The sequence below is a fragment of the Prionailurus bengalensis genome, chromosome E3 (genome assembly GCF_016509475.1).
Source record: "Prionailurus bengalensis isolate Pbe53 chromosome E3, Fcat_Pben_1.1_paternal_pri, whole genome shotgun sequence".
NCBI lineage: Eukaryota > Metazoa > Chordata > Mammalia > Carnivora > Felidae > Prionailurus > Prionailurus bengalensis.
Window position 1 is genome coordinate 9,657,529 of NC_057357.1, and position 69,179 is coordinate 9,726,707.

The 69,179-nt window shown below is 53.9% G+C and overlaps 3 protein-coding genes across 5 annotated transcripts; all 3 read right to left on the minus strand.

Moving 5' to 3' along the window:
- Positions 1–452: 452 nt before the first annotated feature.
- Positions 453–7,625, minus strand: UPK3B (uroplakin 3B). Of its 2 annotated transcripts, none has more exons than XM_043559819.1 (6): positions 7,348–7,625; positions 6,122–6,271; positions 5,665–5,902; positions 4,300–4,379; positions 3,307–3,436; positions 453–2,852 (listed from the first exon to the last, which is right to left on the minus strand). In XM_043559819.1, exons 1-6 carry the CDS (start codon positions 7,358–7,360, stop codon positions 2,693–2,695), a joined length of 771 nt encoding a protein of 256 aa, XP_043415754.1. In that variant the 5' UTR covers positions 7,361–7,625; the 3' UTR covers positions 453–2,692. The 2 variants fall into 2 exon arrangements, with proteins under 2 accessions (XP_043415754.1, XP_043415752.1); XM_043559817.1 differs by lacking the exon at positions 7,348–7,625 and adding an exon at positions 6,389–6,610 and having other exon boundaries at positions 454–2,852.
- Positions 7,626–8,579: 954 nt separating this feature from the next.
- DTX2 (deltex E3 ubiquitin ligase 2) lies at positions 8,580–44,088 on the minus strand. Of its 2 annotated transcripts, XM_043559815.1 has the most exons (11): positions 43,946–44,088; positions 42,599–42,762; positions 30,888–31,244; positions 27,918–28,554; positions 21,981–22,081; positions 17,171–17,311; positions 14,048–14,121; positions 12,543–12,701; positions 11,712–11,873; positions 10,380–10,469; positions 8,580–9,231 (listed from the first exon to the last, which is right to left on the minus strand). In XM_043559815.1, exons 3-11 carry the CDS (start codon positions 31,153–31,155, stop codon positions 9,004–9,006), a joined length of 1,860 nt encoding a protein of 619 aa, XP_043415750.1. In that variant the 5' UTR covers positions 31,156–31,244; positions 42,599–42,762; positions 43,946–44,088; the 3' UTR covers positions 8,580–9,003. The 2 variants fall into 2 exon arrangements, with proteins under 2 accessions (XP_043415750.1, XP_043415751.1); XM_043559816.1 differs by lacking the exon at positions 17,171–17,311.
- Positions 44,089–52,863: 8,775 nt separating this feature from the next.
- ZP3 (zona pellucida glycoprotein 3) lies at positions 52,864–60,328 on the minus strand. The gene is made up of 8 exons (XM_043561389.1): positions 59,901–60,328; positions 57,926–58,044; positions 56,087–56,190; positions 55,833–56,010; positions 55,624–55,741; positions 53,682–53,773; positions 53,419–53,555; positions 52,864–53,098 (listed from the first exon to the last, which is right to left on the minus strand). Exons 1-8 carry the CDS (start codon positions 60,204–60,206, stop codon positions 52,878–52,880), a joined length of 1,275 nt encoding a protein of 424 aa, XP_043417324.1. The 5' UTR covers positions 60,207–60,328; the 3' UTR covers positions 52,864–52,877.
- Positions 60,329–69,179: the final 8,851 nt, after the last annotated feature.

Sequence of the window (69,179 nt, forward strand, 5' to 3'; positions counted from 1 at the left end):
CAAGCTGGAGGACGGAACCACTTTCAGAACATAAAGCGCCTCCACCCCACTCCACCCTCATCAGAAACCCGAGCATGGCCTCTCCTGGGGCATCTCTCTCATCTACGAAGTCCCAGTTCCTTGGGTCACCTCCTGAATATTCTGGAATCCACCTCCTCCTCTCCAACTTCCTTTGTCTGCCCTGGTTCAGGCCTGGTTGCATTTGCCTGGAAGACCAGGCCAGTCCCCCTTGCTCTGGCCTCCTGTCTCCTAATCCCTGCTGCCAGCCCCCCGGGGCACCATTTGTGCCACCGAGGGGGAGACTGTTCACTGGTCTCCCTGACTCTCTCGCTCTCTCTTTCTCCCTCCCTCCCCTCCTACTTGACTCACTTCCATGGGCCCCTAAAGACTCCTCTCAGAAGTCACCCTTGGGAAGCCCCCTTGACCTCAGGTGGGGTCCCCCCCTCCCCCCCCCCCCACTCCCGCAGCCACGCTTCACCTACTGTGCTGTAGTGTCTGTTTTGGGCCCGTCTTCACAGTCAAGCCCCACATGGTCGGATGGGGCAAGCACAGCTCCTCACAGGGCTCCGGGGTGCCCTGCACACACAGGGGACATCGCTGGGGCTGTACCTGGGATCAGCACAGGTTCCGGCACTAAGAATAAGCCACAAGAGGGCCCTGGGACACACAGGAGCTCAGGGCAATTCTTGCTGCTGCCTGATCTTCCGGCCCTGAGCTGGTTCGTTCATGTTTTCACTCAGCCAACACCAGTGGAACCCTTTTCCTCCTCGCCATACCCGAGCTGGGTGTCTGGGCCCAGAGGGCCTCTCCATCTGGTGCTGGAGCCAAGCCTGGACAGGACAGCGCGAGACAGGCGCTGTTGGACACAGCTGGTGAGGGTGGGAGGCACTTGGAACGCTTAGAGGCCAAGAGGGACCTAGGTTCCACAGCAGCAGCATTTCAAAAGCGGCTGGCTCCCATGGCCAGATGTCACCCAGGACACGGGAGCCTGAGCTCCTGACTGCATTTGAATCGGCTTCTGCCTGCACCTGGAGGTATTGCGGCCGAAGGGGCTGCAAGTCGGATGGAGGATAAACCACTAGGGGCCAGGGCTTCATGGGTTTTGAAAGCAAAACCTCCCTGAAGTGTCTGCCTGGGAGACAGTACTGCTAAATCCGCGGAAGCTGCATTAGCCGTGGCCTCTTGGCCCTGAAATGCAAGGATGGGTTTCCCTGGGGCCCATTAGGAGACGGGGCCCCTCGAAAATGCAGTTAGGGCTGTGCGTCAAAAGGACAGGCTCGGGGGCAGACCCCAGGGTGGAAGGGGTGAAGCGGGGCTGGGCCCCGGGCGCAGATGCCCCTTTCCCCACACCAGCGCGGGCACCGCTAGGGGGACGGAGACCGCGTTTATTCACCTCTGAGGAGGGCAGGTACACATGGGTCACGGCCGGGCGCCGTGCAGGGGCGGGGGGGCCTGCATGCTGGGAGCCGCGGTCCCACAGGATAAGATGGGAGATGCCCGGGGACAAGAGGGGCGTGGTGGGGGGGGGGCGGCAGTGGGCAGAGCGTGGAGGACAAGTCGCCCAGCTTCAGTTTCTCCATCTAGAAAATGGTGGCGGTTGTGTAGACTGGACGGCCCTCAAGCGAGTGCGTGACTGCTCATCCCTCTGGCTTGACCCAGATGAGGTCTGGAGCCCTGACCTCCAGAAAGTGGCGACGGCTCCTCAGCATCAGGTCACCGCTGGAACCTGCCAGTCAATTGCCTCAGGCGGGTCTGTGAATACGAGTGCGCGTGCGCGGGGCCGGACGGCTGCGGTGCACCGGCGCCACCGTGTGGCCAAAGCTGGACCCACCGGCCCTGCGAGAAGTCGGACGCTAGGGGGAAGTCTAAAGTGTGTACTGCCTGATAGTGGGGGGCTCCGGGGCCTCAGAGAGCCCATTGGGGTGAGCATCTAAGGAGCTTGAACCCGAGGGCATGTGACAATCTGACAGCCCTAACAGTAACAGGTCACATCTGGACACGTGGTCATCTCAGGTCCAGAGTGGTGAGTGAGCTCCCCAAGTTCAGGACTGGTTCCTCCTGAGGCTCCATGTCTAACACTGGCAGTGGCATACAACAGGTGCTTAACAAATGGTGGAGCGAGAATGAGTAAGCCATCTGTGTGCAATAGGGTTGGAAGTGGTAGAATCAGTGGTCAGATGGCCACAATGTGCCTCTACACTCTGAACTTCTGGCCACCCTCAGAAAGTACCCCTGCCCGGGGAACAATGGAGGTGCCTCTGAAGGCTTCACTGCAGCCCCAGCCACTGGAAGGTGGGACAGAGAGACAGAGGGAGGCTCGGACTTCATGCACCCGGTGATGGGCCTGGCCCAGTCCCCTGCACAGGGCAGAGCAAGGCCCCCCACTGGGCCCCTCCTGGAGCCTGGGAGCTTCTGGTCAGTGTGGCCTCTCCACATTACCTCTCACAGAGGTAGGGTTGGAAGTGGGGGCTGCATGCTGGCCTGACCATGACCCTCCCCCCAGACTTGATGCAACTTCAGTTGCCTGGAGAGGGCAGAATGGAAAAGGCAAAGGCAGGGCTGCAGGTGGTGGGACATTGGGCGGGTAGGGAGGCGCAATGGGGGAGGGGCATGTGGGCGCAGGAGCTGGGAATGCGCACTGCGTATGTGGCCCCCAACTTCCCAGGGCCCCGCCCCAGCCCCTTCCACCAGGCTAGGGGCTGAGGCTGGGGAGGGGGTCCAGGCCAGGCTCATAGCCCACGGGCAGGGTGGCGGCCTCAGTGGGTGGGATGTGGTGGGTCATGTAGCGCTTCCCCTTGAAGGAGCCAATCCGCAGCTGCTCTGGGACTTCCTCCGGCCACCACAGGCTGGAGCTGGATGGGGAGAGGAGACCAGACTGGGTCCCTGCTGTGGGGAGCCATCTGCCAAGTCAGGGCCTCCTCCCGCAGCCTCTCCCTTTCCTTCCTTCCAGAACCTGCTTCTGGCCCACCTCCTCCAGGTGGTTGCCCTGAATACCCTGGTTTCTGTTCACTGAAGCCTCCTTGGAGAGAAAACACGGCCGGGAGGAGTAAGGCCGGGGCCAAGGACACGCTGAAGGACAGGGCAGAGCGAGGTGGCCCCTTCTCTGAACCTGTCATCAGAGGAGCCTCTGGCCCACCTCCCTGCTGTCCAGGTGAGAGATACTCAGGGAGGAAATTTCCCGCACACCCCTGGAAGGGGAACCACCAACTCAGCCGCAGTGTTCCTGGAGGGCTTTCAGGTGCTGGGACCAGTGAGAGGGAAGGGGCTCTGGGTGGAAGAGGGGCCCAGGGGGATGTCAGCACTCACAAGCGCACGGTGGACGCAGCCAGGAAGGCCAGGAGCAGGAGGCCGGCCAGAGAGGAGAGGATGGAGGCGATGACAATCATGTCACCGCTTCGCCGCCCTGGCCACGTGTCGATAGAGCCTGGGGCCTTCCCTGCACACAGCGCACACAGCGTACGCTCAGAGGCTGCCCCTCCAGCCCAGGGCAGTCACTTCCCCCTCCAGACTCACGCTCAAGGCCTGACTGCCTCGAGTCCCAAGACAGCCCCCTGAGCCCACCCCATTTGTCCATCCCAGCGGGGCATCAGTGCCCTCCCAGCCCGGACCACCCTCCACCACTCCAGCCTTTTTTCTTAGTCTCACTTTCTAGGCTGTTCTTGCCAACACGCCCACCCCACTGCACTGCCCACAGTGGGCAGAGCTGCGGCCAACCTCAGGACCAACCGGGTGGCCGCCTCGTTTCCTGGAGCGTGGCATTCAAGACCTTCAGATGACAAGACCCTCCACCCCCGCCAACACCCAGCTTCTACAGCCGGTCTCCCAGGTGTCCCTCACCCCGGGGCACTGGCCTTCCCACATGCAGTTTCCTCCGCCTGGTCCATCACCAGCCCTTTAGGGCCCCGCTGAGGGAAGTCTCCCAGAACCTGCGGCCCTGACTCTGACCCCAGCCTCTTGGTGCCCTGGCCCTTCTCCACCTGGCAGTGCTTGGCCCAGGGCTAGCTCCCCATTGGAGGGGAAGACTGTTTCTGCCCACAACTGGTCTGGGACCTGGGCACCCGAGGTTGTGTTGATGTGGATGGACACAGCTGGTGTCTCTGCCAGTGAGGCTGACCCAGTGCCTCCTCGCCCCCAGCATGAGGTTCTTTTGGGGGGATGGGCTGGACTTGGAGACTTCCTCCAGGCCCCCAGTCTCATGGCAGCAGGGGGAGGGGCCGGCTGAGCAGGACCACTGGGCAGAGGGTGACTTGTCCACAGGGGCAGACTGGAGCCAGAGCACGCCCCGCCCCCCTACGCTACCTTGGTGGAGAGTAATGGGGTCGGACCACCTGGTCTCGGCCTGGGGTGAGCCGCTGGCGTCCATCAGGAGGAACTTCACCCTGGGGAGAGGAGAAGGAGTGGGGCTCAGAGCCTGAACTGCCCTGGGCTCGGTGACCAAAGCAGCCAAGCCCCAGACAGTTCTGGGCCGGGCTCTTGTAGGGCCTGTCAGGGCCAGCCATGGCCTGGTCCTGCTCTGAGAACCCCCCCAAGACCTCTCTGGCCACAGTGACCTCTGCCAGCAGCCCCAGTCCACCTGAGCCATTGCTCTCCAGACTCCCCAGCAGGTTTAGGGGGCCCCCATCACTGTCCCATACAGAGTGTCTCAGGGAGTCAGATGGGGCTGGGGGCCCCGGGCCTTGTAGAGAACAGCTGGCCAAGTGACATCTAGAAAACCATAGAAGTCTCCCCAGTAGGGTCAGGCACCCTAAGCAAAAGCCCAGGGAGGAGAGGGGTGTTCAAGAGCCTGGGATCACAAGGAGAGGCAGGGTGAGACCCGAGGGCACCAGAGGCCATGCAGAGGAGCTCAGGTTGTATCTTTGTGCCAGGTGGGGGGCTTGGCAGATGTCTGAGCATGAAGGGACCCAGGCAGGCTGGCGTGGAGGGCAGCCAGCTCTGGTGGCTGCTAGGAATAGGGGCAGGAGGTTAAGATGAGGCTGAGCCAGGAAGTGGGCATGGGGGGAGGTAGGAAGGTGGTTCTGTCAGGGCCGGGCCGGGGAGAGGGCAGAGGGAGGCGGTTAACGGAGGTGCCGGTCCAGCCCACACCAAGCCCCACCTTCCCTGCGCCCCATGCTGGTTCTCTCAGCTGGACTTGGTCTCCCTGAGGACACCTGGTCCTGTCCTGTGGCCCAGGCGGCCCTCATCTGGACCCCTGCTCTCTCACTCTGGCTCCCCCCGTGACCCTGACAAGCCCTTGGTGCCCTGTGCCTCGGTTTCTTCACCTGTAAAAGTGAGCAGTAGGCTTATTTCCTGTTCCCCTGTCTTGTACCCACTGATTGGGTCTGGACTCAGCCCTGGGCTCAGATTCCTACCAGATCTACCCCGGGGCTAGTGGCTGCAGCCCGGCAGCTCCCCACCCCTGACCCTGGGCCTGAGACCCCACCCTGCCCCCACAAGCCCTGTGGTGCCCACTTCCTCGTGGGCAGGTCTCCTGGAAAGGCCACATTCTGCCTGCCCCCCAGCTTGGATAAGCGTTGCTCCCTGACGCCCCCCCCAAGGCTTGTGAAGGGGAGGAGCCTGCCGCCAGGATGGGGCCCTGGGGAGAGGCTAGGGAGGGCAGCCCTGTTCCCCCAGACCCCTTCTCCCCCAGTACAGGCCCTGTCCCAGGGTCCAGGCAGAATGACTCACCTGTAAGGTCCAGGGCTGGGGAGGGGGGTGTTGCAGAAGGGTGGCTCACGGAGGTCAGCAAGGCAGCCAGGGTCATTGCCCACCCGAAGCAGGGGGATTCCCCTGCCGCCCCCCACGGGGTCCTCACAGGGCAGCTGGTCCAGGGACAGGGGCAGCGTCATATAGTGGCCATCGGTCAGCAGTCGTGGGAAGGCTGGGATCTCAGCCAGCGTCTGTGGGTTCCGGAAGTCCCTGGAGGCTGCAGGAGAAAGGGACAGACGGATGGGGCTAGAGGGCATAGCCCCAGGCTGGGCCCGAGGCCTCCCACCCTGGCTGTCCATGCCTTCGGGCCCAGAGGCTCCCTCCAGACACAAATCAGGTCACTTTGTTACCCTCCCGGAGCCCCCCAGGATAAAGCCCCACGCCCAGTCCGCCTCCCTGCAGCTCTCCTCAGCCCCAGACCCGCACCATGACGCACCGTTGCTGAAGGCCACCACCAGCCAGATGGTGTTGGCAACAGCGGCATGCCCATCCAGGACACAGCGTGGCTGCTCCAGGGAGAACGTGGTGGCTGTGACCTTCCCTTCCAGGTCCCAGGCTGTTATCTGCGGCGTGTAGGGGATCAGCTCTGTAGTCACAGAGATAAGCATGAGGGTCCTGGGGCCTGCCTTCCCTGGGGCTGCCTTTCCCAGTTGGAGGGGTGGGCTCCCAGGGTCTGTGAATTCATCCCAGGACCCCCACTCACCCAGGCTCATACAGGGCGGGGGCCAGACCAGCGCCCCCATGAGGAGGAGAGACAGCAATGGGCCAGGCTGCCTCTGGGAGAGCCCCATGATGGCTGCCCAAGCCGGGGCTTCTTCCGCATCCACAGCCCAGGGCGATCTGGCCACCTCCTGCTGCACCCCCTCCCCCAACACCTTGACCCTGGAGGAGCTGGTTAGTCAGGCTTCCAGGCCAGCCGGCCGAGGGCTGGAAAGACCTGAAAATGTAAATGCACCCCACCCCTCGCACTGGCCCAGCCTACCATGAGGAGGGAGCTAGGCAGGGCTGCAGGGTGGGGCAGGCCAGTGCCAGGCCCCACTGCCGGGAGGGAGGCGGATGCCACCGGCCCCCCAGATGCCAGCCAGGAGGCCAGAGACTCCCATGTCTGAACAGGGGTCCCACCCAGCCTCCCAGCCCTGGAGAGGACCTAGTCTCTGGAAACATGGGCTCAGGGCCACATGCCTGAGATTCCCACACCCCGGGTGCCAGGAGCCTCCCTCTGGCCTTCCATCCCCACCCAGGGAGTGGGGAACAGAGCAGAGGTCCCGACCTGTCCAGCTCCAGCCCCACCACAGCCCCCCTGGTCCTGCTGCCATCTCTGCGCCCTGCCCTCCCTCCACAAGGCCACATTCTTGTCTGAAGGAAGAATCTGGAGTCAGACGAAGGACCTCTGACAGCTGACAAGCCTCCACTTACTTTACTCCCTTTGGCTCTATTTTTTTTTAATTAAGACATAATTCAAAAGAAGATAGAATTCACACAGTATAAAATTCATCCTTTTAAAGCGTACAGCTCAGTGGGTTTTCACAAGGTTGTGCAAGCATCACCCAGGTCAGCACATTTGCAACACCCCAAGAGGACAGTCTGTACCCACTGAAAGTCACTCCCCATTCCCAGCTCCCCTGGCAACCTCGCACCCGCTCTCTGCCTCTACAGACTTGCCTGTGCCGGACATTTCACAGCAACGGAATCACACACGTGGCATCTTGCGTCTGGTTTCTGTCACCTAGCATCCTGTTGTCCAGGTTCGTCCACACAATAGCACGAGGCGGGAGTTGGTTCTTCCTCAGGGCTGCGGAACTTTCACCCCACCGGATGGAAACCAGGCATTTTATTCACCGGCTCCTCCGCTGACACCCATTCCCGCTGTTTGGCTTCTGTAAGTAAGGCTGTCATGCGCGCTCATGCCCAAGTTTTGTGTGGACCTGTTTTCCGTTCTCGGATACACACCTGGGGTGGAATTGCTGAGTCATAGGGTAACTGCTTTTTTTTTTTTTTTTTTAATATTTTATTTGTAAGTAATCTCTATACCTGATGTGGGGCTTGAACTCGCGACCCCGAGATCTAGAGTTGCATGCTTTGCCAACTGAGCGAGCCAAGTGCCACAAGACACTCAAACTTTTAGATGGAAGAAAATGCTCTAATATATAATACACTCAGCTTTAAACCAACACATCATGAAATAGAACTTAATTTTTTTTTCTTACGGAGAAAAGGACCTCAAGGAGGCAAAAGTATCCCTGGCCCACTCAGGATGTGCCACCCTCCCCACCGGGGCCCTGCAGCCCCAGGCCCCAATCACCGCCCCCAGGCAGACAGCAAGCTGGGGTATTTGATGTTCCTAAGAGGGCTGGGAAGAATTAGGACTTCAAGGATGACGTCAAACCAATCCTGGCCCAATTCCAGCCCCGGCTCTACGCCCTACTATGAGCCTGCGACCTGGGGCGGGTCACTGCATCCATGACCGTTTCCTCATCCGTAACAGGGAAGACAGCAGCACCAGCCACATGTGAGTGGCGCTTTACTGCGGGAGTGAACGGGACGGTGGGCCTGGCGGAGCTGCTGGACCGCACACGGCGAGAACTGGAGTCGGGGATGGGGAAGCAGCAAGGTCAGTGCTCGGGCTCTTGGGCCCTCTCTGCGGCCTCAGTTTCGTCACTGGGGAAAATGCGAGTCAGACGGGCAGCGTGAGCTCCCTCCTGCCCTGATGCAGCAGGGCACGTATGTGTGTGCTGCCTTCTCACATCAGAACACACACACACACACACAAAACCTCACACACACACAAAACCTCACACACACACACACACACACACAACCACACACACACACACACACACACACACACACACACACACACAAAACCTCTCCACCAAAAACATACCAGGGCCTGCTGACTTTGGCTATAGGGCATTTATTGCAAACAGAACATCTGAGGTATGAGAAGCTGACCCAGAACCCACGCCTGCCCTGGCTACGATGGGGGACGGGGCAGTCTCGCCTCACCCCACGCCAGGCCCCCGGCACTACGGCCCCGAAGCAGCCCGCCAGCGGCAGAGGGCCCCACGCACTGAGGTAGCTGCATCTTAAGCCCCCACAAGTACAACTCCCCAGGCCTGCCTGATTCGCCTGTAGATCTGGGCCTGGAGGGGAGGATGGGGGCAGAAGGCGGGCCCCCACAAACCTCGCAGCCTCTGAGGAAAGGCACCTTCCCGCCTGCCCATCCCGGGGCAGCCCAGCCGGCAGCAGGGGGAGAGGGCAGCTGGCTGCCAGAGGCAGGCGCGGCAGGGCGGGGATGGGGCCGACCAGGCCCGGGGCTCACTGCTGCTCCAGGCAGTCCTCGGTCACCCCCTGGGCGGCCAGCTCGGCCAGCACATTCTGCAGGTAGTTGGGGTCGGGGTAGCCATGGCCTGTCACATTGCGGTCCATCTCTGTCTTGTGGTGGATCTCGTTCCACACCACTGTGTCGGTCTCTCCCGTGGTGCTGGATGTCCCGACCGTGAAGATCAGTCGCCTCTTCCAGGCCACTTTCAGCAGCTCCAGGACCTGCCCTCGAGGAAAGGGGGGAGGGGAAAGGAGGGAGGGCCTGGTGAACAAGTGCAAACCTGGGCACGGGTTTTTCACTCTGGAGCGGTGGGTGGCCAGGTGACAGGGTGAGAGCATCTGCGGCTCCCCCTCCTTCCCTGGTCTGATCTCCCCAGCAGTGAGGGCTGGTACGGCAGGAGCAGCCACCCACCAAATGCCAGCTGCGGGGTGGGGCACACTGAGGGGCGAGGCTCTCTGTCCCTTTGGCCTTTACTGCGAGCCACTGGCAGGCTGAGGTTGGGCCGCTCTCCCAAGTGATCACATCCGCAGTTCCGGGCCGGGGCCCCATCTGTCGGGATCCTCAGCCTCCAGCCCCAGTCTTGACCACCGCCCCCACCCCCCGGAACTCCATATGCTGACCTGACCGCCCAGGAGGACCCCCCACCTCAGAGGGCGCCGCCATCCACTGCTCTGCTGCCGCTCAAGCCACACCCGGGGCCAGGCTAACTCTGCCCTACTTCCAAGTCAGCCTCTCCCCAGGCCAGGCTCACAGCAGCCAGAGGGCGCCCGATGCCTCACTGCCACACACACACACACACACACACACACACACACTCACTCACTCTCACTCTCTCTCTCTCTTCTCTCTCTCTTCTCTCTCTCTCTCTCTCTCTCTCTCGGGGATCTGATCCTCCCCAGACGCCTCACACCCTCCAGCCCAGCCCACCTCTGCGACTCTCAAAGTTGCCACTCAAGCTGCTCGTCTGACCAGAATGCTCTCCTGGGTTGTAATGCAGAGGTGGCTTGCAGGCCATCACGGTCACCCAGTCCTGTTCCTTTGTCCCCACTCTGCCCAATGCGTCACACTAGCCTGACTCAAGAGCAGGTGACCCGGCCAGAGAGGTTGCTAGAAGTGGCCTCCCCTCCCTGCTGGTCGTCTCTCCCTGCTGGTCGTTTCTCCTGGTCGAGGATGCCTCACGGATAGCAGGCAGCCCCGGGAAGCAGTGGCCAGCACCCCAGCCAGCCCCAGAAGAAGGTGAACAGGGCAGAGCAGGTATGGCCACCAAGCTGGGCCCTCCCCATCCCACCTGCTCGAACAGCCCATGAGCAGCCAGGCCAAGGCCTGCCAGCAGAGGGCGGGGGGTGCCCCCAGGGTGGTGGGGCCTTACCTTGCGGCCCTGGGCATTGTCCGGAAGGTAGCACTGACGGGGAAAGCCCCTGGCGGTGAATGGCTTCCCGGGATTGGGGTGCTCTGGGCCCTGCAGGAGGAACACAGACACAAGGAGGCGGGGTACCCTGAGAGGGGCCCAGCAGCTGCAGAGGCCCTTGCAGCCTGGCCCGCCCTTCACCTCCCTAGCTGGAGCTTTGTCTGCACTCAAGTGACCAAACAGATCGCTGTCTCAAATCTTGCCCCTCAGAGACCCAACATGACGTGGCCTGCCTCCAGCGACCACCTTCCCTGACCCCACGCCATTTGGCTTGGCATCACACACTCCTGCAAATGTCCTGATGAGACTGGAATTCATCAAAGGCTGGGGCTCCCATTCCGCTGGGCACTGGGCTCTTTGGCCTAGAAGGCCAGGCCTCCCTTCCTGACGCCCTCGCTCCTTGCTTGAGATGGTGCCACGGCGGGGCCGGGGACAGTGGCAGCAAACTGGACGGAAGGGTGGGCGGCTGGAACAGTGGGGGATCCTTGCCCGTGCCCTCTGCCACTCAGAGACACGCCACGTCTACGCCACGTATACTCCACACTCCCCTCCTGCTCTGTGGTTCTGGGGCTGTCTGGAATGTTTTTAAAATTCACTACAACCCACTGAGAAGAAATGGGAGGGAAACCAGGGAAAAGCATATGGTTAAACGAAAGAGGGACTCTCCATCTGTCACAGACAGGCCACCTGGGTCCTGGCCTCCACAGCCCTGTATCTTCCCCACCTGCCACCAGCTCTGAGGTCAGTCCTGGCCCAAGCAGGAGGCCTAAGGGTCCAGGGCTCCTGTCTGGGTCTCTACTGCGACCTTCTGCTCGGGCTCCTGTCTTGCTCTTGACATCAGACACAGCCCTGCCACAGGCCTGGATCTGGCCACCGAGCTGGTCTCTCAAGGACAGTCCTCAGTGTTGGCACCTCCCTGCCCTCTGGGTTCTTCCACTATCCAGACCTTCAACACAAGTGTTCTTCCTGCTTATACACTTGGCCTCCCGCCCAGCACAAGTCCAGCCAGGATGTCTCCGCCTCCAGGACGCCCTCCCTGCGTCAGGAAAGGGCTGGAGGCCATCTCTTTGCTTCCACAGCCCTAAGAGCTTGTTCCACCTCCAGACACCAGTGCCCCTGGTTCCTGGGAGCCTGAACTTGGGAAGCCCGGGCATCCTGAGTGCCTGGGGTGGGGGGCGGGGGGGAAGGCAGACTACAGGGAGAGGGGCAGGGTAGGAAGAAGTGTGCCCCAGAGCGAGAGGGACCGAGTCCAGAACGGTCTGAGGAGGCTCCTCCTGTGCTGGGGCCCCTTACCTGGATGCCGTGAGGAATGTTGTAAACTATAAGTATCGTCCCACAGTCCTCATGGCCAGGGAGGGACACCTGGAACTTGAACACCTCCATCTTTCCCTGGGGCTGGGTCCCGGTTTTCTCTCCGTAGATGGTTTTGCAGGAAGGACACTGCAAACTCCCGTCCTGAGGCAGAGCAGAGCACCTAGTCTCAGCCGGTGCCGAGAGAGCACCCAGGCACGCTGTCTGGCTGTCGAGGTGGGGAAGAGCCCACAGGGGCTCAGCTCGGCCCGCTGTCACACAGCAGGTCCCTCCTTGCACAGAAACCCGATCCTGAGAGCGTCCCTGTGAAGATGTCCTACACCAGAAACTCCTCAAGCCATTTCCATCCAAGGGGTGAGGTACCAGGAGGCGAGCATCAAGTAGGAAAATCAGGTTTATGAGCAAAAGTCTCCACGGTCTAACATGTTTAAAATCAAACAAAAAACCCTGTGACCTCTCAACTGACTGTGCTGGCACCCTGGCTGGTACAGGGGTGGCACAGCGATCTGCAGAGAGGCCAAGCCGGGCCCGAAGGTCTGCCACGTGACTCAGTTCTCTCTGTCCTCCCAACCTGTCCATTCCGGCTGAACTCCACTGAAGGGAAGCAGCCAAGTATCACCTGTCACCCTCGGCACCCCCGGCGGCCGACCCCTATCCTGCTGTGAGGCCAAGGCCTACAGACATCTTAAGGTCGCCTCTGAGTGCCCTGGCGCTCACACGGCAGCAGCAGTCACCAGCTCAGATGCGACAGGACTGGGACAGGACTATGGGCAGGTTGCCCCGACCCCCACCCGGGGTCAGACGTGTGGGCACCTTGTTCCCATTGCAGTACATGGCCAGCAGGCAGAGCAGGTGGAAGGCATGGCTGCACTTGACGAGGCGGCCCACGGCTACTGGCCCAATGGTCTTGCTGTCGGTCACATCGCTGTACCCGGACACCACGGACAGTTTCTCCATACAGATGATGCAGTCCTACAAGGAGACCAACACAGGGCACGCTCACCAATGGCCCACTGTGCCAAAAGGGGAGAAGGGAAAGAAAAAGCCTTTGTCTGCTGAAACGCCAGGATTACGGACAATTCTACAGCTGGGAACACAGCTGGGAACACAGAGGAGTCCCCAGATTCTGCGCCCTCAGAGGGCTCACCGTAGTACAGAAGACAACAGGCAGCAGTGAGCATGGGGGACATGGGGGCCTTGGCAGCAACAGGGCACGGGCAGGGAAAGGGGACAGAACAGGGCAGGCTCCTTAGAGGTGCCCCCCAAGTTGGGTGTCACAGGGGAAAGGACCTTGTCGGGTAGACAAGCACAGGAACGGGCATTCCAGAGAAAGGGAAGAGGATGTTCTGAAGCAGGAACCAGCATAGAGTTTGGGGAGGGCGGTGGTAATTGCAGGGGGCAAGGGGTGAGTAGGGCGTAAGAGACCAGTGGGACAGGACCAGGTCCCGGAAGGTTCTGATGGCTAAGCTCAGAGCTGGGCTTCATCTCACACGTCAGAGGACCCTGCTGAGGTGCTCTACAGTGGGGGCACCACCAGGACCACAGCTGCGTGCAGGCTGTACAGGTGGCAGCTTGGAGGGCAGGAGGCTGGCACAGAGCGGCCCAGTGATGCCGGGTGAGCACAAGGGCAAAGACAAGGACACAGACGTATGCTGTCAAGTGGGAGACACGAAGACGGCCTCCAGGTCACTGTCTAAAGCTTTACCAGCCAGAGCTGCAGGGGAGAGGCAGGGCAGAGCCCTCGGTTCCGCACGGGCATGACCGCCCTTTAACCCACTGTCCAGAGTCCCCAGGATGCCCCATTCAAATCACAGACAAGTGGCGCTGCGGCCCCTGAAACAAGGCTCAGCACAGAGGCTCCGGTCCTGCCCAAGCAGCTATGAGGGTCTGGCAGGCCCTGTAATTACAGGAAGCCTGGCTGGCTTTCCCAGTAGCCAGAGGGGCAGGACTGCTATGGGGACAAAGCCACTCAGCCCGTGGGGAGTGCGGCAGGCTCTCCCATCCTTGGCCTCCAGGACTCCCAGGCACCAGGACGGCACAGGGACAGGAGCACCCAGAGGCCTGTGTAGGAGCTCTGCTCACTGGCGGCAAAGCTAGGATCAGAATCCAGGCCTCTGAAGTGCAGGCTGCCTCCTCTTGGTAGGGCCAGCCTCCTGTGGGAGGCTGGGAGATTAAACCCAAGCACCTGGAGCACGGCCAGCACCCAGAGGCACTGTGGGAAGTACCCCCCGCGGCACAGGAAGGGCTGGTATCCTTCTCTGGCGCTACTCCTGGTCTCCAAACGAAACCAAAGGCAACGTGGCTCCCGCGACACATACCTCATCTGGGGCTATCTTCAGCTCTTCGGTATAGTTTTTAATCACCTGTTCTGGCTCTGGCTTTGGAGTCCCTCCTAGAAGAGAGAAGGACAGAAGCAGTGTCCCAAGGAGTACGAACTGGGGACGCTGGATCCAGAGAGGAAGAGGACAAGCCGCCAGGAGGGACATTCAGAGAGGCCAGGGCAGGAGGGTGAGCGTGCAAGAAGAGACGGGGGGGTGGGGGCCGACTCGGCCCCTCAGAGCCCTGCCGGGCAGAGCCCCCTCTGGCCCCACCAGGACGAGGACCAGAGACGGCTGCCGGTCACAGCCCCCAGGAGCTGCGTGCTGGGCCTCCACCACGTCCCTGTGCATGTTCAGTCAGGAAGCTAGACGGACCCAGGCTCCTCAGGAGGACACACAGAAAAGCCAAACAGCAGCTTCTAAAACAAACTACTGTGGGGAGTGTCCCGGCAGCGCTGTTTCACTCAACTGTCATTACTCTGGTGCGAAAGCCAAGGCAGAAGTTTCAGGAGCCGAACGTGCAGCGGGTGCCCACCCCCGCGGCACACAGATGCCCACTGACTGCGGATGACGGCCACGCTGACAGGGTCACGACAAACCCCGGTTTTCTCTCGCCTGTCCCTGGACTGTGGGGTCTCAGTGACACCCCAACTCTGGGAAGGAGCCGAGGAGCAGCAGGAGGGGCACCCTGGCCACCCCACTCCTCTGTGCACATGTGCATGACGCTGCACCTGCACAAGCACCGGCCCCCACGCCCCCAAAACAAGAAACTCCCGCAGCGGGCGAGAGAACCGGCCAGGCCCGGGGCGGGGTGTGGGTGGGGGGTGGGGGCACTCTCCAGCCAGAGGCAGGGGCAGAATCACAAAGAATGGCAGCAAAGCCGTGCAGGGGCAGAAAGGAGGGACCAGGGAGACCAATGTGGCCTGGGAAAGCAACCCCGGCAGGGCTCCACATCCTGCCTCCAGGTCACCAGGCAGCTCCTGGTCCTAGCCTCTGAGTCCCGAGGGACCCGGTTTGAACTCCAACTCATAGCCACCAGCCTATGGCCGCAAGGACATACGAGCCTGACGGCTCCACAGCCAAGTGCCCTCAAAACCAGAGAAGGCTAGGGGTCAGCTATGAAGGGAGCAGAGGCTGGGAGCAGGTGACGTAAGACTTGATTCTGGCTCTTGTGCTGGGACCAAATCACGTCACCTGAATCTCAGTTCCCTCACCTAAAAACAGAGACCTAACCCTGACCGAAACTGTGATTGCTGTGAAGGCATGAACCACTACTACCTAAAAGGCAGCGACTGGCAAAGGAATATCACCCTCTCTTCCACACACACACACACACACACTCCCCACCCCCTTCACACATACAAACATACCACCACCCCCCACAAACATATCCCACACCCCCTCACATACCCCATCCCTCTCCCCCTGCTCCACACACACACACCCCATCCCCCACAAACATATCCCATACCCCCTCTCACACACACACACACACACACACACACACACACACACACTCCCCACACACCCATACACACAAACGCATCTCCCACCCCCTCATACAAATATACCCTCATCCCCTCACACATACAATATACACCCACACCCCCTCACACATGTACCCCACATACATCCACACACACACATGCACCCCACACTCTGTCACACACACACACACACACACACACACACACACACACCCCTCTCCCCCACCCAGTACACATACAGACACATACACAGATTTCTAAGCCACTGACTGGTCACTGGTAAGAAAGTCAGGCCAAAGCACAATGACCACGGGCACCAGTGGCCGTCCTCGTAGCTGCGACTCTACTTGGACTTAGGGAAGAGGCGTTTTAGAAAAGCCTGGTGGCTACAAGTCAGTCTCTAGAAGGATCCCAGGACCCCATCTGCCAGGACCAGCCTTGGGCCCACCTCTGGCTCAGCTCCGCATCCCATTTGCCCACCACTCGCCTTTGCCCGGGCAGCCTTTTAGAACCGAAGGTAGCTTTCCATGAGCCGTGTTTCTCAAAGAGGGCCAGCCAGGTGACCACCAACCCCAAGAAAGGGACACCTGAGCCCAGGAAGGCCAGAGGGTGTGCCAAGAACGTGTGTCCTTCCCGGGGAAGCCCAAGTATCTCAGGAAACTCCTGGCCTGCCCTGCCCTCAGACCTGCCTCTACCTCCAAGGCAGAGGAAAAGGGGAGTGGGTCAGGACATCCGAGGCCTGCCTGACTTCGGGGACCCGGGTGAGGCGGGGGACTGGGTATGAAGCCCTGCCGCTCTCTGGGCCTCCGTGCCACCTGCGGGGTCGGGGTTAGACAGATGGTGGGCCAGGGTCAGAGCAGCCCCCATCACTCTGTGCCAGGCACCTCATGTCGATTTCCTATTCCTCCCACGACCAATGTGCTAAGTGGGAGGTACCGGCTCATGAATGGAGACACGGGCGTGAGATCCTAAAGCAGTGAGCACAGAAGCCACGACTGGAACCCAAGACTGGCTGAGCCAGAGCCATGCTCCCTGCTCACCCCACCATCCTGAAGGTCATTGGGCTTTCAGCAGTCTGTGCGTCTCCAGCCCAAAGCTGGAGGCAAAGCCGCTATCAGCTTTAGAAATGGCAGCTTTAGAACCTACTACCCACAGGCTCCTTCATGTAAGTCTGCTTAAAACTCACTGCACCTTCCACGGTTCTGAAACCCCTTCCTCCCCAGCCGTGTGATGGGCAGCACGGTGCTCAGTGGGAGACCCCTCGGAAGTAGGCCAGATAGGGCTGGGGGCCTTTCCTGAGACACATGCTGGTCCCGGTGGGAGGGACAGAGTCACCCCCATCCTGAGCCGGCCTCAGCCCATATAGAGTCACAGAGTCCTCAAGAACAGGCCCCTCATGCTCCAACTGTGCCAGGAAGATAGGAGCTGAACTCTGGGTCTTGAGTGTTAAGTAGATTCTGGGGGCCACTTCTGTGCTGACAGCAGGGAGAAGGGCCACTGAGCCCCTCCCCTGGGGGGTAAAGGAAGCAGAGAAGGGCCATAGGAGTCAAAGAAGAGCAGTCGATGCAGGAGAGTCAGAGGCAGCAAGACTCGGAGGCTTAGCAGAGGCCAGAGAGCATTTGTGAGCAGGAACTACCTTTCATGGACATTTTCCTCAATCTCTTAACTGAGCTGTGACTTTTAGAGGCCAGACAGGAGGCGGGAGGGCTGGCGGGCTGGGGTGCGCGGCTAAGACACACAGGGAGTCCAATGGCTGACATCAGAATACTCGTCATGCCTACACGGGGTGCGAGATCAGACATGCAGAGAGGGGAGAAACGTTAGAAGGAGTCATTCGGCATGTGACGTCCACAAACCCTGGCTGAGTCCAGGTGGCACTGTCAACGGCCAGCAGGACCCACCGATCTCCCTGAGGACTCAGCCGCTCGAGGCTGCCAGGGCCTACTCGGGCGCACTGGGCTAAGCTCCAGGCCAGGAACCAGTGAAACGCCCGGCTCACTGGAGCCCCGGCCCCAAGTTCCACAGCTAACTGTACAAGCAACCACCCAGCCCGCGCTCACAGCATGCGGGGAAGGCGGTGGGGCAAGGCCGCTTGCTTCAGGAGGGCAGAGGGCAGGAAGCCATCCCAGGAAGCCTCCTAAGCAGTTCCGGATGGGGTCTCCCTGTGCTAGGAGCAAGGAGAGCAGGGGGTGACACGGAAGGATGCGGCCAAGCTATGGAGATGTGGATGGGGTCTCGAGCTCCCAGTCCACCCCCTGTGCTCCCCCGGCTGTGCCCTCTTGGCTCCTGGTCACCTTGCCTCCAGTGGGGTGCTGTCTGCCTCCTGTCCCCCACCTGGCCTGTCTAGGTGTTTTCAGCGCCATTGCTAGGGTGGGTGGGCAGAAATGCTGGCCCCGGGACCTGCTCTCCCACCGAGGCACCCCCAAGGCCCTTGCTCCTCTGGAGCAGCAAGGGTCCCGGGCCGTGGCCTCCTCCTCTCGTGCCCTCGGTCAGGGCTCAAACAGCCCCTCTGCCCCGGACGGAGCAGGGTGGGCATACCCACGGGGGAAAGGCCTCACTCCTTAGCCTGGTGCTCCACACACACCCTCGCCGGACTCTCCGCCCTCACCGCTCCCTGAGGACCTGACACATCGTGGAACACGCCTGTCCTCCTGCTGCAGTCTGTAGTCCTACTACACCCTCAGCCTACCTTGCTGTTCCACAGCACCCCTACCCAGTCCCCCCTGCGCTCTGTCTACCTCAAAACCACCTCCTCCCCAGGAGAGCTCTGGGTTCTGCTCTGCCACCTTCACTGCGGGCAGCCTGGGATAGGAAGTAGAGATCCCGCAGCTGGTGCTGCCCACTCCAGGGGCAACGCAGATGGGTGAGGGGAAACCCGGCCCTAGGACCTGGCCGGGCCAGCCACTGTGGCCTCTACAGAACAAAGACTCAATGTGGCAAACATGCCCCGTCAGGGACAGAAGCAGAGGCCAGCTAGCAGCCTGGGCATGGGCAGCACAGCAGAGGCGGGCAGGGGGTGCCGTGGCAGCCACTTGCAAGAGACACAAAAGTGCACGTCAGAAGACCACGGCTGCACCCCAGGCGCTCGCTTGTCAGGTAATGCAATGCCACCAGCGTCTTAGGGTTGAGTGCTTCTGAGCTCAGATGGGAGTCTGAACCTAACCGTCCGGTGGACGGAATAATGACAAGCAGGCACGGGGACAGAATGATGGAGGGGACGGGAACGATGCCTTAGTAGAGCCCTGGGCCTCTGTGCTGACCATGACCTCCTCCCCCAACACCCACTGCCTCACTTCGACCAGACCTCTCCCCAAGTGTCTCCTAGGAGGCAGCCCTGCCCTGACCACCCCATCTACAAGAGCCACGTCCCCTCCATCTCTGCCTCCTTTACCCAACTTAGTGTTACCTGAAAGGACTCGCATACCTGTTTTGGGGACTGCTGTCTTCCCTGCAATGAACACCCAGGGCAGGGCCCGGTCACAGGAGGTGTTCACAGCACCTGTCTGCTGGGGAACCAAGATATCCCCAAATGCTGCTGGGTGGCTGTTGTGAGGCCAGCATGAACAACACTTCTGCTCCGGTCAATGCAGGACCCCCTCCCCTGAATTCAAGTCACGGACACAGAAGTCTCAACTTAAAAGCCTGCGGAGAAGCAGCCCCTGCTCTATGGCCTGCCTTCTTGCAAGAACGTGCGAGAACCACCCCACACCCACACTTCGCGAAAGCAACATCCACTGGACAGGATGAGGTGGGGAGACACCCAGAGGGGGCCATCACATCTTCCCAACAGCAGAGCTCAGGGACAACCCCCCAAACTCCTCACATCCCCAGATAACTGTAGCAGCTTGAACGGCCACAGCTTCTCCACTCTTCTGAGAGGATTCCCGCTTATCTGTCAGAGACCCCGAGAGAGCAGTCCCTGTCGAGGTCAGATGTACAATCACTTTCTTTCTGACACCAGGGGTTGGCCCTTCGTCTAGTGACCGGGGCTCAGGTCCAAGCCCGTCCTGACTCTGGCCTTGCCCGGCCAGCCCCACTCCTCCTGGCTGTCTGGGCTTGGGCGGGCTGTGAAAGCAGAAAACTCCAAGGAGAGGGCTGGGCCATGCTACAGCCAGGGAAGCTGTCACCTGAGGCACTGAGGCCTGACCTGGAGGTGGCTCCTTAGTGGACCTCCTGTCCCAGTGTAGATGACCACTTGCTTGTAAACCTACCCACAGAGTGCTCAGTGCAGGGAAGACAGCACTCTGTTCTCCAGACCCTACTTCCTGGAGGCTGGCTCAGGATCTCTCCTTCCCTGACACTTTAGACTAGGGTCCCACCAACAACTACAAGCCACAGGCTGTGTTCAGAGGAGGTGGCATCTGACCAGTGGCTTGAGTCTCCACTCCGTGCTCGCTGGGACCGAGTTCCTAAATCTTTGAGGTTTCCCCAGTGAGTAAAATGGAGGTTAAAAGACCTACCTACCTCCTGCATCGATCTGAGAGCCAAGGTTACAGGGGACATTGGAGACAATCTGGGATACAGACCAGAGAAGGTCCTCAGCCTCAAGAGCAGCAGAAAGGGAGCAAGTGCTACTCAATCCCCAGACCACTTCTGAGACGCGTTGAGAAAAGTTATTACAGGGGCGCCCGGGTGGCTCAGTTGGTTAAGCATCCGACTTTGGCTCAGGTTATGATCTCACAGTTCGTGAGTTCGAGGCCCGCATCCTGCTCTCTGCTGTCTGCATGGAGCCTGCTTCGGATCCTCTGTCCCCCTCTCTCTCTGCCCCTCCTCCACTCATTCTCTCTCTCTCTCTCTCTCTCAAAATAAATAAACTTAAAAATATTAGAAAAGTTATTATAACATCTGTATTCAAGCCTTAGTGATTACAGTGCTGAATGGAGCTGGGCCATATGCAGGCCAGGCCTATTCACCTACAACCGTTCTCCAATAAGACCACCACCACACACATGCACACACACACACACACACACACACACACACACACACACAGGTCTGACCCACCTATGGCATCTGATGCCACAAGAGGACCTAAACTCAGGAGGAACTTTCCAGTCACCACATCTTTGCTCACTGTTCTCTTTGCCCCCACAGAAGGCTGATGGCTGAGAGGCTGAAGCAGGTTCCAGAGGGGCCCCCTCTCCTGTCTTCTACCACTTTTCTGATTGGTCCCTCCATTTCCTTCAAGGGCTCTTCCCAGAATCCCACTTATAGTCTCTGTGAGCTCATACGATCCCCCAACGGGGGCAGAGGCCACCCCATTCCACCCCAGAATGTTCTTCTGAGCTGCACACCCAAACTCCCACTGCCCCCAGGACAGATGCGCCGGGCCACAACCACAGCCAGCACCCCCCTCCTCTCCCCGCGCTCCCACCAGACTCCGGATCGGCACAGTGTAATGGCTAAGAACCCAGGTGCTGAGGCCTAGAATGCCTGGGGCTGAGTCCCAGCTCTACCAAGGGCTGACTGGCTCATCTTGGGAAGTGTCTGGAATTCTCTGAGGCTATTTCCCCAAGTATGAAATAGGAACAAAAGTTCATACCTCACAGAGCTGTTACTGGGAAGAAGTGAAGGAAGACACATGCAAAGCCCCTACACGATCCTCAAGAACGATCACGACGTGTTATAGCACCACATCGGCAGCCTCACACCGGGCCTCCTTCTATTCCTTCTCTCTCACGGCGCACCCAGTCACCAAGTCAGACGCTCTTACCTCCACGACTGCCACGGCTCCCCTGAGCCATCATGTCGGGCTCCACACGGGTCTCCCTGCCCCGGGCCTGTCCCCTCGAACTCCCACTGTCTACTACGGTGACTCACCCTAACACACAGACTCGGGTTATCTTAATCCCCTGCTTCAACCTCACTACACTCCTCCCCTCTAGCTTTCCGTAACACATTGCATTTCCCGTTAGTTAAAAAGTAACTCTCAGTAGCTCCCTAAACTATAAAAGGAATCTAAAAAACAGCTCAAAGATGTATGGTTAACAAATGATCCAGTTGGACACAAAGCCACTTAATTCAAAACGTAACTGCAGCCAAAATAGCTGCAAGTTCCCCCAAAGGGCCCCTTTCGGGAAATGCCTAAAGCATCTCAGGACAGAGCAGTGACTCAAACCATAATTGAAGTGACGTGAAAATGTAAAAGGTGGAAAGGTCCACACCATGGGTCCCACTGATATCAAGCAGGACTCCCCTGGAGAGACAAAGGAGGGGCGGCCCAGGCCCACTCGCTGAGGGTGCGTACACTGTCACCCGTCACCCAAAAGAGGCACCGCCCCCTAGGGAGTGGCTGCGGCTTTCCGTGAGAAGAAACAAGGTAACAGCACCCCTACCCCACCATCTCCTCCCTCAACCACGCATTCTCCCACCACCTCCGCATCCTGCCCCCTGCCAGGTGGTCTGTTCTGGAACCCCTGGAACCCGGAACCCAGCAGGGTGCCTACCTGCGAGGGCTTGCTGGACCCGGCTGGGCTTCGGCATCTGCACAGGCACAGCGGCAGGGACGCTCCCAGGGCTGCTGGCAGGACCGCTGGGGTGGGAGGCACTAGGGGAGAGGAGAGAACAAAGCTTAACGTAGGACCCGATTTAGCAGGAACAAGAGCCAGAGAAAGACCAAGATAGGAATTCGCTGGTGTTGCCGGGGCCACTTCGCAGCTTCACTCTGCATGGCTGCTTCTGTGTGAGTGAGGATTTCTGGGTTTTCTTTTAATTAAAAAGATCCTGATGTCTGGAAAGAGAATCAAAGAAATCTGAATTTCAGCACTCTTAGACCCAAACTAACCTACAGAATCTGACTGCTGAGGATGTGAAGCCCAGAGCCAGCCCCACCACCGCCACAAAAATCAAGTGGGGACGTAAAACTCCAAGCCAGGCATCGAGTGGGGGGAGCATCAGCTGGCAGGGCCAGAGCAGTGATGGGAGAGAACACTGCTGCGGGGGGGGGGGGGGGGGGGGGGGGGGGCGGTGAGGCTCCGCTTTTTACAAGCAATCAAGAAGGAAGCATAAACTGTCAAAAAAAAAAAGTTTTCCTGGGCAATTCCGACTCTGAAGACAATCCTAAAAGAATTCTGAGCTCACTCACTTTGTCAGAATAAGAGCTCTATGGGGCCTGAAGAGGGGAAATCTGGCAGCAACCGCTCTAACAAGTACTCAAGACCAGTATCACCAGTACTAGGGCCAATCAACACCAGGAACCCCAGAAATGGTGCTCTGAAAGGGACAGAACACCATTTTTGTGCTTCCTGCCAAAAGTGCATAACCTCAAGCATGAGAAACCAACAGACAGGCCCAAATTAAGGGACGTTCGACAAAGTAACTCTTTAAAAGTGTCAAGGTTATGGGAGATAAAGGAGGAACTCCTACTGAAGGGAGGAAAGGAAGAAGAAAGCAAAACTGGATGCGAAGTGGGGTCCCCCAGGATCCTGCGACAGAATGGAAACAGTGGTGAAAAACCGGTGAAAATCGAGAAAAGTCCTTGGTTAACAGGAACGCACCCACGGCCATTCCCGGGTTCTGAGGACTGCAGCATGGTTATGAAAGATGTTTATGAGAGGAGTCAAGGAAGGGAGATATGGTAACTCTCTGCACTATTTCTTAACTTTTCTATAAACCTAAAACCAGTTCAAAATAAAAGAATTTCTTTTTGGATTTTTTTTTTTTTTTTTTAATGGGGGTCTTGCTTCCCACAGTAACTATGTTTGAGTCATTCATCTGGTTCTAAGACATTCTATTTCTCAAGTGTTAATAAATCTACATGACTCTGGTTTGGGAAGAGCCCCACACTGGAGACCGGCTGGCGGAGATGGCCCGAAATGCCTGACAATCCACCCCCCCGACCGGCCCAATTCCCGCATCTTCCAGCCCATCCTGGGGCACCTCGGTATTTGTCTGAGTGAAGAAAGAGGTTGTTTTGTTTTCATTTCTTGATTGGTCTCCCCAAAGAGAATAACCCGTGTGGCCACACTACTCACATCGTGGCCCCTGCCTCGGCTACACTCAAGCCTGAGGGAACAAGGGACCTGGCTCCAGAGTGCTCTGATAATGCAGGGGAAGAGCCAGGCATTCAGACCACCTGCGCTTAGGTTTGGTCCCACTAAACTGTTTGATTTGGAGCAACCACCACCCCCTTCCTGGGCCTGTTTCTCCATTTGGGTTTTTTATTTTTTTATTTTTATTTATTTTTTTTTTTTAATTTTTTTTTTTTAACGTTTTATTTATTTTTGAGACAGGGAGAGACAGAGCATGAACAGGGAAGGGTCAGAGAGAGGGAGACACAGAATCCGAAACAGGCTCCAGGCTCCGAGCTGTCAGCACAGAGCCCGACGCAGAGCTTGAACTCACGGACCACAAGATCATGACCTGAGCCGAAGTCAGCTGCTTAACCGACTGAGCCACCCAGGCGCCCCCCATTTGGGTTTTTTAAAGGAAGGTAGATAATCTCTGACGGTCTTTGCAATTCTTAGGTTCTAGAAGTGAAGGAATTCCAGAAGGTAGAGCCCTTCTAGTCATGGACTCAGGCAACCTTCCGGGCCTCCCCTGTTCCTGGGTCTATCTACAAGGCCCAACCTGGCTTTCTTGTCTGGGACTATCCCCAGGAGCTTCCAAATGGAGCTCAGAATGAGACACGAGGATTTCTAGTCTTCTGTGAAGGTGAGATTGGACAGCCCCTGGGCAAAGGGCAAGGCTGGGAGGCTGGACCAAGGAAATGCATAGCCTCCTACCAGCTCCCCACAGGGTGACCCAGCACTAATCAGCAACCCCGGGCAGCACGTGCAGTATGAGGAATGCGACACGAGTCGGGGCTGGCGGGGGCGGGGGGGGGGGCTCTGGAGACCCCGCTAACAGCACCCGCTCCAGCTTAAAGCTGTGTGCCCTTGGCCAGGTCGAGTACCCTTTCTGAGCTTCAATTTTTCTATCCGTAAGATGAGAACAATTCTAAAAGGCCCTTGGGGTGGTTGTGAGGCTCAATCCACAGCCCAGTACAAATGTCCACTGTTCCCCTGTTCTCAGAGGAGCAAAGGGGACACAGGAAAGCTGAGGAGCCGCCAGGTACCTTCCTGCAGGGCTCCCCTGAAACCTTGAAAATTGTAATACTGGAGCAAAAGGAAATGTCACACTTCCCAGCCCAACTCCTTAATCTTAAGAGGGGAAAGGAGGGACATGGAAAGGGAACAGAGCTGACCCAAGGGCCTACAGCCAGTCGGGAGGAAGGTCCCCCTGGGACACAGGACCCCCGAGCACCCAGGCCAGGCTGAGAGCAGGTGGGAGTGCCTTTAGAGGCTGGGAGAACAGCAGTAGCAAGAACAGAGCAGATGAAAGCAAACCGGCAGAGCCATTTCCAAGGGCCATTTAGTGCAAAGGCAAGGCGCCCCAGGGCTCAGCCACACCAAAGCTGCAACAGACTGCTGGTCACGATCACTACCAGAAGTCATCAAAACGTTAAGCCACCACACCCCCTATTAAAGACGGCGAGAGTGTGCATGACACATTTTGGAAAGTTTTCCACCCCACATCATTAAAACACAAGTTTTGGTGCTTAAAGGGATAAAGTTCAGCTACTAGGAAATTTTCTTAAACCCAGCAGCTCAGTGACAGACGAAGTCCCTTCTCAATGTATTACTGCCTACTCAGAAAGCCTCCCACAAGGAAGTCAGTCGGCCAAGGTTTTACCCAGGTTGAGCAAGAAGCGATGTGAAACCACACGGGTTCCCAAATAAAAACCACATGGGTTCCGTGAATTTTGATTCCACTCATTCACATGTTCTTTCCAGCAGCTACCAGTAAGTACAGCTGGTTCTCAGGCTTCCCCAGCCCATGGTGCCACCAGCCTGCCACTCCCTGGGGAATTTTCAGTTAATGTAGCTGACAATCATTCACCTTGGAGAACCAGACCACAGCCCCCAAGGAGACCAAGGGGTCGAGTGTTTTCGATCATCCTGGCCCTGCTGGGTCAAGACACCAGGTATTCATTACACCCCTTCCAGCCAGCTCTACGACACCCACCGGAAGGGGGTGAACTAAAGAGCATCAATACAAATAAGACGTGGGAGAAATCCTGTTTTTCCAAACAAGGATAGGCCCATGCAAGTGAACTGTGCCTCTCCCAGCTCCTGAAAAGCTGGAGGAGATAAAGATGAACACCCACCTCAGGAGGAAGGCTCCTTCGAGGCGGTTTCAACTAACAGAGCTGGCTGGCCTGGTCCCCTTCCTGGCTTACAACCAAGGCAAGCAGGGCAAGTAGCAACATGCAGGCCCAGAAGCAAAGGTAAAACCTTCCCTTCTGTAACTTGCCTGGCCTGTACCAGGGGGCCCCCTTTGGCAGTCTCTCGGGCCCTCGGGCTGGGGAGGGGGGACGCCAGAGAAATATCAGGAGAGACCAATGGAACCCTGTACCAGGAAAGAGCAACAAAGCCCATCAATCAAATCACTTGGCTCAATCCCAGAATCCCAGTTCTATAACTATCTAGAAATGTGCCTCAAAATAATCTGTAAGAATTTAAGAAGCCCCAGGAGGCTCAGCAGAACTGACCTAGTAGAAGAGGCTCTGGTCCTGCTGATAACCATTCTGGGCTGGCAGACAGCACACTTTTCCCTGAAAGATTCTGACCCACTTACTATAGGGGGCCTCACAGCACGCTGGGTGGGGCTGGGACAACCCAGAGCCCCGTTCGCTAACGCCCACGTGAAAATCCGGGGAGAAGGCCAAGTGAAAGCTCCTGTAGCCCCATTCCCAGAAAGAACTCAGGTCCACCTGCTCCCACTCCCTGAAGGAGATGTCCCCAGAAGATGCCCTGACCCATTCTCCTCCTGTCTACAGACTCCCCACGGTCATCCCTCAAGATACCACTGCCTTCCTATTACTCTGCCTTTAAGACAGCTTCAAGAACTCCACGTGTCCCTTACAGCCTGCTGTGGGGCCTGGTTTAACCCCAACTCTACCACTTGCTGGCTATGCTGCCAACCTTGTCAACCTCGGTGTGCTCACCCATAAGCTGAGGACACCACCTACCATATGGTCACTATAAGGATTACTGACATCATTCACACAGCCTGCTCGATAGGGCCTGGCAATGTGTGCTCAGTGAATGGCAGCTGTCACCCTGTCTTATAGAAGCTGGCAGGGTCCTCTGAAACCTAGCTTTAAAAAAAATGCTAGGAGTGCCTGGGGGCTCAGTTGGTTAAGTGTCGGATTTCAACTCAAGTCATGATCTCAATGTTCGTGGGTTTGAGCCCCACGTCAGGCTCTTTGCTGACAGTTCAGAGCCTAGAGCCTGCTTCAGATTCTGTGTCTCCCTCTCTGCACCCCTGCCCTGTTCGCTCTCTGCCTCTCTAAAAATTAAATAAACATTGGGAAAAAAATTAGCTAGAGGTCCAGGAAGCCGCTGAGAAAGGGTTGTCCACACTGGGAAGCCCTCACTCACCATGGTCAAAGAGGCAGGGATGCGGCTGGGTGATGAGCAAGGCAGAACCAAGAAGCTGACTGGCCAACGTCAGTCCAAACCAACAAGAGGTTGACCCCCTTGGGGGGCAGGGCAGTCACAGGCCCGCTACAGGCCCACACATCCAGTCACTACCCACCCTCTCCGGTCACCATCTCAGAAACCAGCCCCCCATCCCAGCTCCCATTTGGAATTTTCTAAATGTTCTCCAAGCCCAACACCCTCAGTAATGATCACTGACAAGGCCCCTTGTCAGTGACAGGTCTCCAAGCACCCAGAGAGCAGCCCCCACTGGCCACTCCAAGAGGTTTCCTGACTTTTAGGTGCCCCCTGGTCCGGATGGGGCACATTTCATCATCCCCCTCAAGGAGCAGAGAGCTCTAGGAGGCACTGGGCCAGACTACACCAGCATGGAAGCTGTCCTGTCACCTGATGCCACCTGCCACACACCCAGTGTTTTGTTCTCTCCTCAACCGACTGTTAAGCACCAAAACTGGGCTCACAGCCTCCCCCTGACCACACTGTGGGCTTGTGGGAGAGAATGTCCCATGTCTGTGTCTTCAGTGCCTGGCACAGAGGAGGAATCAACGAAACATTCTCAGGTGCACGGCACGAGCGATGTGGCACACAGGCACACCTTTACCTGCTCTACAGAGAACCTGATTCTCCTGGCTGGCTGCAAGCATTACTGTTTTTAACCCATGTGGCAACGATCAGCGCTCAAGCACCAGAGGTCAGGGAGGCTCTATGCATTGCAAGGCTGTGGAAGGCCAGCGCCTGGGCACCAGGTGGCACATGCAAAGGAGACGGCGCAGAGACAAGGAGGCAGGGGCCAGGTCTGTAGGTATTTGGGCACATCTTCCCAGCTAAGTAAAAGCAGAAACCCAAGCCTGCTGACAGGGCACAGAGGTAGACAAAATGACCCTCAAAAACACAAGATACCTGGCTCCGCCGGCAGTGGACAATCCTGGGGGCTGGTGCTGCGGTCCCAGGTGGGAGAGGCTGGAGCGGTAGAGGGGCTGGTTCCCCAAGGAGGGCGGTGCCCCACCCCAGGGGTTGGTGGTGTTCAGCCTGGGTGCAGACCTAGCCCCAGAGAGTGAGGGCTTATTGTACGGGGCAAAGGCCTGGTGGGTCCCAAAGACAATGGCGGTCCTGTGAGGGGGCTGGGGGACAGGGTAAGCCGGGAGGTTGGTCATGGAGTGGCGGTAGCGGCCCGACACGGGGCCAGTTCCACCACCACTGAGGCACTGATGGCAAGAGCAGGCGACTCCCGTGTGGCCCGGCGGGGCAATGATGGTGGTCACCGGGTATGGGGGTCCTGCTTGGCGCCGCACACTACGGCAGAAGCTCGAAGTCTTGTTGGTCTGCGTGTGGGTGGCGTAGTTGACGGTATAGTTGTACCCCAGGGGAGCCAAGTCCACAAGATGGTTGCCCCTGGCCACCTGCTGCTCCAGGAAGTCACAGACACTGGCTTCATATGCTGTCCAGGAGCCATCGTCACTCAGCCACTCCCAGACGATGCCCCGGCCCGGGGCTGAATGTTGGGGGAACAGATGCCTCCGCACAGCCCGCATGGTACCTGTTTGAAAAGGAGGAGGACATGTAAATGGCTAATCTGCTAGCCCTCCAAAACAAAAAGGCCTTAAAAATTCTTTTTGGGGGCGCCTGGGTGGCTCAGTCGGTTGAGCGTCCGACTTCGGTTCAGGTCATGATCTCATGTCATGGTTTGTGAGTTCCAGCCCCGTGTCCGGCTCTGTGCTGACAGCTCAGAGCCTGAGCCTGCTTCGATTCTGTGTCTCCCCGTCTCTCTGCCCCTCCGGAGCTCATGCTCTCTCAAAAATAAATACACATTAAAAAAAAAATTATTTTTCTACAACCAAAAGAAACCAACATGGTCAGTGTATATAGGGTCATGTTGCTATCTGACCTAAAGGCTGGTACTGGTTATTCCTTCCAAATTTGGGGTGAAGGGTAGAAAGGGTAGAAAGCTCCCTCTCTGTAAAGAAACAATGGCCCAAAGAGACCTAACGGCAGAGGGGGATCTGTGCTCCTCGGCAGGAGTAGGGGATACCAGGAGCTTAGGTCAAAGAACAGCTATGGCTCAGATTCCAGGCTTTTTCAAAATATTTCTAATGATGAAACGTATGTAGCTTCACTTAAAAAACTGAAAAAAAAAAAAAAAGGAAAGTTAAGAAAATTAAACCGTCCATAATCTAACCACACAGCTTATATCACAATGCATTTCTTCCCATTTCATCTTCTAGACACGTCCTTTTAGGAAGCTGACAATCACATTGAAAACTTTTCGGGCTGTTTTCTTCTGTTAGGCCATCAGTTTTCCTTACATCTCTAAAATTATATACATAGCTCAGTATTCGTTGTTACGTAAGTCTCTTATGTGGATGTACCATACCCTTTGACTTTTCAAGCAGCAACTACTGGGAAATACCCCGTGGTTAGCTTATATTCTTAATAAACCAAACCTGATGATTACAGAGAAAAATTAATTCGGGCCATGTTTCCAAGAGCACTTGCCAAAAGATGATCACTGCAATTTGCTTCTACCGGTCTCCTGACCCCCACCTCGCCTCCATCCTTGGCAGCCAGAGGGATACTCTTCACCTCCAAATCAGATTACAGCACTCCTCTGCCCAAATCCTCCCACGGCTCCCCCTTTCAGAATAAAAGCCAAGGGGCGCCTGGGTGGCTCAGTCAACTGAGCGTCTGGCTTGATTTCAGCTCAGCTTGATTTCAGCTCAGCTCATGATCTCACAGTTGGTGAGACTGAGGTCTGCATCGGGCCCTGCGCTGACAGTGCGGAGCCTGCTTAGGATTCTCTCTCTCTGCCCCTCCCCTGCTTGTACTCTCCCTCTCCCTCTCTGTCTCTCAAAATAAATAAATAAACATGAAAAAAATAAAAAATAAAAAAAAGAATAAAAGCCAAAGCCAAAGTCCCTTCAAGGGACAACCTGCCCCTCCCTCAGGTCTGTCTTAGACCCCCTTCCTGGTGACCTGGCCACCCTGGCTCAGACCTCCACCTCTCCCAACACCTCCATTCCCTGATTAACACTTATTGCCATCTAACACAATACACAATTTCCACATTACATATCTTGTTTGCTGCCTTTCTCAGTGGACTCCAAACATCAGGAAGGCAAGGACTTTCTTCTGTATCCAACTGATTGGAAGGCTTAGTCCTCACACACCCAAGGACGCTGCCGTAGGGATCAGAGTAGCGTTTCTCAGTCTCCCCACCAGTGACATCCTGGGCCAAGAATTCTTTGTCGTGGGGCCGGTCCCGTGCATTTAGCAGCATCCCTGGCCTCTACTGACTAGACGCCAGTGGCTCCCTGCCCCACTTGTGACAATTAAAAATGTGTCCAAACATTGTCAAATGTCCTAGGGGACAAAACACCACCAGTTGAGAACCACTGGGTTAGATGGACGGGGCACAACTCCGAGGGGAACTTGGTGGTCCCATTCTCAGTAATACTGATCAAAACACACAACAAACCCTAATGTGAGCACACAGGAGAATAAAGTAACCTGCTCAGGTCACGCGGACACTGTGCAGCGGAAGAACTCATCACCAGGCCCTTTTAACTAGCACGGCGCTCTTCCTCTGTGCTGGCCTCTCTGCCCACAAGCCCCTCCATTTCTGCAGGTGGAAGCAGGCAGTTTGGGTTTAGGAAACAGGGGGGAAGGGGCGGGGCGGGCCTCTGCCCTGCGCTCTCAAGGCACTCCCTACTACTAAGAGGTACATCCCATACTGTGGTACCTGTACCACTCACAGCACCTGTCGGGGACAGGATGAAGGGCCGAGAGTCAATTCTATATATAACTCCACCATCAGCATGGCACCTGGCCCAAAGCGGGTGCTCCAACACGTACTAGAGGCAGGAAGTGTCTTACCAGTGTCCTGGCGGAACTGGGTCCAGCTGGGGAGGTCAATGATGTAAGGGGCCAGCGAGGGGTCAGCTTGGCCTAAGGGGATGCTGTGGGCCAGACTCCCCAGCCCGAAGCGCTGGCCCTTCTGCTGGACAAACTGCTGCTCGATGTAGCTGCAGACAGTGGCACTGTAGGGGTGCCAGGTGCCCAGCCCGTCCTGCCATTCCCACACGGCCACTGCCACGGGGCTGGTGTACACCTGAGCCAGGGAAGGGCCTGGGGCCATGGCCATCTTCCCCAGGACTCCCTCTTCCTTCCCAAACGGTTTCAGACCACTCTGGGCTGAAGTCTCGGGTTCATTGCCCAGTGCTTCCAGCAGACCTGTAAACAGGACAAACAGTTATCAACATACACGGTGTCCCTGAGAGCTGGCCTCAATGCAGGGGAAAAAAAAGTATTTTCCCACAATCACTTTTTTCCCTAAAAGAAAAGAGCATTGTGAATCAAGTACCTGATCCTGTCTTTTTGTTCAGGCAGCCAGGAAGAATTCAGTCAATCAAGCAATGTACCTTCCTCTGTAAATGTTCAGCAAGATACTGTGGAGTGAATTTTGGGTGCTAATCAACAGCCCAGCTTCTTTTTACCAATCATTTCCCTCTGACCTAACTACTGAGTATATCCTTGTATACTGTTTTCGTGAGTCACCCCAAATCCTTTGTGTACTGAGGCCACAATGACCCCTTACAATTATGTGAACACTCTATGGTTTCCAATGCAGGTTTGGGAGATACCGCTATGCTCCTGATGGGAAAAACCTGTGTCTCAGAAAGGACTGGGGGCTCAAGGACCCTCAAGAGGGTCAATGGCAGAGCTGAGACTGAAAGCCTGGTCCTAGCTCCGCCCAGGTCTCCAGGGTACCCAAGAGACTTCATTAACCATGAAGGGCGCCCTAGATAAACATTAAGATCTCACAGATGCAGAAGGCCGGCCTCTCCACACCCCTGTCTGGGCCTAGCTGACCATCAGTCAGGCCCAGAGAGTTTACACCCAGCTCCTGAGACACTCTTCTCTCAGCCACCCTCGCCCATCCTCTTCTCTTGTAAACTCTACTCAGCCTTGAGGCCCAGCCTGTGTGGTTCAGGGAGCCCTTCCCTGGCTCACGTGAGCTTCTGCCTTGCAGCACCGGCCAGAATGCTAATGCCTCTATATATGTATGAGGAGGAGGACTTCCAGATTTTTCTGCTCCTCCAGACAGCAGCGAGCTGGGGAGTCTGTCTTGTCCACAGTCATGTCGCCAGCTCCAGCAGAGATCTTGTCATGTGCTAAGTGTTGTAATACATACTAGTTGACAACACGGCTGAACGCGAAGCCGCCTGCAGCGGTCTGAGGAAGGGCGCTATACTGTGAACGTACCGCGCCAGGTGCCCAGAGCACCAGCACTCGGAGTTCAGTAGGAACAGGACCAGTGTAGTGGCAAACACCAAATATACCTGTCTCGTGAACGCCTAACAGACTGACAAGGTGGCATTTCTCCCACTTTACAAGGCTCAGAGAGGTCAAGGTCTTATTGAAGGTCACATGAATACTGTTGAGTGGCGGCAGAGAACAGGCCCAGATCAACCCGGCTCTAATGTCCATTTCTGAGAGAAGAAAACTCAGCCTGACTCCACCTTGGGCTCCACTTACAGGCCGCGCTGAGAAAGGCGGAAGGAGAGAGGAAGCTGTGTCCCAAGTCCCCCAGCACCCTCAGCGGTTACAGCACGTCCACCCAGGGCCCCGGTGCCAGTACGGTTCCCAGTCACACCATCTGTTCGGATTCCTACACAACCCTCTTAAGTGAACATGCTGAATTTTCTCCCCATTTTGCAGATGAGGATATCAAGGCCCAGGCAGTTGTGCGGACTTGCTTACACAGTGGGACCCTGGGCTTTTTGCTGCTGTCCCTGCGAGTGCACTGCACTGTCAAGGTGTCGAGAAGGCCAAAGACACCCGCCACAAGGAAGGCAGAGCTGGAGCCCTAGGTGAAAGGAACAGGCACAGGCTTACTTACTCCACTCGCTGTGTCATCCTGACAGAGGTACCCGAGCTCTCCAAGTTTGCTTTCCCCTACTTGACAATGATGATAACAACATCCATGTTCCGTGCTTTTCACGGGCATTCAGACAGACAGGTGGTACAGAGCACACAGCAGATATCCGCGGAGCCTGTCCTCCCTCCCTTTCCCTGCCCACCCCTGCCCCCCATCCCCCGGGGCCTCCCTCCCACCCCTCAAGTCCAGGTGAGGAGCGGCAGCCTGGGGCGGCACTGGGCTACACAGCACGAGAACGCGGGCGATGAGTCAGGCCTGCAAGAACGCGGAGCACGCCCGCGGGTGCCAGGGCCGCCAGTGAGCTGCCAGCTGCTCCAACAAGAGTACACATCCCACTCTGGAGGATCAGACCTGGGATGCCCTTGGGTGGCTGGCTTATTAGCTCCGTGACTACAATTAGAAGTCTCTGTAACCACATCCAGGTACAAATCACAGGACTGGTTTCAGAGCCAGCTACTCCCGGGCCCGGACTTTCCTCCTGGCACCTCCTGGCAGGCATCACTCACCCGGCAGGCAGCGGGGGCCTCCCACAGATCAGCACCCGTGGTCCGCTCCAGCATGTCCGCACATCCCCAGATGAACCAACTCGCAGAACTTTGCCAAACAGCCAGAGAAATGCAGGCTAGTGCTGCAGCTCAAGCTTTTCCTGAACATGTTCGGCCTCCACCGACCAAGGGCGCACCCTCCTCAGGCACTGTTGGGGTCCTAAAGACCCAGAGATGAAGAAGACACGGCCGCTGGTCCCCCCTCAAACCAAGGCCTCCACCTTACATCCAACCATACCAAATTTTAGCAAGTGCCAGAACATTCCAAGCCATTTCCTACCACCTCACAGCTGTAGATCCTGCTGCTACGTGTGTCCAGACTCCAGTCTTCTCTTCACCAAGAACCCAAACATGCTCATCTTTCCAGAATCAGTCACAGCACCCCTCTCCTGAGCCCTCTGACCCACACCTCACCAGAAAAGTGCTGACTCCACCCACCTGTGAGTCTTCACTGCGTATCCTACTTATCCAAACACGAACACGACGACATACACTGGTCTCGGTGTCTGTCTCCCCACCGGAACAGGAACTCTCTGAGGACAGAGCTAGTGCTGGCCCAAAGCTGGGGCTTCAGTTCTTCAAATGCCTAATATCCCAGAGGGTCTAAAACCCCAGCGGACAGAAGAGAGGTGAACCTTCTGCTCCAGGGGCCTGGGGCACATTCGAAGCAATGCCCAAAAATGCCCACTGGCGTGGCACCTGAACAGAGCAATTACGCATGTCCAACAGCCATGTCAATGCGCCGCCCATTCTCTGCAACAACCTCAGCCATCACGAAGCTGCAGTCCTAAAACCTAATTTGTCTCGGCTCCTAATGATGGGGGCTATTTAGGGTATCCCTAATTATGAAAATAATAATTATTATAACTGCCCATAGAAATAGTCCTCGATCTGGAAGTAACCTGAACACCTACAATAATGGAATTCTTAAATAAGTTACAGTACATTCTAATGACGGAATATAAGTCTTGAAAAATGTTTACAAAAGGCTTACAGACCTGGGGCACCTGGGTGGCTCAGTTGGTTGAGCAACTGACTCCTGATTTCGGCTAAGATCATGATCTTGCGGTTCGTGAGTTTGAGCCCCACGTCAGGCTCTGCGCTGACAGAGCAGATTCTCCCTCTCCCTCTGCCCCTCCCCTGCTCCCGCTCTATTTCTGTCTCTCAAAATCAGTAAACATTTAAAAAAAAGAAAGGCTTACAGACCTAAGATAATGTTCACGACAAATGAAAAATACAAGATATGGAACTGCACAGGCCCCACCGTTAGGCAGGAGGGTGTGCCCTTTATTGAACACCTACTGCGGGGCACACACTCTGCCTGGTGCTCTTGTCATCCAGCCCTTAACCCTCAACTGGAATTATGCCCATTTTATAGACGAGAGAACTGAGGCCAAAAGAAATTAAGAATTGGGGTGCCTGGCTGGCTCGGTCAGAAGAGCATGTGACTTTTGATCTCAGGGTTGTGAGTTTGAGCTCCTCATTGGATATAGAGATTACTTAAAAATAAAATCTTAAAAAAAAAAAAAGAAATTAAGAATTTACCAAAATCTATGATGCCATAAAACCTATGTCCTTTCTGCCCTGCATGAACTAATTTTTAAAAGGCTGGAAGGAAGGGGCGCCTGGCTGGCTCAGTTGGAGGAGCCTGACTGAGACTCTTGATCACCATGAGTTCAAGCCCCATGCTGGGTGCAGAGATTACTAAAAATAAATAAACTTAGAAAAAAAAAAAAAGGCTGAAAGGAGAAAAAAGACTGGAAGGAAGATCTCTGAAATGTTAATAGGAGTGATGGATCATGGGATTTTTTTTTTTTTTTTTTACCTCTTTCTGTACATACAAATGCTCTACAATGGTCATATTACTTCTTATGAGACCAAAGTAACTTTTTAAAAAATATTAACGGGGCACCTGGGTGGCTCAATTGATTGAGCATTTGACTCTTGGTTTCAGCTCAGCTCATGATCTCATGGTTTATGGATTCAAGCCCCATGTTGGGCTACGCACTGGCAACTCGGAGCCTGCTTGGGATCCTCTCCCTCTCTCTTTCTGCCCCTCCCCTTCTCGCCTTCTCTCAAAATAAATAAATAAACTTAAAAAATAAATTAAAAATATCAACAACCTTGACCACGAAGAAAACCTTCCTGCTTTCCTTCGCATTTTCTTGTGCAATTTAGCTGCAGATCCTGTCCACAGTACTGTGGCTGTGAGGAACAGAGGAAATTTGCTGTTCTACCAGAGAGGAGTTTTCACACATAAGAAAAAAAGTTACATGTGTCCCAGAGTCTTTCTATCCCCAGAGGATTTAGAAAAGCTTTCGAACAAGATCTGAGCTGGCACAAGAACGTGAGTGAAAACCATCCTGCCTAATTGTGGGCCTCCAGGTGGGTGAACCACACGAAGGGATCCCACCACAGCTGCGGCCTCTGGGCAGAAGAAGACTTCGAGTGTGGTTTTTAAAGCAGTGCTCACACTGAGTGATCACCACCTTCCCAACACGTGAGGACCCCACTTCATCCCTTCAAAGCCCACCCGTGCCGGGCTCAGCAGTTCACCCTGCAGTCCATGCTTGGGACAGTGGCTGTCCCACACCCTCCAATGTCCCGAGAGGAGATGGAAATGGAGAGATCTGTCAGGACCCCCTCGGCGCGCGCACACATGTGCTCCACACTCGGTGACTTTGGGGCAGTCACTTCCCTGTCTGTAGACTCCACCACTCAGGCGGTCAGATGGGTTTGCCAGCCTGTTACAAGCAGTGGAACCTGTTTCCAAATGTGATCACAGGCCGCCCAATGAATAAAATATAGGAACACAAGGTGTTCTTTTTGACACAGAAATGGTCTTCATTCCTTCTCCAAATGCCCAGGATGCTCTTCTGCAGAAGAGTTCTGAAGGGCATGGATGGAAAATCAGTGAGAGCAGGCAACCAGGAGGCCTATTTTTTTTTTTTTTAAGTAGGCCCCACACCCAGGCCCGACACGGGGCTTGACCTCACGACCTAGAGATCAAGACACTTAACTGCCGGAGCCACCCAGGTGCTATTTTCTATTCCAAGGAGGCCTATTTTCTATTCCACCTCTTCTTCGGACCCTTTCCAAGAAGCTCAGCCTGAAACTCCATACCCACCAGTTGACCCAGGGAGTATAACCTTCCCAGACCTCTCACAGTGCAGCCAGCCCCCCGGATCCCATCAGGAAGCCCTCCCGCAGACCTGGGAAAGTCCAATCCTGCACACAAGCCCAGCAAAGAAATGTTATACCGGACTAGAAACGTTTTTAATACAAATTAAAAACAACGGAACATTATTTTTTGGCCTATCAAAATAGTAGAAAAAACAACACACACACACAAACACCCCTTAATTTCAATACTTGGTGCTGGCAGGAGTACAGAGTCCTCATATCACTGGGAAGGATAAACCCTTTCCAGAAAAGTGTGGTAATAGGTATCAAGTGGTTTAGAAATGCTTACTCACTTTGACCCAACAATCTAAGGAGATTATAGAAAACCTTTGACATAAAGGTATTTGCTGTAGCACTATTCTGACCAGGTAAAAGAGAAGCAGAGAGAAAACTCAACAGAAACACTAAAATGTTCGGGACAGCTGCGGCCACTGACTAGAGAAACCTCAGGAGGCCTTTTGTTCAACTTCCTTACGTACCTGAACTCTTCACATTTTCTAAAGTGAGAAAGTATTACTTCTGTTAGCAGTAACACGTCTCTTTAATATGCCCAACACCTTTAAAAGATCATAAATAGAAACCAAACCAGCACCACCGTCATGACTTAGCATTGTTACTTTAGATGGCCACTGACTATCCCAGCAGGTTTCACAAACAACAGACCTGGTCAGAGTACCATGGCACCTCTTTGCCAAGAGACATCCCCGTCTCTGAGTTGCAAGAAAAGGTGCAACCACCCAGGTGCCTGAACTACTGCAAGAGGTAGGCACTGCAAGACGAGGCTTTTGTCTTGAAGAGAGATGGCTCGAGCCGGTGCCGCCCAGAACTTACTAGGTTTCTGAGTTATGGAAGGATACTAATACATGATCTGTCCCTTGCACGCTGGAAGGGAAGTGATAACTCCTCCTCTAGCTGTGCCTACCTGAGCCCTCCAGGGGCTGGTCAGGGCAGAGCCTTCAAATAGGGCACCGAAAGCCACAGGCGACAGGCACTAGCAGATGGCAGGCACTAGCAATCTTCGATCCCCTGTATCGAAGGATCCCTTTGATCCTTCTCTACCAGGAGCAATGTGACCACTGGTGACCTGTCAGGACAGAGCCCTGATCCCCAGGCCTACCCAGGGGTCAAAATGGGGGAGCAATGGAAGCAGTGGCAGGAGTAACAGCGATGGCTACCAACCAAGAGCTTACGAGGCACCAGGCGCTAAGAAACTCACATGAGTCCTGGGGCAGGTCTTCTCCTGACTTTATAGACGAGAAGAGGAGGCAAAAAAGGATGACCAACCCGCCCAAGAATACATGGGTATAAAGAAACCCAAATCTGTTCCCAGGGTCCACTGAGACAGAAGGGGTCCACTGATGCTGGACAAATCGGCCTGCCAGATGTGTTTTTCCTGGCCTATACAGTTTTCAGTTTTTTTAAAAACTGAGTTGATGTTTAAAAATTAGAATATTCACCATTAAAAAAAAAAAATTCCAGATTTCCAGCTTTTAGAAAGCAGAAAAGTTGGCAACATTTGCAGCGCTGACCTAGATTCATTATCCATCCGGCAACACTCACTAAACCACTGTGGTGGCTGGGACACACTCTTGCCAGGTCACCACGGTTACCGCGACCCCCCCCCCTCCCCCCCAGCAGGAGTGAGCAACCTTCTCCTGTAAGGGGCCAGAAAGTACACATATATTTTAGGTTTTGCAGAACACAAGGCATCTGTCGCATCTACGCAACTCTGCCATGACAGTGTGAAAACAGCCACAGACAATGTGCAAACTAACCACAGAGTGATCAGTGTACAGCTTCCCCAACACCCATCGCCGTGCTCACAGCGTCCTACAGTTGAGAAATACTTCTCTGAACCCACGTCTTTATCAGAAAGTAGGAAAGGGCCTCTGCCGACATGCCAGTCTTCCCCCAGTACCTGAGGGCAGCTTGAGACTCTCTACCCTGTGAAATCTTTACTTACACCCACTCCTCCACTCTGGCAGAAGTGGCCACTTCTAACAATCAATGTCCATGTGATATCTGAGTGCAATTATCTACCTGGCCCTCCACTAGGGCATAGGGTCCTTAAGGCAAGGACTAAGGTCAGGAAAAGACTTTTTAAACAAGATACAGAACGCTGAGTACAAAAAAAAAAAAAGAAAAAAAAGGGGGGGGGGCGCCTGGGTGGCTTGGTCAGTTAAGCATCTGACTCTTGATTTTGGCTCAGGTCATGATCCCAGAGTCATGGGATCAAGCACCACGTCAGGCTCTGTGCTGACGGGACCGAGCCTTCTTGGGATTCTATCACTTCTCTCTGCCCTTCCCCCACTCACACACACTCTCTCTCTCTCAAAATAAACAAACATAAAAAAAAAACAAAAATATTTCACTATGTGAAAATTAAGAATGATTGTTCAACATGGGGCACCTGGGTGGCTCAATCGGTTAAGCGTCCAACTTCAGCTCAGATCATGAACTCATGGTTCATGAGTTCAAGCCCCACGTCGGGCTCTGTGCCGACAGCTTGGAGCTTGGGGCCTGCTTCAGATTCTGTGTCTCCCTCTCTCTCTCTCTGCCCCTCCCCTGCTCGCACTCTGTCTCTCTCTCTCTCTCTCTCTCTCTCTCAAAAATAAACATTAAAAATTTTTTTAAAAGAATGGTTGGTCAACAAAAGACATCTTTAAGTAGAATGACCCATTACAAGCTGGAAGAAAATACTCACAATATGAACAAAGGACCGAAATCAAGAACATATAAAGAACTCTTACAACCAGTAAATAATAAAAAGTTGGCAAAAATCATAAGCAAATACTTCACGGGAAACACACATGCCAATAAGCTCATGAAGAGATATTCAATGTCAGGGCTCAGGAACATAGAAATCAAGATCCCAACGATCCCATTTTATATCCATTCAATCAGGAAAAGTGAAGTCTGCCTATAGTGCGTGTTGGCAAAAACGTGAAGCAACTGAGTCCCATGCGCTGGTGCTGAGGGAGTGGATACTGGTAGGACCACTTCAGAAAACAGTCTGGCTACATCTATGAAAGTTGCACATGATGGATGACCCAGCAAAATATCACCCCTAAATTCATACCCAAGAAAACCTCTTGCACCTGTACTACAGACGTGTATGGGGATGTTCAGAGCAGCACATTTGCAACAGCAAAAATCTGGAAACAACTAAGTGCCCATCAGTGGAAGATTAGATGCATAAGCTGTGGTGTGTTCACGGATTCTTCAGTAATGAATACGAATGAATCAGAGGACATGCAGTAAGATGGGAAATCTTAGCAACGTTTTCTTACTTTCCTCGGAAACACATAAAACTACATGAGCATGAAAGCGAGGGGAAAATGGTTATCTCAGGATGGGGAGAATGATAAAATGACTACAGGTAAACTTTCGTTTCAAGCTTTTGTTCTGGATGGGTGGAACGCGGTAACTTACTACATTCCTTACAAATCACTTAGGAAATAAGTAAAAGCAAGCCATGCGTGAACAGTGATGAGCATGTATTAATCTAGCTCTGTGTTTACCCAAAGTAGAAATGAAAACCAACACATTTTAACCCAAGTACCAAGCCCTACCCCTGACACAGGGTTTCTGTGTGGCCCATGGCCCCATTCCTGCTGGCCTCTTAGGTACCTTCAATATGTCTGAACCCAGGGGCGTCTGGGTGCCTCAGACGATGAAGCAACCGACTTCGGCTCAGGTCATGATCTCATGGTCCGTGGGTTCGAGCCCTGCGTTGGGCTCCGTGCTGACAGCTCAGAGCCTGGAGTTGCTTCGGATTCTCCGTGTCTCCCCCTCTCTCTGCCCCTCCCCTGCTTGCACTCTCTCTCAAAAATAAACAAACATTAGCAAAAGCTTTTTTTGGGGTGCCTGGGTGGCGCAGTCGGTTAAGCGTCCGACTTCAGCCAGGTCACGATCTTGCGGTCCGTGAGTTCGAGCCCCGCGTCGGGCTCTGGGCTGATGGCTCAGAGCCTGGAGCCTGTTTCCGATTCTGTGTCTTCCTCTCTCTCTGCGCTTCCCCCGTTCATGCTCTGTCTCTCTCTGTCCCAAAAATAAATAAACGTTGAAAAAAAAAAAATTAAAAAAAAAAAAAAAAAGCTTTTTTTTTTTTTAGTTTAATATGCCTGAACCCAGACTCATCTTCCTTCCTGATTGTCCTTTCCCCCTGGATTCCCTGGCCCCAGGCAGTTACGAGAAAAAGTTGGGTTTCTAGATCCTCACAACCTTTCCACTCCAGCCCCGCAGCTGCCACGGCTTCCTTTTTCTCCTCCCTCCTCAGGCCCTGTTGCTTGGGACTTATATGCCTCTCACCCTGATAAGTATTCTCTCTGAAGTGGCTTCCCCAAATCTGTCTCTCCTTCTGGTCCACCTGAGAGGCAAGTGCAAGATTGAGCCTCCCGAAGTATACTTCCGGAATAAAGTTCAAGTTCCTTAGGTTGACACTGAAAGCCCATCACAGTCTGGTCCCTTTCTATCAACTGTATTTGCCAGGGAGCTTCCCTTCAATACCTTACTTTTGTCTGTGCCTCCCCTTCCCCCAATCCATACCTGCTACCCCCATATACATCCAGTTTTCCCACCTCCATACCTTGGCTCTGTGCAGAATCCCACCCACGTAGCCACACATCCTCACCTTACCCATACTTTCAAGACCCAATTTATTGATTTTTTATTTTTTTAATGTTTATTTATTTTTGAGAGAGAGAGGAGCAGAGAGAAAGCACCACTGGGGGAGGGGCAAAAAGAGTGGGAGACAGAAGATCTGAGAGGTGGGCATCACTCTGACAGCAGAGAGCCCAACGTGGGGCTCGAACTCACGAACCGTGAGATCATGACCAGAGCTGAAGTCGGACGCTTAACAGACTGAGCTACCCAGGCGCCCCAGGACCCAATTTAAACAGCACCTCCAAGATGCCTCGATGTGCCCGACTGAAAGAAAACACCCACTTATCAACTTCCACAGCACCTGTCTGCCCTCCACAGTTCTCTACATCCATTCTATCTCTCCAAGGAGACTATGAGCAAACTGGGGGCCACATCTCATGGCATAAGGAAACAGTCACAAAGAGAATAACCCAGTCGAATCCATCCCATACTTTCCAGCCAGTGTGCCCATCTAAAATGCCTCTTCTGCTAAAATCCTGCTCCCCGGAGCCTTGGCAGGGCCCCCAAAACCCTCTGCGCTCAGCCCTCTGCCTACTTCACCAGCCTCCTCTACCCCACGCCCATCCCTTGTTGCTTCTGCCACAGGGAGCTCCTTACAGGGGCCCAGGCACACCAGGCAACTTCTGGACTCTGCAGACGTCAACTCCTCTGTGGGGCTTCTTCCCTCCTTTCCAAGTCCTACTCCTCCTCCACGACTCACCTTAGTTTTCCTCTTCCCTCCTACCCCTTCCTGGACAAACGGGGTCGGGGGGTTGGGGTCCTGCCCTGCGACTCCCCCCTCTCCCCCTCCGCCTCAACACATATCGCACCAACAACACCTTGCCACTGCCTGTGGTTCGTCTGTCTCTTCCACCAAATCGTGCGTTCCCGGGTGACAGAAAGAACCGTTGCCCACCAGTGGACCCCAGCACTGGGCATGGGCCTTGACACAAAGGAGGTACCCAGTTTTGTTTGTGCAGGAAAAAAAAAAAAAAAAAGAGAGACATAAACATTTCCAGGTCAGATGCAGAAAACATGACTTGTGTCCTTCATCCCATAAAGCATGCCCTAATGGAAACCACGTGGAAAGTATCCTCTAAGACTGGTTAAACAGGAGAAGCCCTTGGCAAGAAAGCACTTGAATTTATTTGAAGACAGTTGGCAATCAACTATCAACTCCCAAGGCTGACTTTTCATCCCGGAGACCTCAAAGTCCAGCCTCCCCTACCGAAAACCAGATTGAGAAGGCAGCAATGTAACGTCCCCGGGGCTCTTACCTTTTCTCTCTGGAGAGCTGGCACAAACTGTCCCTTCTTGATGAAGACAGTAGATCCTTAGGAGGACTGACTTGTTTGAGTTCCCATCTTGATATAAACGCAAACAACAAAAGCCGAGCAAATCCGAAAGGCCTGCTGACTCGGCAACACAAATTCCAAGGCACCTTTGCCAACAAGGAAAAAGATGATCAGGTTTTAAATTGAGAAACAGCAGTCAGTGAAAGCGAATGCACAGATGTTGGGTCTGTGTGCTGCGGCTGGGGACTGGAAACCACCAGGTTTATTTTCCAACAGCCTGGGCAGGGCAGAAGGTACAACAGTCTCCCTCCACCCACTCAGTCATCAAGGGAACGGTGGAAACAGACAAACAAACAAACAAACACCTCAGCAATTTCATGAAAAGGCCTAAACGGACTCCATAAGCCGCTCTGCAGTGATAAGTATCCAGAAAATTAACACACCAGAGAGGGTGAAAGTTTGGCCAAGGTCACACAGCAAAAGAACAAGAGGCCTAGTTACAGCTACCCTGATGGTAAAGCCTGATGTTGGCTTCATCAGAAAGTTCACCTTCCAGAACTCCAGAGGAGCTAGGACGGCAGGCAGAAATATTCGGAGTTCATTCTTAAGGGGCCAAGCGCCCGTGCACACACCATTTCCATTGTTACTGGCACTTAGGGAAGTGGAACCAGTGTGCAGGGGAGCAGCTGGCTTGAGGGGAAGGGGGCGGACGGAAGGCCAGCTTCAGAAAAGAAGGTCTTCTAAATCCTCCTCCACATACAGTATGCACCCCTCAAAAGTAACCCAGGGCCCCAGCAAACTCCTGTTTCCTGGAGGGCGACCCCTACTTGAGGCGAGGGAAGCAGAGTTACGGGGCAAAAACTCTTTCAAAGTACGGCCCCGGGCTCCAGCGAAGTCGTCCACCTGAAGGCAGACCCCGGACCCCGGGAGAATCCACGCCCTCACCGCGTAGCCCGGTGACAAGGCCACCCCCGCCTCCTCCCGGTCCTGCGGGGAGGGGTACCCACCTCGCGACGGCCCCAAACTCCCAGGGTCTGCGCCCCTACCCCTGCTAGCCCTTCGGCTTCCACCCGGCGTTCACCCTCGCACCCGGCACCCAGTCCCGTCCTAAACTGCCCGCGCCTCCGATTTCCCCGACGCGGCGGCCCGTCCTCCCAATCCCCCCCGGACCTCACCCCGGGGCTCTTCCCCGGCCCGGCCCTCCCTCACTCGCACGCCCGCCCCCTTCCGGTCCCAGCTCGGCTCGCCCCCCGTCCTCCCCCCCCCCCACCCCGCGTCCCCGGGACCCCAGCCCTGACGACAAGCAGGTGGCCTGCCCGCCCCTCTCACCGAGGCTGAGGAAGGCGAGGGGGCAGGCTGAGGGCACCGCCGCGCTCGGGCTACAGCTGGGGTTCGGCCTGGGCACCGCTCCCGCTGAAGCTCCGACTCTGAGGAGGCAGCCAGAGTGAAACTCGGCGTCGCAGCTTCCTAGCGCCCCGGTGCGCATGCCCATGCCGCGGGGCCTTCTGGGAAATGTAGTTCCGTGGGTTGGGGGCGGGGCGGGGCCCAACCCGTCGCGCACCTGTTCAGGTATATCTATTCCTCCTCAGTCTGTTCACTCACTGACTTCGTTAACTTACTGACTCGTTTTGGGTACTTTTTAACCGATACGTAGGTGATGTCAGGCCCTGTGCTGGGTACCGGGGATTAAACGTGAGTTATGAACTTGGTTTTTCTCCTGGGAGAGCTTCGTATCTATTTGGGGAGACAGATACTCAAGCATAGAATTACAGTACAGTGGGACAAATGGGAGTTTGAACACAGGAGTTGGAGCGCAGAAGGGTGTGCTTAATTTGAGAGGGGGTGTCAGGAAGACATCACAAAGCGGTGTTGCATGAATTGGATTTTGAAGCATATATAGGGGTTTGCCAGATGGAGTACAGAGAAGTTCTTGCAAAGGAGGAGACATGTGAAAGTGCCTGACACAATCGGGAAGCAGTGACATGTTCTCTGTGGTCAGGACAAAGGGTTTATGGAGGGGCTGAGGACAGAGAAAATAGATTAGGGTGTGTCAGGACAGGAGTGTGGGGAGCAGGCTGGGTAAGATTATGATCGTCTTTAAATGCCATGCAAGGAATTTAGGCAGCTGGAACCAATAGAAAGATTCAAAGCAAGGGGATGACAGTCAGCATTGCACTTTAGAAGGATACCGTGTGCGGTAGGTAGAGGATAGGTTAAAGGGACAGAGAAAAGAGCTGGGAGACCAGTTTGGTGGACATTGCTGTCCAGATAGAAGGTGATGAGGCCTGAACCAGGTTGGAGACTGCCCTTCTGGGATCACAGACTTCCCTTTCAAAGCTAAAGAAAGCTATTCCCAAAATATGCTCAGATGTACATGCTCACACACACCTACACACATGTTACATGTACAATCTTGCACACAGGTTCAGGGGGTTCAGAGTTCTCTGAATCTTGGACTCTAGTTGAGTAGAGTCCCTCGCACTAATGCCCCTCACACTTCATCAGGGATTTCAGAAAGAGACGCTCCCCTAACTCCCCCATCATTCAGTTCAAAACTTCATTTTATAGAAGAGGAAGCTGAGGCCCAGAGAGGAGGGGAAGGAGTGCCTGTGGCCCCGCTTCTGGTACCCTAGGCCAGGACTCTTTATGACCCAGGACCTGACTTACAGGACACAGGCCTTGAGTTTGGGGACACACCAAAGTCAGGTTCTCCCAATTACACCCAGAGCTAGCCCTCTTTCTAGAACTGAAGGGTAACTTTCTAGTTGTGATTTATACTATGTGACTGCAGTGGCTACAGATTAGGATGCGAACATTTCCCCTCTTCTTTCAGAATCAGTTTTCTCAGCCGTAACCATCTACACCAAACATTTCTTTTTTAAAAAAATTTTTTACTGTTTATTTTTGAAAGCGAGAGAGACACAATGCAAGCAGGGGAAGGGGCAGAGAAAAGGAGACACAGAATCCAAAGCAGGGTCCAGGCTCTCAGCTGTCAGCACAGAGCCCAATGTGAGGCTTGAACCCATGAATGGGGAGATCATGACCTGAGCTGAAGTCAGACGCTCAACTGGCTGAGCCACCCAGACACCCCTACACCAAACATTTCTAAAGCACTTAGTATGTGCCAAACACTTGGCATGCATCACTTCATTAAAGCCCCTCGATGAGGTAGGTATTATCATTCTCCCCATGTTATTTATTTTTTAAGTGGGCTCCATGCCATGGAAGGGGTGGGGCTTGAACTCACAACCCTGAGATCAAGAGTCGCATGCTCTACCAAGTGAGCCAGCCAGATGCCCCCTCGTTATCCCCGTTTTAAAGATGGGGTCACTGAGACACAGTTTAAGCGATGTGTCTAAGGTCACACAGCCAGCAACTGGCAGAGCTGGTCTTAAAATAAAGGTGGCATCTAACTCCAGATTGAGCACCCCTATATGAGTGGCCTCGCTGGTGGGAAGGTGGTACAAGGTGAAACAGTCTGAAGCATTAGAAAAGCCTTTCAACACTCAAAAAATATTTTCTTTTTTTTTTTAAATGCATTTTATTTTTTTCAACTTTTTTTTTTTTTAATTTATTTTTGGGGCAGAGAGAGACAGAGCATGAACGGAGGAGGGGCAGAGAGAGAGGGAGACACAGAATCGGAAACAGGCTCCAGGCTCCGAGCCATCAGCCCAGAGCCTGACGCGGGGCTCGAACTCACGGATCGTGAGATCGTGACCTGGCTGAAGTCAGACGCTTAACCGACTGTGCCACCCAGGCACCCCAAAAAATATTTTCTTAAGTGCTTCTTTTTTCCTCAGTGAAATGCTTGCCTGATATTGTCCAAAAATCCCACTGCACACACACCTACAGGCTCAAACAGAACCGTGGTGGCAGGCCGGGCTGGAAAGGTTCTGGAACCTAGGCTCTGGAGAGGGGAAGACATCTCAACTCAGAGAGCAGGAGGAGCCAGAGCGCTGAGGAAGGCTTGATGGGGCTGCCCAGGTTGGGGACCAGTGTGGAAACCAGAGGGAAAGCCAGGGTAGAGAAGCTTCACAGAGGACACAACCTGGAAGGCTGGGTGCATGGGGTGGCTTTCCATGAGGTAGAGGACACTAGAAATGTGGCGGGGGGTGTCCGGTCAACAAGGTGAGGGGGAGGTAGGGAGACCGGCAAGAACAGCCAGATGGGAGGTTCTGGAGCTGCCTGGGTAGAGGCAAGGGCTGGGGAGTCACCGGCAATGAGACTGAGATCACGTGGAAAGACCTCGGAAGATAAGCAAGGTTAGTCCGAGGCTAAGGAACACTGACCTTTGAAGGACAGATGAAACATAGAAGTGTCTGAAGGGAGGCTGGACTGGGGCGAGCCTGGTGAATCAGAGAATCAAGGGGAGTGCCCCATGGAGGTGGTACTCAGTGGTGACAGATGCTTCTGAGAGGCCCAACAAGGTGGCCGGCTGGGAGGCAAGACTATACCAGAACTGAGGGCTCCTGTCTCCCAGCTCTGGGCTCTCTCACCTTGCGGGCTCCAGGAAACGCCCCAAACTTCCAACTTAACTACACAGAGGCCACTGGTGTGTCCCTCATGGTTTCCGTTGAGAAGCAGAGGCCTGAGCACAGAGATGCACACAGGTGTGTGTGCTTGGGAAGGTTGGGAAGGTTCCAAAAACAGTCTTTGTGTTCCACGCATGGGGGCGGGGGGCGGGGAGAGGATAAACCCACACGTGTGGAATGAGGCTACTTACATAAGGTTGCCCATGGCTGTGTGTGCCTGGAAGGACGCTAGACAACACGGTAAAGTCTGAGAGGCAGGATAGCAGGTGATTTTCACTTTCTTTGTACTTTTCTTGCCCCATTTGAGTGTGTCCCAATGAATGGTTTCCTTTTTTGTAACCTGAAAAGAAAGACTATTTTTATTTGGGGAAAATAGAGAGTTCTGGTAGTGAAAAAGCAGCAAAATAGGGCAGCAGCAAGAGGGAGCATGTGCGGGGGCACGGACTTTTAATTTTTAGGCAGGACAGAGCGAGTGTGCTGTGTTCTGAGACTGCAGCAGGATGGCCCTCAGGAAGCTGGAAATGAGGGGCCCGGGATCGGCCACTTGCAAACTGAACTTGAAACCAATATAGTAGCAAAGGATCCGCAGCAACTAGAAGAGGGCGGGTTAAATGACCTTGGAACGCTAGTTAAGAAGAATGAGGAAGATGCACAGGTACTAAGGGAACAATGGCCAAGGTCTAGGGTTAAGCAAAAAAGACACTTTCACAGCATACGGAACATGCACCTATTTGTGGTTTTGGTTTGGAAAATGTGAACACGCCTCCCTCCCCCTCCACACACACAGTAGGGCAGGTTAGGTATGCCTGGCACAAAGGGCACATAGGGGTGAAAGGGGACGGAAACATTCCTGGCATGGGCTCTTTGTCCTCACAAAAATCATCTGCCCCGAAGGGGAGCTTTGTGTGTGTGTTTTAACATCTCAAATGGAGCTTGCTCGCAGGCTTCCGAAGGCTCCCTAGCAACTAAGAATGAATGGCGTGGCCCAAGAAAGAATGTGGCTATTGGCCACGGAATGGGGAGTGATGGTGGCCAAAGAAACTCTTTTTTTTTTTTCCCCCAAAAGTTCTTAGACTCCATTCCAGGTGCCAGGATTTACTGCTTCCGAAGGTTCCGATCCTGGAACAGCCCCAGCTCACTCGGGAGCAAGAAAAAATCCATGACATAGGGGCCCAGCATCACTGCTCAGGGACTCAAGCACTTTCTGAGGTTTTGCTTGGAAAGGCAGAATTTTGTTGCTTGGTGGCACTCGGCTAATTGGCCTCCATCTGACGCTCTGGAGGGACCGTCTGATTAGAAGCCACAGCTGCCTGGCTCATTATTTCTGATTAATAGACAGCACCTGGCATCTCTGGGCGACAGTGCCCACTCAGGACCCAGGTGTGACCTACACGGCCAACAAAAGCGTGATGGCTCTGCAGCCCCAGGACGAAGCCCCTAAAAGCGTTCGTCATCTTATGTAAGTCCCAGCTCCTTGGAACACGTTTTGAACTGGCTTGTCCTCCTTTGCTGCGAGTCTGAAATAATTGATGTGTACTCACAGTTAACTCATCCGAGAAGTTTGCTTTCACACCAGGCAATCTCACTGGATCTATGCCCTCCACCCCATTGTAAGTTACTTACTCATTGTAAGTTAGTACTCTGGCATCCTGGTTTGAGATCCATAGAAGAGAGGTGTCAGTTGTGCGTGGACAAGGCAGGCCTTTTAGCCTAAAGGCTGAGGGCAAGAGGCACCCCCGAGAGACAAAGTTGTCTTTCTGGTGGTAGCCAACCTCCCCCGGAAAACTTCCAATAGTCCCTGGTTGCTGCTTAGAATTGATTGCTAAAAATACGTGATAAATCTAACATCCATCAGGAAAAAGCGTGAGTCTCAGATACAGACATGAACAAAGAGATTACGAAATGTCCTCTCGCACCCTTCCAGATACCCTGACTCTGTAAAAGTCTGCCTTTCCTGGTCTTTGACGGAAGGTATTTTGCAATTCTGTATATTGTGGAAAATCAGTAGTGCAAATTATTGCAAATAAGTCTTGTCTGGGGAGATGCAATTGATTTCTGCCCTTTGTAGGAAGCCAAACTTGCGTCTATCAACAAATTCATTTCTGCATTCCTGATTACTTTATGCAAATCTTCGGATTCTCCTTTGAACCCATTTCGCCTCTGGCAGTTCCCCTCAAGGAAGGAGTTAAAACAAGACCTTTGGGGGGGGGGGATCTCATAGTTTGTGGGTTCCAGCCCACATCGGGCTCTGCGCTGACCATGTGGAGGGAGCCTGCTTGGGATTTTCTCGCTCTCCCTCTCTCCCTCTCTCTCTCTGTGCCCCTCCCCCGCTCGCACACACGAGAGCTCGCTCTCAAAATAATCTTAAAAAAAGACCTTGGACATATTTTCATTTTGTATTTGTACAAACATGATTTTACTCCCTGGCTCCCCCCTTTCTCATCATTGTCCTTTTTTCCCCTGGCCACCAGGAAGCACAAAGGCAAAGTTTTAAACCCACGGAGTGTCCGTCCACTGAGAGTTTCACAGGATGTGATAGGCAGCTGCCCCAAACACCAGGGAAACAGGTGGCCGTAGGCAATGGAAATCCAGACCCTCAGCTGCCAGCCACCTCCCTCCCTTTCCCCGCTCTAGCCTCCAGTGGAGACTGGAGGCAGGGCCCTCGGATCTCAGTGCTGGAGGCCGCCTCTCGGTGGCACCCGGAGAGATGAGGCCCATCTGGAACTGGCTGGAGCTGACCTGCTCCTCACACTTCCTCCTCACACCAGCTACAACCACTTCCTGTTCCCAAGGACAGCGGAAGTTGGAGAGGACTTCCCAGGATGTTGCAAGCCCCAGAAACAGGAGGGCAAGTAGCGGATGGACAGTCCCCCCGGGGGTTGTGGAAGCAGCTGGAGCTCAGAGTGTGGTTCTGTCCGAACACCTGCTGGTGTTGGGGAGGGAAAAGCGTCGTCTTCCACAGGTTTTTCTGACCAGTCTAAGAATTAAGTTGGTCACCAGCTAGACCTCAAGACTCCACAGTTGCTGCCTACCTGCTTGTACCCATTAACCTGTCTTACATCTTCCCCTAAACTCTTCTTTCCAGCTTATTTCTAAACTCAGGCAAATGAAATCCGAAACCACTCCTCAGGGGATGGCGAAGGCCCTGACAAGGCCTCCCAGACCACCCAGACCTTTTGAGCTAAACTTGACTTGCACCGGGGCAGATGGACCACAGAGTGGGCTCTGGAATGACCCACCTTTAAGTTTACCTCATTAGAATACTAAAACCCTCCCCCAGGGAGGAGCCTCAGCCTCATTTATGTAACATACAAGGTCTCTACAGGCGGGTTTCCTTAAGGCACATGCATCACGCCCACCTCTACCTAGGCCTCCCTGTCTAAATAGCCATCCTAACCCTAAACAGAAGGGACCCATTCGCCGTCTCTCTCAGGGAGTCACTGCTTTGGAAGCCATTCCCTATGATCTCCTTGGCTCTCCGAGGAGCGAACTCACGTTGGTTAGGCTAAAAGTTGACAGGAAACAGATTAACAGAACAGCAGGTTTAATTTTGCTTGTGCGAATCTCTCACAAATATGGGGTTCCCAAAGTTAAAAGGAAGTACATATGCCCTCCTGAACCAAAAGGGATGAGAGCCTGGGGCTTCAAAGGCACAGAAGGCGATTCACAGACCAGGAAGAGTGAATGTGTGCGCCTCCCCACCCCCACCCCCTCACCCCCCCACAGATGGATCACTTAGAGAAGATTTAGCTCTGGTAAGAACCCCATTGTGGGAAAGACGCCCAACTTCAATTCTTCTAGGTAGTTAAGGGGGCAAAAATTTCTCTTGAACTGTTGGATCCTGATGGGCACAGAGGTGATCGTGAGCTACAGGCAAAGCAGCACACTTTGCAGGGGGGAGGAGCTTGTTCTGAACCCCTGTACTGGGCCCCAAGTAACACATTACCCCTCCCAGGAACGCTGAAGTTGAGAACTCAAACCTCCTGAAAGGGGACGATGCCGCAGAGGAGGAAACATGCTCAGTGAGGAGTCAAGCTGCGTGGGACGGGGCACAGGCCCTCTGGCCCAAGTCCTGCTGCCTGAGCCCGGATGCCACTCCGCTCACGGTGCATGTTACAGATGAAGTGGCCTGCCAAGGCAGCAGTGGCGGGGAGCCAGGCTGGTCCTTTCTCTGCCTCCAGCCAGTCTCTGTCCCTATGGGTCTTCCTGACACGACCTTCCATGCAGTGGCTCCTTTTCATTGTTGGCGGCCCTAGGAGGCCTCCCTCTCTACTCCACGGCTCATAGACCATCAAAGCCCTCCCTTCTCCAGGGAGAAGTGTTCTCCCTTTCTCTCTTCCCTCCACACCCACATCCCGTTTTGTCCAGCTAGGGCCTGCCCGCTCTTGAAGGATTTGCTCCAGGGTCACCAGCTCCAGGAGGCCCACCCCTCTTACCTCCAGCCTTTTACTTCCTCACACAGCCCACTCTGACCTGCTGGGGGAGGGGGTGGGGAGAAGGATTCTTTCGGGATGCAAACCCCCGGCCCGGTGCACTTGAATCACCTGGAGATTTTAAAATGCAGATTCAGTCTGGCATGGGACCCAAAACTTGGCCTTTCCGCAAATCCCCAGGTGATGCTAATAGTGTTCACAGGCCACACTTAGAGGGGCAAGAGCCAAGGTCAAGGGGCTTCCTGTTCTCAGTAGACCCAGAATCCCAAGACTTTGGCCAACTGCCTCTATGCCTCTATCAACACACTTGAGCCCCTGCCCCCAGCCAGGCCCCAGGCTGCAGAGACACACAGCTCCTTTTGCTTCCAATCGATTTATGTCCAACAGGCCTGCCCAACAGGTACCAGCTCCATTTTGCCCACGAGGACCCTCAGGCTCACAGCAGGTAACTGGCAAGGTGGGGAGTCCTGGTGAAGGTGATTTTCACTCAGGAAAACGAGCCAGGCCTGATGGGGGGGGAATGGGGGGGGATGGGGGGGAATGGGGGGGGGATGGGGGGGGAAATGGAACCAGCCAAGAGCCACAGCTCTCAGACAAGGGGCCACATTCCCTCCTGGACACTCCCAGGGCCTGGGAGAGGAGGGCAGTTCTACCTGGGAGCAAGAGAGGCAGCAAGACAGCTCCCATCAGTGACAAGAAGCTTCAGGCAGTCCCAGGCCTCCTGAGGTGCCCACCCCCAAACCAGGGACCTGTCCAGAGCCCCCCCCCCCCCCCCCCCGCCACGACATTCTCCTTTACAGCAGCTTCAGGCCCAAGGGGACCACTGTCCAGACCACTGCCCTGGACCTAGTCACCTCTGGCCTCTGGGCCTCTAGCCTGCTGCCCCTAGAAGACTCAGTCCTTTCCTGCCTGCCCCTGCCCCCACACCCAATTCAGATGCATGGGGTCCAGAGACACAAACCCTTTGCTAGCCCAGGAGGAGGCCTGGCCTCCAACAGCTTACACCCTGGCCTCCTGGGAGGCATGGGATTACTGTCACCAGGGAAGATGAGCCCCTACCCCCCACCCCAACTCCTGCCCCAGGAAGGCCACGTTGCCCAAAGCCAGGAAAATGCAGGCTTGCCTTCACAAATCAGTCCGCCCTCTCCACTGGTAGATCACCCCCACACTAGTACAACAGTCCTTGTTGGGTTGGGCTCCTTTGAGCCCGTGACACTTTTGTACCGTCGCCACCCCCCTCCAGCTCACCCCTATCTGACATCACTGTGCTATACCCAAAAAGCTCATTTTTTTCTTTTATTGGGAAGCAGACACAGGGCAGATCATAGGGCGGGAAGCAGTGTGATGCCTCCTGGCGAGACCCAGGACAATGGTAGCCAGAGTCAGGGACAACACCGTGGCCAGGCCTATGCCCACCATCACAGAGGTGTGAGGCGAGGTCGACCCCTCCACACCACGATCGGCAGCCTTTCCCAGGAAGATCAGAGGCCCCACGGTGATATCCGCTTCTTCGGTCACTGAAAGATACAGGACACCTGGGGTCAGATAAAGGGTTTTGCTCTGTTCCAGTAGACTGAACTAGGTTTTATTCTAACAGCTGCATTATCACCCCACAATTGTCATTATGCCCTACTCAGAACCCCCCGGCTGACACTGGTGTGGGGGTTTAGAGCCCCCTATTAACCCCAAGGCTTCTATGTTAGGAAGGCCATGAACAGCATTGCCCCAGAGGTGAGCAGCCTTGAATGGGGGACAGAGGAGGAATGTCCCTCTGCAGTAAGGCAGTTACCCTATACTGAGGGGAGAGCCATAGCCCCGCAGCAGTCCTAAGCCATACCATGCCTACGATTTCGGGAAGCCATCTTGTGCTGCGGTCTGTCTAGGTGGGACAGCCTCCAGGAGCGGCCCGGAAGGCCACAGTTACCTTTGTTACAACAGTTACAGATGTCAGCAGGGCCTTCTACTGGGAACCACCTGAGCAGAGGAAGACGAAAAGATCGGACGGCTAGGTTGCCAGCAGGAAGCAGCTTGCTGATGACCTACACACCAGGGAAGCCGGGCAGGCTTTCTACCCCAGCCACATCTAACCTGTTGCCTCACCTGTTAGAAGACTTGATGAAGGAACAGGCTTTGTTTAGCTGGTCCGGGACTCGGCTAGCTGGAGTGACTTTCAGATGGCAGGTGATATAGATCTGGAAGTAAGAGCAGCAGTTACAGGGTGGAGGTCTAGGCTCTACCAGTGACTTCAGGAAGCCAATGCTTTAACTCTTAACCCTCAGTTCCATTTCACAGATGGAAGGTCAGAGGTGAACTTGCCCAAGGTTTTGGAGGGAGTGGCAGACCAGACCCTAGGACTAAAACCCACCAGCTTTATTCCCTGCCATCTTTCCCCAACCCTGTCCGATGGCCTTACCCTGCCACCTGGGGTAGGGGAAATTTTGACAAAACTGGGGCTCAGGTCAGCCCTGGCCCATTTGGCAGAGGGATCTCCAGGCAGAGGTCCCTTTCATACTCTAGGTAGTGCACTTCACACCCCCTGCAAACCCCACAAGGGCATAGAAGTTCTACCACCTTCTCTCTGAAGCCTTTAGCAAAGCCACAGCCTTGGCCACCACCTAGTGGCTGAGCACACCAGCAAGGAAGCCACTCCAGAAACTCCAACGAGCCGGGAGGCACTTCTGGCCACTGGCCTTGTATCTGCCCCAGCAGAGAAGGGCTTCAGAGTCCCTTAGAATCCTTATTTCAGAGAAGTACTGTTTTGTTTTTGTTTTTTTAATTTTTTTTTCAACGTTTTTTATTTATTTTTGGGACAGAGAGAGACAGAGCATGAACGGGGGAGGGGCAGAGAGAGAGGGAGACACAGAATCGGAAACAGGCTCCAGGCTCCGAGCCATCAGCCCAGAGCCCGACGCGGGGCTCGAACTCACGGACCGCGAGATCGTGACCTGGCTGAAGTCGGACGCTTAACCGACTGCGCCACCCAGGCGCCCCGAGAAGTACTGCTTTTATCCTCAGCTCCCTCCCAGGACATTTTTTTGATGTTAACTGGGGCCTGTGACCGTAGAATGGTTCCCTGATCCTCATAAATAAGGGTTTACACCCGCCGTGGCCACAGGCGGCCAAACCATCCTATCTACCGTTGAGGGGAAGGCTCCCAGAAGTCAGGCCACCTTTCATTCTTCAGCACTGTCCTCTGGCACCTGCCCTGCCTCCTCCCCCGACAAGGTACAGATCCCAGCTCTGGTGGCTCCTGCGCTGAGAACCACCCCCCGTACGAAAACTTCTCCCCCTCCCCTCCACCAGACCGCCTCTGAGGTTAACGGCATTCCCAACCCCAACTGGGCTCTTCTACCCTAGGACCCACAAGGTCACTGATCTGGGGACCAGGACCCTCTCTCAGTCTGCTCTCCTTTATCCCCCACCCCAGGACCTACCATCAGCTTTAGGACATGTCACCAATAGGACATGTCTTCAATTCATACCTGTCCTGCTACCTGCCAGTCTGTATCAAACTTCCTGTTCAACAGAACTGCGGGGGGTGGGGGCAGGTAGCTTCAGTATCATCTTCTACAAATTCACTGTGCTCACCCCTTAATGCCCCCCCCCCCCAGCCATAGGAGCCTCGGGTTCAGTGGCTTGCAAACCCAGCTGCTTAGAGTCCTCTAAGGAGCTTAAGTAGCTTGAGGATTTCCAAGTAAAACCAGATAGTACTTCACTCACATTCACCTACCAGTCTAATAGAGCTCTAGATGGTAGGTGTGTAGGTATTTGCCGTAAAATTCTATGAAGGTTTCCATAACCATGTTCAAGAAGTAATGCCAGGCCCCCACCCCAATTAAGTGAAAATATATGGTATTAGGTGATCTTTCCAGGGGGTTAATATAGAGTCAGTCGGTAACAGGCATTTTTCATCACTTCCTGACCAGCTGTTCCAAACTTCAGAATGTGGGGCTTTAACACCAACCCTGGGATCAGAGTTGCATGCTTTACCAACTGAGCCAGCCAGGTGTCCCAAAGTGATTTTTTTTTTAAAGGTTATTACCATGTTTCTGGGGTCATTAGCAAAGTGGAACGTGTCTACTGTGAACTGGAGAGTCTCCGGCCTGGGTCTGGGGGCTTTGAAGGCAGAAGAGGCATCAGAGAGACCATCCACGAGACAGCTTTGAAGAGAAGGAGGAGACAACGGAGTCAGGCGCTAAGGCGGTAAAGGTCATGTTTCAAGGGCTCCCCCAGAGGTGGCCCAGCCCTCACCCGTGGAAGTCCACGATGGTGTGATGAGGGGAGACGTTCTGGTCTGGTGTCAGCGTGGCCACACAGTAGTCCACAAACAGTCGCAATGGTATGTGGCGGCCAGTGTGGACTTCGGCCTGGAGGTGGGCTATGTCTCCCAACTGGAAAGTGGGGGACTGCTTCTCGGAGCCCCAGTCCTCTGAAAGGCACAGCCAGGGGTGAGAGACCGCCAGAGCTCTCCCTGCAGCCCCCCTCCGCCATCCCCCTGTGCTCACCCTCCATCAGGCGCAGAGAGAAAGCCAGCTTCTCCTCTGAGAGCATTGTGGTCCTGAAGGGCACCCAGGTGGGCAGGATGGCCTCGCTGCTCACGTTGCTATGCCTACGGAGAAGAGCAGTTGCCCACACCTGTCCCGAGCTCACCCCATCTGGCTTCAGGGGAGTCTTCAGTGGGGGGTGGGGGGAGGAGGCGTGTGTGTGTGTGTGTGTGTGTGTGTCACCAGTCTTCAGCTGTGGCCCAGCCAGGCAGCTAATCCAAGGCAGCTGAACCGACACTTGAAGTCTGAACCTGCCCCTTGACCCTCCCAAACTCGACACCTGCGAGTGGGCCCCGCCCTCCGGCCATGACCCAGGCGGAGGCACGAAAATGGGATACACCTGAGTGAGGAGTCTGGCCCTTAGACCCAGCTGGGCTTATCAGGGCTCAGGTTTTGGGTCTGAGGCAGCCCTCCCTCCCTGCACCCCTCAGCGTTCTTGAGCTGAGATCTAGTGCAGTCCTTCAGAGAGAAATACAGCTAGGCCTCCGGTCCTTGAGAAGCCACGGAGACCGTCTGAGCCTAGACCAGGACGGGAAGGTCCTCGGAAGCAGTGGGAGTCACCCCACTGGGACTCACGGAAGAGGCTAGGTCATCTGAGAACCACGCCTCGGGCATCTGGAAGTCCGAGCACCCCAGCCTGTGGCAGGCCCCCTGCACTGCCCACCCCCGTGGGGCCAGGCAAGCCAACATTCTCAGGTCTGTCCCAGGCAGAGACCTTCGGGAGCAAGACAGCTGTGGTCCGAGGAGGGCTGTGGCCTCTCTAGCCAGAGAGGGGGCAGCTAGCCTTCCTGCCCTTGGCTCCTCCGTCTCCCCTACCCTACCCGGTCAGGGGCTGAGCTCCCTCCAGCCTGCCCCTCCACCCCTGCTGCCACAGGTCAGGACTCCCTCCATCCCATCTCAGCTGGTCTCCCCAACTCCATCTGCCTCCTGTACCAGCGGCCAGAGGACCTTCTGGGTTCAGAGACCATCCTTGCCATTCAGTTAGGTTCACCGTGGCAGCAGCGGTTGGGGGGGGGGCAGGGGGTGCCTGCTAAGGTGCCAGCCTGAGCACCTTCTCTGGATCTGTTGGGCCTTTAGAACCTATCTTTCCCCCCTCCCTTATTGAAGGGGCCCCGGGCTACAGCCTCTATTAGTGACACGCTGCCCTCCCTGGTGTGCGTGACTGTGTGGCCTTGCCCAGAGGGTCTCACCCCCACCTGCCCCTTTATGTACCCTCCCAGGATCTTGTTCTGGGAGCTTCTACCTTGACTCCTCCCCAGGCCTATGCCATGGCTCATCTCCCCTGCCCTTGTGGTAGCAGCACGGACCTTCCTGACCTCCTCCCAGATGGAGGGGCAGGATTAAAGCCTATGCACTCTGCACTCGACTCAGCCACATAGGACTCGCCATCGTGGCCTTGTCGTTATGAGCCTAGTCGCCCTCTCCTCATGCCTCAGTGCCCAAGTTCACAGGCACATCCTTAGGGCTAAGGCTTGAGGGGCTCCCGCAACCTGCACTCGGGTACTGGGGGAAGACTTGGGCAAAGGGCAAGCAGGGATCACAGGAGCCTAGAACTTCTCGCTTTACTCAGAGGCTCTCTGAACTCCAAGGCCTGGGCTGGGCAGCCTGCAGCTTCCACCGAGAGGCAGCTGTGGCCCAGATGCATTCCGGAGGCTCAGAGGAGACTCCACGGGCTCCCCACTCCCAGCTGGGACAGGGAGCAGGGACCACGGCTTAAGTACCTCCGCCTTATCGCAGTCATGCTGCCGGGAGGCCGACGTGCTCGCTGAGGGGCCGCGACAGGCCCCAACCCACACTGACCTGGGGTAGCGGCACTCGATGGGAACTTCCGCGCGGTTGGTCCTCAGGATGGACAGGTTTCCCACGGGGCGGGGGTTGTGGAGCAGGAAGGTGCTATACACCAGGGCATCTTCGGTCACCTGCAGGGAGGGGGCAGGGTTGACCCTACCGGCATCACCTGCCCTAGGTTTGCCAACCCATGTGAGGGTACAGGGAGGGGCAGCCCACTGGGGATGGAGGAACCACAGGCCCTGGACCCAAAGTTCACCTACGGCTGACCCATGGGAAAGCCTGAACATGTACCACCTTGGAACCTCCGTTTTTTCAGCCTTGACTCCTGACACCCCCCGTAGGGGGTCTGGATCAGCTCCATGTCTGGCACTAAGCAGTGCCCAGTGACCAGGGGTGTTGGGCACGGGCTCCCCCTCAGGCTGCCACCCCCATCCCCACACACAGCTTCCTTCGGGGGGTGCTGAGGTCTGGGACCAAAAAGCCCCCCGGAAGAAGCCAGAAAGTACCAGGAACTTTAACTTGTTGCCACAGCAGTGGACACTCAAGTTGCCCGTCCTCTTCAGACTTATTCTCACACCCATTTCACAGAAGGGGAAACTGTTCAGGGATTGCCCGAGGCAGGAAGAGCCAGGCAGGTGCTACTGGGGAAATCTGCACCTTCCAGTGGGCCACCCAGAAGGGGACAGTGAGGCTGCCTGGCCCCTAACCGCTCAATCTTCAGGGGAGAGTCCTAGCTTGCTATTAGTGAGGGCCCCAAATGGACCAGCTGCAGAATTTGTGGGTCCCCTTGTTCAGAAGTTCAGAATTTCAGGGCGTTAAAGCAATCGTGGCCCTGGGAGACAGCACAGGTCCCGGCCGTAGGTGATTGTCCGGCAAGATTGGGAGACCCTGCCCAGGAGAAAGGCGTGGCCAGATTGTGCTCACCGGCCTCACCTGGGGACCTTAAAGATCCTGACGTCTGGCTCCCACTTCTGGGGTCTGATTTAGCATAGGCGGTGGGAATCAGAATTTTTAAATGCTCCCCAGGTGATTCCAATACTCAAAGATTGAGGGTTACTCAACTAGAATAATTCCTCAAATAACTCCCGCAGTTCTCTGGGCTCTCTCCCTTCTCCCGGGGAAGCAAGTGCCAGAAGGCCTTGGGGCAAGCCCTGGTGGGGTGGGGGTGGGGGGGTGCACCTAAGATCAGAGTCCCAGGAGGGCTCCAGGTGCTGAGCTTGTACCCGCCCTTGCCAAGCTAAGACCTGGTGGGCGGGAGCAGGGACCGAGGACAGAGAAGATGGCTCTCAGTGGGGTACCAGGAAGTCCGTCCAGAAAATTGTGGACCAGCTAGGGATCCTGTGTCCAGTCCAGCCCTGCTTTGTTGGAAGCCCCTCCTTGAAGCCTGAATTACTTAGCTCTTCCCTTGTTTGTACCCGACTCCCGCATTAAGCTTCCCTATCCCCCACTTGGGACTGCCCCGTTTGTGCCTTTAAATCTTCAACACAGAGGGGATTATGATGCCCTTCGCCCCCTCCCTCTTTTAGTTCGAGGCTTCGAGGCATTAAACATGAATGAGGGAGGCCAACATTAGGGTTTTTTTTCCCCCCTGTGATTGCTTCGAGCTTTACCTCTTCCCCACAAGTTCCTAGGGCTCCTGCAAATGCTGGGCCACCCGCAGGTCATGAACAGCCCCCGAATCAGCCACATCTCTCCTGGATGCTCTCCAGGGGTTCACAAATCCTCAGGAATCAGAGTGGGGGATGCCCTATCTGGACCAAAGTTCACTGCCACCTCTGGACTCCACTGCCCCCCTCCCCCCACCCCCACCTGATTCCAGCCACTAGAGGCAAGAGCTTTCAACCACCCCAGCCCGGTGTCACCAATGCCCAGCTTCAGGCCTCAGCCTGCCCCCAATAAAAGGGATCTGGCCCAGCCCCACCTCCCACCGGACATCCACTCAGCATCCACCCTCCCCAGCGCCGCCCAGAAGGCCAAGTCTCACCTGCACGCTGTTGCCACACTTGTGCAGCTCGACTTCAAACCTGACCATATCATCTGAGTCCCCAGAGATCAGGGGCTCACAGTTCTCCGGACCCAGGGTGAGGTCTGCAGGCCTCACAAGCCTCCCAGTACCAAAAAGGTTTTTGCTGACGTTGACCACCAGCCAGGCATGCCGACACTCTACCACCACAGAGGGGCTTGATGGCAACGAGGGGTGGGTCTTATCCTCCGTGGTGGTTGGGGGATAGCACAGCCCCGTGCCTCCCCAAAGCAGAAAGCAGATGAAAAGCCCGTAGCTCAGCCCCATGGCGCCTACGCTCACTCCCGCTGGTAACTACAGCCACCACCCAGTGGTCTTATACCCCGGATGATGCCACTTGCACCTGGGCTCCCACCTGCTTCCCTTCCCCAACCAATCAGTGGGCTAGTCCCCCATCTAGAAACATCAGCACCACCTGGGAGCTTGTTAGAACTGCTGCCGCTCAGCCCCACCCCAGACCTACCGAGTCAGAATCTGGTGTTTTACTCTCTTCCCAAGTGATTTGTATACTAGTTAAATCTGAGAAGCGTGGGCTGGCAGCCTATTCAGTCACGTCTTGCCCCGCCCCTACGCCCACGTGTCTACCCTTTTGCCAGCCCTGCGAGGGAGTTAAGAGCTGCCCCAGGTCGATGGGGGAGACCAGGAGAAAGGCCTTCATGGCTGGAAGGGTCGGGAGAACTGATCAGGGCGTGGCAGGGAGCTTATTCCAAGTGAGAGAACAGGAAGCATCATTAAGAGACCAGGAAAAAAAAAAAAAAAAGACCAGGTAATTTTAGGGGCTCTTGCCCAATTTTATGGGTGATAGAAGGGGAGGTCCGTTCTGGCAGAGGCAGCTGGGTGAACAGAGGTGAAGAGAGGGCACAGGGGAGGCTTGGGAGAAAAGCCTAGGAACTCAGAGTTGCCGGAGCCTCGGATCCCTGGGAGGGAGAGTGGCTGTTGGGAGGGCTGGGGAGGTGGGTGGGGCGGAGACATGAAAGTGTCTGGCTGAGATGCCAGACTTTGCTGTGTGGGCAAGGGAGGCCATGGAAGGTGCTGAGGCTCATGCTCTGTCTCTCTCTCTCAAAAACCAATAAAATTAAAAATAAAATAAAGAGGGAGGCGGTGCCTGGGTGGCTCAATCGGTTGAGCCATCGACTTCGGCTCAGGTCTTGATCTCACGGTTTTTAGGTTCGAGCCCTGTGTTGGGCTCTGAGCTGGCAGCTCAGAACCTGGATCCTGCTTCGGATTCTGTGTCTCCCTCTCTCTCTGCCCCTTCCCCCCCCCCCCCCAAAAGAAGTAAACATTAAAAATATATATTTTTTAAATTTTTTTTTCTTCGTTTTTCTTTATTTATTTTTGGGACAGAGAGAGACCGAGCATGAACGGGGGAGGGGCAGAGAGAGAGGGAGACACAGAATCGGAAACAGGCTCTAGGCTCCGAGCCATCAGCCCAGAGCCTGACGCGGGGCTCGAACTCACGGACCGCGAGATCGTGACCTGGCTGAAGTCGGACGCTTAACCGACTGCGCCACCCAGGCGCCCCTAAAAATACATTTTTTAAAGAAAATATAATTTAAAAAAATAAAGAGGGAGTGACATAAAGGAAATTATTTTGAAAGAATTCATTGTTTTAGTCAAGGTTGTCCTCCTAGGGTGAACGGAAGGTGGTCTTTCAGTAAAGTTCCTAGTACTCAAACTAGTGCAGGAAATTCCTATGTTGGCTGGTTAAAGGTTACCTTTCTGAGGGGTTGAAACTGCAGGTAGGTTAGGTATAAGTCTTGCCTTAACACAAATGATGCCATTTTGGGCCTGTAGTTTTCTTTTTAACTTACCTACCCAGTCCCAGAGGGAGGGAGCCAGCTGTAGCCTGAGGCCCCAAGGAACAGCTAGTTGGAGACATTGTGTCTTAGGAGTGGCAGCCCTCAGGGGGAGGGGCCTCTCCATGCTTGTTGCCCACAGCTGTGTTTGTGGATTTTGCTGGAAATAGGGTGGGGTGGGCTGGGGACTAGAGATCCGGGCCTCCCTGAAGCCTGGGATCTGTCCCCTCTTCCTCTATGCCCTGGAGCTAACCCCTTTTAGAAAGCTTCAGGATAGAAGGACATAGGGCACTTGCCTCAGTGGAGCATGTGACTCTTGATTTTGGGGTCATGGGTTGGAGCCCCCCCCACGTTGGGCTTAGAGCTTACAAACAAACAAATAAGACATGAAGAAATTGGTGAGGGTGTGAGGCATGTATTGGGAGGAGAGGGAGGGATAGGTGAGGCTGGAGGAGTGTCTGTATGCACATGAGGTGGTAGTAAGGTTGTGTTTTCCCTTTCCAGAAAGAGGACCAAAAACATTCCTAGAGGGGAGCGTGGCCAGTCCAGATTCTGGGTCTTTCCCATTTTTCTGAGAAGTGCTGCCACCTGGTGGCCAGAATTCACCAAAGGCAAGGCCACCAGCCCAGAGCATTTTCCTTACAATATGGTAGAGGCCAGATATTGGTTTCTTTTCTTTAAAAAAAAAAAAAAGTGTTTATTTCTTTTGAGAGAGAGAGAGTGCAGGCATGGGCAACCAGGGGAGGGGCAGAGAGAGAGAATCCCAAGGAGGCTCCATGATGTCAGAACGGAGCCCAACACAGGGCTCAGATTCGCAAACTGGACACTTCACTAAGCCACCCAGGCACCCCCAGATACTGGTTTCTAAATACAATTCCTCTCTAACAGGGGGACCTAGGGCTCCTTAAAAGATTGGCTGATTGCAGGACTAGAGCCAGCAAAGTACAAGGTCAATCTGGAATATCCTGTTATGGCAAAAACTCACAAAATGATGAGGACCTGTCAAAAGGACACAAACAAGGAGGTGGCTGGGTGGCTCAGTTGGTTGAGCATCCAACTTCCGCTCAGGTCGTGATCTTGAGGTTTGTGAGTTCGAGCCCCACATCAGGTTTGCTGCTGTCATCACAGAGCCTGCTTCGTCCTCTGTCCCTCTCTGTCTCCACCCCTCCCCCACTTGTGCATGCACACACTCACTCTCTCTCAAAAATAAATAAACATTTAAAAATAAATTTCAAAAAGGATACAAGCCAAATTGAATGGTGGGGAGAGGGGAATCCCACTGGCCAAACTGGGGACTCCACGTCGAATAAAGTAAGAATCCATGAGCATCCAATTCTGATGATCCATAAATACACATACATGGGAAAATTTTTCCAAAAAAGGGAAGTAACTTCCTTACAGTAGAATGCCAACTAACAATCATAAGAAGAATGATAGTTTAGAAATGACCATCTGTGGGGCGCCTGGGTGGGTCAGGTGACTCTTGATTTCAGCTCAGATCATAATCTCACGGGTTTCATGAGATTGAGCTCTCTGATCGAGTGTATTGATCGAGTGCTCAACCCACTGAGCCACCCAGGCGCCCCTAGAAAGATTTTATTTTTAAGTAAACTCTATACCGAATGTGGGGCTCGAACTTACAACCCTGAGATCAAGAGTTGCATGCCTCACTGACTGAGCCAGCCAGGTGCCCCCAAATGGTAAATTTTATGTACATTTTGACACAATAAAAACAACACGGGGCGGGGGGGGGGGGACAGTGGATGGAAGCTTTGCACAGTCTCAAAAATTTTCCCTTAAGATGCTGTATTAATTACAAAGGAGTAAGTGGGTTACTTCATGGTGAATAAATATGGCAGACACCACTTTAGCCACATTGTCAAAGTTAACTAACAATTAGTGGGAAAAAAAATTGTCCCACTAGTGGGATAAACTGACATCGTGTGCCTTCTGATGTGAGGCGATGATGCCCGGTTTTGGGGGAAAAGTATGTATATGTATGAGTGTGCATACATGTGTATGTGTATACATATATGTGCGTATATACATGCATGTGTGTATACACGTCTTTGTACATATATACACATACAAATATAAAGGGATACAGAGAAGTGTACACAGCAAAATGTCCATATTTGCTAAATCAGGGTAAAGGGTAAACAGGAAAAGTGAAAAATAAACCCTCTCTGTCAGATTCAAGGGAAAGAGAAGTCAATGGGATCCAATTTCAGAAGAAGGCTTTTAACTAGTTCTCAAAAGCAATTGCTGAAATAAAATATGAGGTTACTGGGCATAAAACATACCAACAAAAAATGTACAAGATCTTTTTTGAAATTTTTTTAAAATTTATTTTGAGAGAGAGAGTGTGTGTGTGCACACGTGCACCAGTGGGGGAGGGGCAGAGAGAGAGGGAGAGAGAGAGAATCCCAAGCAGGCTCTGCACTGTTAGCACAGAGCCCAATGTGGGGCTTGAACTCACAACCTGTGACGTCATGACCTGAGCTGAAATCAAGAGTCAGGTGCTTAAATGACCGAGCCACCCAGGCGCCCCGTCGTGCAAGATCTTTGAGGAATGACTTTATGAAACTTTATTGAAAGTCATCAAAGAATATCAAAATGCACTGAGAGATATTCCATATTTGTGAATGGGAAACACATTTATCATAAAGATATCAATTCTCCAAAAGTTAATCGATAATCTCTATCAAAATCCCAACAGGTATGTGTGTGTATGTGTGTGTGTGTGTGTGTGTGTGCGCGTGTGTGTGTATGTGTGTGTGTGTGTGTACGGTGTACAGAACTTGACAAACTGATTCTAAAATTTATATGGAAGGGCTAAGGACCAAAGAAATCAAGACGTTTTAAAAAAAATTTTTAACTGTTTTTATTTATTTCGAGAGAGAGATACAGAGCATGAGCAGGGGAGGAGCAGTGAGAGAAGGAGACAGAATCCAAAGCAGGCTCCAGGCTCTGAACTGTCAGCACAGAACCCGATGCGGGGCTCGAACTCATGGACCGTGAGATCATGACCTGAGCCGAAGTCAGACGCTCAACCAATGGAGCCACCAGGGCACCCTGAAAGAAATCAAGTCTTTTGAAGAAAAAGAACAATATGAAAGACACACTTTTGCAGCTATGAAGACATATTCTAGAACCATGGTAATTTAAATGGGGTGCTGTTAGGACAGAAAAACAACAGCAGTGGAATAGATGAGTGAGCCCAGAAACAGCCACTTGCATATGTGAAATATGACACATGACAGAGGGGACAGATGGACAACTTAATAAAAGGAGCTATGACAGTCATTATCCATATGGGGAAAAAAACTGGATTTCGACTTCACACATAAAAATGAATTCTAGATCAATGGAGGAGCTGAATGTGTAAGAACAAAACTTTAAAATCTGTGGAAGGAACTATAACCTCTCAGGACGGAGTGAGATGGAGGGGTATTTGTTAACCTGACTCCCACTACTCTCCCCTCCCCTCCCCTCCCCTGCCCTCTCCTAAGAAAAAAGCACACACCATTTAAGAGAAGTGACTTTTGGAGTGCCTGGGTGGCTAGGTCGGTTGAGCGACCGCCTTCGGCTCAGGTCACGATCTCGCGGTTTGTGAGTTCCAGCCCCGCATCGGGCTCTGAGCTGTCAGCCAGCTCAGAGCCTGGAACCTGCTTCGGATTCTGTGTCTCCTCTTCTCTCTGCCCCTCCCATCCTCATGCTCTGTCTCTCTCTGTCTCTCAATAATAAATGAATGTTAAAAAAAATTTTTTTAAAAAGGAAAAGTGACTTTTTAGGACATTTGCATAAGTGATAAAAATAACTACAATAATCTACCATTTATCACGGACTCACCACACGCCGGGACTAGACTAAGTGCCCTCATCCTCATACCCATCTACAGAAGCATTATTGGCCCCATTTTTACAGATGAGCAAACAAGCAGTCGGAGAAGTTGTGCCCAAGGTCACACAGCCAGTCAAGGCCAAACCAAGATTCAATCCCAGCTCTACTGGACTCCATCCAGTTCCTGTTCTTCTGTCTACACCTTACTGTCTCTCTGATACTTTAGAGTTAATAACACCCAGTGTGTATATGGGGGAGATGCGCTCAGATAAACAACTCCAATATGAATGAGTGTTAGGGTTGATGTGCCCATCTCCCCAACTAGTTTATAGTACACATTCAGCGGGTGCTTAAAAAACAGGACTTTCCTGGGGCCCCTGGCTGGCTCGGGAGGTGGAGTGTGTGACTCTTGATCTCGGGGCTGCGGGTTCAGGCCCCATGTTGGCTGTGGAGATTACTTAAAAAAATAAAATAAAATATTTTTAAAAAATATAGGACTCTCCGTTCTGCCTGTCACCCTGGGAAGACAAAATAGCTGATACGTAATAGAGAATAAGAACAGCCATAAATTGTGGGGCAGCTGGAATTTGCCAGACACACATATCCACAAGCTGCTGATTCTACTGCTTAATTCTGCAGCCAGACTTTAGTCAGACTCGAGAGATCCTGATGGGCTGGAATTTGGCACATTTTTTGTGCAGGGGGTGAAGTGAAGGGGGAATTTTGGTGGGGGGGGGAACTTTTCACTATTTCATTATTAAAGATTTTTTTAAAGTAATCTCTACACCCAACATGGGGCTTGAACTCACAACCCTGAGAAAAGTCTCATGCTCCACAACGGAGCCAGCCAGGTGCCCCACCCCCACTATTTCATTATTAAATGTCAAATGATGTATACAATTTACAGCCCACTTGAGCCAATAGGTGACCTTGATTACAGTGAAAGAAAATGGATATTTTGTACCATGTTTTGGCTTTTTATTATAGGGTATTAAAAATTACCTTTAAAAAATAAAGAAATGTCTGGGGTGCCTGGGTGGCTCAGTTGGTTAAGCATCTGACTCTTGATTTCACCTCAGGTCATGATCTTGCAATTTGTGGGACCCAGCCCCGCGTAGGGCTCTGTGCTGACAGGGTGGACCCTGCTTGGGATTCTCCCTCTCATTCTCTCTCTCCCTTACAAAAATAAGTATTTAAAGGAAGGAAGGAAGGAAGGAAGGAAGGAAGGAAGGAAGGAAGGAAGGAAGGAAGGAAAGAAGAAAGGAAGAAAGGAAGAAAGGGAAGAGTCTAAAGTAAAAATGGAACCCACTCCCTCCCACCCACAATCATTGTTACCAATTTGTGGTGGATCCTTCCAGACATTTTTCCCAGATGTTATATTATATACATATATAATCATTCAAAAATACACTTACTGGGGGGCCTGGGGGGCTCAGTTGGTTGAGTGTCCGACTTTGGCTCAGGTCATGATCTCATGGTGCATGAGTTGGAGCCCCACATCGGACTCTGCACTGACAGTATGGAGCCTGCTTGGGATTCTCTCTTTCTCTCTCTCTCTGCCCCTCCCCCAGTTGTGCTCTCTCACCCTCAAAATAAATAAGCTTAAAAAAATACACTTGTCAAATGCAATGTGAGGTCCTGGATTGGATCCTGGAACAACAACAACAACAAAAAGAAATTAATGTTAAAACTGGAAGTAACCACATGAAGTCTGGGGTTTGGTTAATACTGATGGATATTACTACTGCCACAGTTCAAGCAAGATAGGATGGAGGTGTGTATCTGCGTGTGATTTCTCGAGCTCAGCACTATTGACATTTTAGCCCGGATAATTCTTTGTTGCGAAGGCCTGTCCTATGCATCGTAAGTAGCATCTATCCAGTTGTGACAACCCCAAATCCACCCTTCCCAAGCGTGACAACAAAAATGTTTCTAGAACTTGCCAAATGCCAGGGTGCCTGGGTGGCTCAGTCAGTTAAGCACATGACTCTTAATTTCGGTTCATGTCACGATCTCAGGGTTTGTGAGATCGAGCCCCACATTGGACTCTGTGCTGATAGGGTAGAGCCTACTTGGGGTTCCCTCTCTCCCTCTCTCTCTGCCCTTCCCCCCGCTCACTTGCCCGTGCTCTCTCTTTCTCAAAATAAATAAATAAACACTTAAAATAAAAGTTGCCAAATGCCCCTTTGGGCAAAATCAGCCCGTTGAGAAATGTATGGCGGTACTGGAGTTGGCATGGAGGAGGTAGGAAGGGGCTGGGTTCTGGATATATTTTGAATGCAAGGTTGAAAAGACTTCCTGATGAAATGGGTGCTGACGGCCAGATGCAAGAAAAAGAACAGAAAGAATGACTTCACTGGATAAATAAAATGTAGTCCATCCAGGGGCGCTTGGGTGGCTCAGTCGGTTAAGTGTCCAACTTCAGCTCAGGTCATGATCTCACGGTTAGTGAGTTTGAGCCCCACATCACTTACAGTGCAGAGCCTTCTTGGGATTCTCTGCTCTGTCTCTCTCTGCCTCTCTCTCTCTGCCTCTCCTCAACTTGTGCTCTCTCAAAATAAAATAAATTAAATAAATAAACTTAAAAAAATGTACTCCATCGTTTTTAAAAAATGATGATATGTGGGGCACCTGGGTGGCTCAGTCAGTTAAGCATCGGACTCTTGGTCTCAGCTTGGGTCTTGATCTCAGGGTTGTGAGTTCAGGTCCCGCATTGGGCTCCACGCTGGGCATGAAACCTATTTAAAAAAGAAAGAAAGAGAGGCACCTGGGTGGCTCGTAGTCATTAAGCATCTGACTGTGGCTCAGGTCACTATCTCACAGCTCATGAGTTCGAGCCCTGCATCGGGCTCTGTGCTGACAGCTCAGAGCCTAGAACCTCTCTCTCTGCCCCTCCCCTGCTCACCCTCTGTGTCTCTAAAATGAATAAACGTTAAAAAAAATTTTTTTTTTAATTTTTTTATTTTTGGGACAGAGAGAGACAGAGCATGAACGGGGGAGGGGCAGAGAGAGAGGGAGACACAGAATCGGAAACAGGCTCCAGGCTCTGAGCCATCAGCCCAGAGCCTGACGCGGGGCTCGAACTCACGGACCGCGAGATCGTGACCTGGGTGAAGTCCGAGGCTTAACCGACTGCGCCACCCAGGCGCCCCAAAAAAAATTTTTTTTAAAAGAAAGAAAAAATGATATGGAAATAAATATTTAAATACATATGTACATAAAATTTAGAAAGAGAATAAAGTACTATAACATGGATGAGCCTTAAAAACTACACTAAGTTAAATAAACCAACACAAAAGGCCACCTATTGTAAGCTTCCATTTCTCTGAAATATCCAGAATAGGCAAATCCATGGGGACAGAAAATAAATCAGTGGTTGCTATGGGTTGAAGGGAAAGAGAATTGGGATTGACTGCTTATAGGTACAGGGTTTCTCCTTTGGGGGGTGATGAAAATGTTCTGGAATTAGATTATGGTGATGGTTGTACAGTTGTGTGACTGTACTAAAACCAACGTATTGTACACCTTGAGTTTGTTCAAGGCCTCCTGGAGGGAGTATGGACAGAGCAGTAGGCCGGACACTAGGCCTAGGGCTCCCCTC

Bases quoted from the DNA above. Each gene is read 5' to 3' on its own strand.
- UPK3B (XM_043559817.1), bottom strand. From the start codon at position 6,476: ATGGGGCTCTCCCAGAGGCAGCCTGGCCCATTGCTGTCTCTCCTCCTC. The intron at 6,272-6,388 runs GTGAGTGGGGGT...CTGTGACTACAG, and splicing joins CCCGCCCTGTATGAGCCTGG to AGCTGATCCCCTACACGCCG. The intron at 3,437-4,299 runs GTAGCGTAGGGG...CGCTGTGTGCAG, and splicing joins CCCCATTACTCTCCACCAAG to GGAAGGCCCCAGGCTCTATC.
- DTX2 (XM_043559815.1), bottom strand. From the start codon at position 31,155: ATGGCCATGGCCCCAGGCCCTTCCCTGGCTCAGGTGTACACCAGCCCC. The intron at 17,312-21,980 runs GTAGGCACCCTG...CACCCCGTGTAG, and splicing joins GGTCCAGCAAGCCCTCGCAG to GCATGACGAGTATTCTGATG. The intron at 12,702-14,047 runs GTATGTGTCGCG...GTCTCCTTGTAG, and splicing joins TGAAGATAGCCCCAGATGAG to GACTGCATCATCTGTATGGA.
- ZP3 (XM_043561389.1), bottom strand. From the start codon at position 60,206: ATGGGGCTGAGCTACGGGCTTTTCATCTGCTTTCTGCTTTGGGGAGGC. The intron at 58,045-59,900 runs GTGAGACTTGGC...CCCTCCCTGCAG, and splicing joins AGTGTGGCAACAGCGTGCAG to GTGACCGAAGATGCCCTGGT. The intron at 53,099-53,418 runs GTATGGCTTAGG...TGTATCTTTCAG, and splicing joins TTCCCGAAATCGTAGGCATG to TGACCGAAGAAGCGGATATC.